Source organism: Parus major, chromosome 3 (assembly GCF_001522545.3).
Source record: "Parus major isolate Abel chromosome 3, Parus_major1.1, whole genome shotgun sequence".
Lineage (NCBI taxonomy): Eukaryota > Metazoa > Chordata > Aves > Passeriformes > Paridae > Parus > Parus major.
In genome coordinates this window covers 41,625,274-41,696,450 of record NC_031770.1, presented here as the reverse complement: position 1 = coordinate 41,696,450, position 71,177 = coordinate 41,625,274, and the positions used below count along the sequence as shown (strand labels likewise).

At 40.7% G+C, this 71,177-nt stretch overlaps 2 protein-coding genes across 8 annotated transcripts; one reads left to right on the top strand and one right to left on the bottom strand.

Annotated features, from left to right (window-relative positions):
• The first annotated feature begins 19,009 nt into the window (after positions 1-19,009).
• Positions 19,010-46,063, top strand: COG2 (component of oligomeric golgi complex 2). Of its 4 annotated transcripts, XM_015622157.3 has the most exons (18): positions 19,010-19,127; positions 19,659-19,820; positions 20,545-20,610; positions 21,520-21,600; positions 22,204-22,307; positions 23,516-23,624; positions 25,357-25,536; positions 26,555-26,679; positions 27,981-28,107; positions 31,807-31,946; positions 35,069-35,130; positions 36,341-36,492; positions 37,784-37,984; positions 38,776-38,848; positions 39,953-40,095; positions 40,615-40,754; positions 43,850-44,030; positions 45,629-46,063. In XM_015622157.3, exons 1-18 carry the CDS (start codon positions 19,059-19,061, stop codon positions 45,728-45,730), a joined length of 2,217 nt encoding a protein of 738 aa, XP_015477643.1. In that variant the 5' UTR covers positions 19,010-19,058; the 3' UTR covers positions 45,731-46,063. The 4 variants fall into 4 exon arrangements, with proteins under 4 accessions (XP_015477643.1, XP_033368547.1, XP_033368548.1 ...); XM_033512656.1 differs by lacking the exon at positions 20,545-20,610; XM_033512657.1 differs by lacking the exons at positions 43,850-44,030; positions 45,629-46,063 and having other exon boundaries at positions 40,650-40,757.
• A 3,731-nt stretch (positions 46,064-49,794) lies between these two features.
• AGT (angiotensinogen) lies at positions 49,795-61,362 on the bottom strand. Of its 4 annotated transcripts, none has more exons than XM_015622160.2 (5): positions 61,277-61,362; positions 54,880-55,696; positions 52,488-52,752; positions 51,915-52,059; positions 49,795-51,459 (listed from the first exon to the last, which is right to left on the bottom strand). In XM_015622160.2, the coding sequence occupies exons 2-5, from the start codon at positions 55,667-55,669 to the stop codon at positions 51,268-51,270; spliced, it is 1,392 nt and encodes a 463-aa protein (XP_015477646.1). In that variant the 5' UTR covers positions 55,670-55,696; positions 61,277-61,362; the 3' UTR covers positions 49,795-51,267. The 4 variants fall into 4 exon arrangements, with proteins under 4 accessions (XP_015477646.1, XP_015477648.1, XP_015477647.1 ...); XM_015622162.3 differs by lacking the exon at positions 61,277-61,362 and adding an exon at positions 58,078-58,199; XM_015622161.2 differs by lacking the exon at positions 61,277-61,362 and adding an exon at positions 58,082-58,199.
• Positions 61,363-71,177: the final 9,815 nt, after the last annotated feature.

The window sequence follows — 71,177 nt, the reverse complement described above, 5'->3', positions numbered from 1 at the left end:
GCTGAACACCTTGCCTGCCCATGGGAAGCAGTGTATTAATTCCTTGTTTCACTTTGCTTTCATGCATGGCTTTTGTTTTCCCTGCTAAACTGTCCTAATCTCAATTAATAAGTTTTTTAGCTTTTACCCTTCCTGTTCTCTCCCCAGTTCCACTGGTGGGGGAGTGAGGGAGTGAGGGAGTGAGGGAGTGAGTGAATGTGTGGGGCTTGGTGGCTGGCTGGGGTTAAACCATGACACCTATAAGCACTTCAGAGAAGTGAGGACCAGTCCCTAAAAATGTTGTGGGTTTTCTCTGGGTTGTGTGCCTCAGACTGGTCCATTGGGTGCTCTCTGTTCACTGAAAATGAGGTCTGAGTTTGTCATAAATTGCAGACCTGAAGTTACCCAGACAAAGTTGGTCACTGATCACAGACCCCAGGGAAAGGTATTTTTGTTATGTGCTTTCTGCAGAGGGACCTGAAGCTAAGGGATGTGGGCAGCATTTACAGAAGGAGGAGTCATCCATCCTTCAGAGCTAACCAAGAGCAGACATGACTGAACTGAAGGACGAGCATGAGCCTCAATGAACTTAAACACAGATCAGATTGAGGGCTGAGGAAAGAGACAGAGAGGTGCAGGCTAGAGTGACAGCTTTTACACAACTCATCCTTCTACACAGGAGAGAAGGGATCTAAGCCATTGACAGGTGGAGTCACAAGGCACTTTTGGAGCACTGCTTGCAAAGCACAAAGGACCTTGTGAAGTTAGCATGCAAAGACCGTCTGCCTCCTCACCAAAAGATGTGCCACTGCATTTGCAGCTCACAACACTGACTACATCTGCCTCTTGCAAGGATCAAAATACATATAGAGGTTTAGTCTCTCCTCTTCATTACCAGCAAAGCCAGCCACCTTTGCTGTCCTCAAAGCTGCAGAAAAGTAGATCTAATGTACTGCACTGCCTTGCAAAACTGAGAAGTTGTCACATCCCATCACAGAAACAGCAGGTTCTTAAAATGGATAGGTCACTGAATAAGACTGAGGCTTCCAAGGACAGAGAACTGCTGCCTAGGTTAAAGAAGCAGGCAGGGTTTTTTTATTTGCTTATATCAATAGCAACATATATCATAAACCATTAAAAATACTTTTCTGGATAGCTCTGGTTTGTAAGATGCCATTCTGGAATTTATTGTTCCAGATGGTGAACATCAGAGAAAGCTTCCCTGGGTTTTTTTTCTGCTATTTGGTATTTGACTGGCTTAAAAAAAAAATAAAAATCTATTTGTGGCAGTCACCCAGCAAGGCATGTTTCATCCTAAACAGCTAAAAAGTTATATAATTACAGGCAACAGAAAGCAGTCTTATCTGGGAAGTGTGAGGCAGACTTACTTACAGGCAGTGATAGGAACTCAGTCCCTGCCACAATATGCTTTTTCATGTTTCTTTTCCTTTTCATTGTTTTTTCTGTGTAACTTTGTGCCCTGATTTTACACAGGTTGTACTAGTTCATTATTAGTCTTTGTAAAATCAGTGTAGCCTCTGAATTAAAAGTACAGATTAAAAGAAAAAAGGTTTGCCAACATAATATTAACGTCTTGTCAGGACAGCTAAGCTTGGCATATGAAGACACCTTTCTTTGGCTATCTACAGTATATAATAATTTCTACAGTAATTGGCTTATTTCTCACATTTTTGAATGTTGTATCCCCACTACAGTGCTATACAACTGATGATTCATGCTTCTCATAAAAGAGAGGTAACTACAGGAAAAATAGTGCTTAAGACACACTGGGGGAAAAAATGGCTATAACACAGCTACCAGAACTTTCTTAGGCCACTTCATTAAAAATAAAGAGTATACTGTAACAAATCCTTCAAATCAGTAAAGCCTAGGCCTCTCACAAACTGCAAAGTCATTGCAATAGGCAAGGCATGGAGAAAATATTTCCCTAGGTGAGTGTAAAAAATGTTATACAATGCAATCTTTAGTGACTGTGGAGGAGGTGTTTTTAGTAGCTACATTGCCCTAAGTGGACACCACATCTCTGGATTTTGGAACGCTACCCTTTGGATTTGGCTGTGTGTGTGTGTTTCCTTGGAAGGCTATGCCCTCTTTATTTGAGCAGAGTGGGAAATTGGAACAACAAGAACAGGGACTCTGGTTTTTCTTCAGCTCTTTTTCCAGGTGGCTCTGTGAGGACTGGACTGAGCAGGGCAGAGCATGGCTGGTGGAGTGCCTCTGCAAATTGGCTTGGTCCAGGCAACTGCTGGTGTCATCTGAACCTCTGCACACCTTCACTGTCAAGTCTGGGGTATGGAGCAGCTGTTCAAGGCAGAATCACGCAAAAGTGATGCTCTTAGCCACCTCCCACGCAATGAGAGGAGCCTTGCAGGTCCTAGGAAATAGAGGAACTATAAGGCAAACAATCATACATCTTTCCTTCTCTGGGAAACAGAATGAAGTCCAGACTATTTTCTATTCTGGTTGTCAAAGGTATCACCCATAAGGACTTAGAGTTTAGGCATGGAATCTATGTCATAGGTAAGAAGACATGCTTTTTCCATCAGCAACACAATTTATAACATGAAACAGAGCAAAAAATAAAAGTACTAGGTAGTGCTTTCTTGTGGTAGCAAAATTTTGCTATAGACATATAGAATACAATAGAAGACAAAGGTGTAAGAAAATGTTGTCTTAGCAATGAAGGGATGAATAATTCCCACAGTTGTTCTTTTAAAAACTCCCCATCCAGTTATTTTTCAGAGGCCTTTTTATGGACACAGAAACCTGTTCTGGGTGATGTACTGATCCTAGGGTAGCATGACAACTTGCCATAGCCACAGGACCAAAGCCACCACCAAAACAACAGGGCAGTCACACTTACGTTGTCTGTGATACTCTTCTAGGGTCAGCTTATGGGCCCTGCTTTCCTGAACATCTATCTGCATTTGTGCCTTGCTGTGCTGCTCAGAGCTGCTAGTCATTAAAGCTTGGTTTAAGGAGAGGAGAGAATTAAATAGCTGGGCCTTTATCGTCCAGAGATGAACAGTGCTCTCCATGGAACTGCATCATGTTGGGAATCAATTTAAAGTTTGTGTTTTTGAGGGATGTGGTGAAAGAAGAGATTGAGAAAGTGGAGAACAAGCCAATCAACCTTTCACATTCCCTCAGATCTGGTGGGATGTCCAATCCCTTTCATCGTGACTTGTGTTGACACCTCAGTGGCATCTCCCAATGCTCTGTTGTTGGCAGACTTCCTCAGAGTGGCTTGAGTGGCTTCCTCCTAGCTTGTTGACTGGCTCCTACTTTGTGCTCTCTGTAGCTTAATCACATGCTGTCAGACACTAATGGGGATGCTAATCAACTAATTATCATCTATTGGTAGCTGATCTTCCTGGGAATGAAAGTGGAGCTGCTCTTCACATATGTCACTAGAACAGTCTCTGCTCCCAACCTAATCAGAGATTTTCACCTGTTGCTTTTTTTTTTTTTCTTTTTGGCAAAAACAAATGTGGGAAGAGATACACTACACAGTCACAGATCTCAAGAAAGTGCATCCATCAGTGGGACAGGCAGTTGTGGGGAAGAGAAACAGAGGATCAGCCACCTGAGTACAGCCATGCATATTCCATAAATCATCCTAGGAAGTTGGGCTTGACCCCTCCGGTAACAAGGTATAGAGGAATTCCTCTTGTCTATTGGCCACAGCAAGAATAATGAACTAAATGCCTCATACATTAGATACAACAGAAAAATCAATTGAGTATAGAGGGACTTTTTAAAAAATTGATTCTTAGTTTTAGGTTTTAGGCAAGATGCAGCTTGTCCAAAAAAACAAAAATTGAAATGGATATTATCTTCAAGGGAATACTGGTACTGTTATAATAAGACATGTTTACTAGACAGTCTGGATGTTAAAACTGAAAGAGCTCTGGCTAATTCAGAAATTAGGAAACATGCACAAGGCCTACATATGAACTGTATCTCTGCAAAGATAAAAAAATCAACATATGGGACAGAGTCGCCAAATTCCAGTGTGTGATCTGTGCTGTGGAAGAAGACACCAGATATGCCAGCCAACAGTTCTTGATATGCTATTTCTGTCTACAGCAGAAATGGAGAGATTTCCCTTGGTTAAAAAGGATTTTAAATCTGTCCCAGAATCCACTGGGATATTTAGAATATCCACCTAGGAATATTAAAATGAAGAATTGGAAGGGAAGAGTGGAGAGACAGAAAAAAAAAGCTGTTGGAAAACAGAAGAAGGGGGAGGCAGGAAGAGACAATTAGTGCATCTCACAATATGTATGTACGCAAGAGATATACTACACAAAAATAAGTGAAAAAAGACTACTTCAGGAATGAAGAAAACATTTCTGTTCTCCTCTCTCTCTGCTTTCTGAAAATATCAGAGGGATGAAGCAGTAGTCCTATTAAAACTTCTGGTTGTGGAATGGAAGCATGTTGTATGTATGCTCCCACTTGAGTGAACAGTCAAAGAATGACTTTGTGGGCTTTGCATGGTTTGAACAACTGATGGATTAATAAGAAACACTGGAGATGCCCATCCAGCTATGTGATAGCTTTTAGGTCAGGGGAGATAGAAAAAAAATGGATGAGTTTTGCTGTAGTTGCCACTTTTTTTGAGTGTTATGCACGTCTGCATAACACTCCTGGACAGGACTGAAATTTGTTAAAAATGTGCTCCTGTCTCCTATGTTGCAGTGTCCTATTAATCTTCACAGCAGTTTGGATTTCTGTGTGCAGGTACAGCACTGCCATGTCAGAGGTTTGCCATATGACTTTGAGGAAAGGACAGAAGCAAAACAAGGATTTTTAAAGGAGATTTTACATAAACTTCAGGAACTGTTACTTTAAAATCAACCCTAGTTATCTGCAAAGAAAGGGTGTTAATAAAATGAAAATAGTAAATAACATTTTAAACAGTAGATTTCAATATTACTACATAAAATTCTATTTTTTCCTTGTGATTAGATTTTTTTACTGAATTACTTTTTTACTGGAATAAAATGGGGAGGTAGGGAATTGGTAAAGCTGCATGATTCTGGAGGACAGTTCTTTGGTCTATCATTTACTTTGTGCACAGCCATACACAAACAACATTACAATTTCTGTGCTTTGGTTTCCCTATGAGGTAAGTAATAGGTATTTCTATTAATGACATCATGATTTCTTGAGAAAAGAAAAGGAGTGAGATAAGGCTTAAATAACACTAAGTATTTTAAGATCTACTGAGAGTAAATGCTAAAATTTTTTCAAGTGGTGTTGTTACAGTAAATGGGTTTCTAGAGAAGACAATAAACAAACTGAAAGAAAACAGTAAATTATAAGCCTCTTGAATGAAAGGCCTGACTTCTCTAGATATAATTCATCCAAATAAGTTGGGACTATTTATTTGCTTTCTCTTGTGTTAAGGTCACATCTGATCTTTGCTGCTGCACGTTATACCCAGACCACATTAGCTGAATGGACAAAAGGGTGTGGGGAGAGGGGGAGCTGCACTGCCTCATCTCACATCACACTAGCCAAGCACATGCCAGCTGAGCTATCTGAGCAGCTTATGTCTTTTCCCATCTGCAATGGGAAATCTGTGTTTCCTCTCTGCGTTGAAGCTGTGGGGAGAAAAAACTGGGGGAAAGTTCTAAAGGGCAGGATTGTGTAGCTTTTATTTCCTTGTTGCATAACATGTTATGTGAGTGTCTGAAACACCAAGTGAAGGCTTATCTTGAATTTAATGATGCTATTCCCTCGTTCCATAGCAAACTGCAGGAATCACTAATTACATCTCTTAGAGGCCAAGCTATTCAGCTTACATCAAAAGAGAGACTGGAAAAAATAATTACTGTTAACAAGTGAACTGAAACTATTATGCAAACTTTCCCAGTGAGCAAAAGCTGCAAGCCATAATCTGAATGAGATGGAGGATAATAAACAGCAAATGCTGTTAGAGCATTTGTGCCCTCTTTAAAAAGCAACAACAAAACAAACCAAACAAAAATCTGAGAGGTCAGTGCAAGAAATGCAAGCACAGATTTCTGTCCTAGGGTCACAAAGATAAATTGGGATGCTGATGGGACACTACTCTCTTCAAAGCCTCTGAGATGAAGGAACAAATTACATTATTGCCTTCATCCAAGATGGTTGAAGTCTGCTTTCCCTTTTCCATGCTATCTGCTTCCAGCTATCCCTGTCAGCTGAGATGTTTGGGAGGAAAATTCTCCTCCTTCTCTAGTGAGGAGTGAATGTGTGCTGTAAAGACTGGCCTGAAATAAAACCGGGCCATCTGCCAAACTTGGATTCAGAGCTCTAAGTTGTCCTAAAATAAACACATTTACCTTTACCCACGTGGTGAGAGTTCCATCCCATGACTGTTATCATCCTTTCCACCTCTCCCATGTTCTCCTTGCTCCCCTCCAGTGTGTCCCTCCCACATTGTACCCTGCTTCCCAAACCTCACCAGGACTTTTACAGGGCAGTGCTGGTCCTAACATAGGCTCAGCATTTGCATGAGGCACTGCAGAAAAGATCTGCAAGCTGCAAACCCACCACATCCCACAAGAACACATCTGTTGCTCCAGCGTCACTACTAACTTGTGCTACAGTGCATATCAAGCTGTCTTTCCTTCCAAGGGAAAGAGATCTCCAATTATCTACAGTTAAATCCTCCAAGCAGTGGTTGCTGCAGAGGGCTGCCTTGATAGGATACAGGGTCTGACATGTGGCAGGGTCCTTACAAGCACAAGGCTAAGACAGTCACTGGATCTGGATGAGGCTGGATCTAACTGTAGGCCTAATTCTTACTCTTTTGTTTCCTGAATGACGATACTGCAATCAATTTTTGGCATAAGAAGAGATTTTTTTGTCATCCCAGGTTGCTAATTTGCTTTGAGACATCTACCCTTTGAGTAGTATTATCTAGGGAGATATTTCAGCAGAGTATCTTTCAGGGATTTAATAAATATTTCTATTTTTTTTAGACACCATCAAAGACAGAATGCGGGGCCAGCTGAGCTGTCAATCAGACTTTCTGTAGCAACTGCTATCATCTTAAAAAAACCCAAAACCTAAATTAGAAACATTTTTAATTTAAAAAGGGGAAAACATTTTAGGAGATGGATGTTGCAGAATGTGAGAAAGCTGGAACAGCAGAGCAGAACTGAAATTTCACCTGCCATACTTTATGAGACAATGGGAGAAAATAGCAATGAGTTTTATTTGTAGCAAGGTGACCCAAGGTGCTTTCACGGCTGAACTCACAACTTGCACAAAATAGTCATGGTTTAGGGTCTGTGAGTCAGAAATAAATTTAAACCCTGTATTTTTTATACTGCCCACAGCACTTGTTTCTTTCTCCTGTATTCTCCTGTCCTTGCTGAGTGTGACACTTAGAGCCTGTGATCTGCAGGACTTTAGAGAAGAGAAGCAGGTGTGGTGATAGCTTTAGTCTATTTATATCTACTCAAAATGTACTTTAACCTTGAAAATTCTCCCAGGCTTTTTTCTCTCTTTATCAAACAATGTCATTGCTGTGGATGACAACATACTCAGCTGGGAATCACTTACTACAGCCCTGTGAAATGCAGCTTATGAGACTTCAGGTGTGTACAAAACCAACCAGGTAATGGAGGTAGATCTAGAGGTACCTGGTCAAGTGGAATCAAGCTGTGAAAAGCGAGGGAAATTGTCATCACAGAGCACCAGATGACTCAGCACTGCCAAGAATTTTGAAGGCAACAATTCAGATGTGAGCTTCAGAAGGGCTTAAAGTATTACGGCCTCATTGTTTGCCTCCTGAGCGTCTCCCAAAATTGAAGCAGGAACTATTCCTTCCCTTGAGTTCAATCCACTTTCTTTGGCATTTCCAGATGTCCTATAACTCTTCCAGGTTCATTTCCTGTGATTCCACTACCTGAAATGCTTCATCCAGCACTCTTGGGCATCTTAGCAGCATCTGTATATGTATTTATTTAGTAAGATCAGACCACTTTGGCTCCTTCGTTATTTTTCTTCCTCTGTTTTTGCTTTCCTACTCTTCTTACCTGAGATGCAAGTATTCTAAAATGCAAAGTAGCACTTGATGTGCTCTGGGGCTTTCTTCAATGGCACAACCTTTTAAAGACAGCAACCCGGAGAACACTCTCAAGAACACCTGTCAGCCAATCTCTAGGTTGCTCCTGGTATCAGCGAGGCATAAAAGTCTGATCTCAGTCTGAGAAGTTCTCCTAATTTCTCTAAATGTCAATCAAATGCATACTCCTCATCCCCTGTACGTGGCCCTAAGGATTCATCCAAGTAGTGAAAAACAGTTGTTGTCCACTCTGCCGCTTGGCTATGACAAAGAGAAACGCAAGAGGAGCTCAAGGAAACAAGTGCTGCATTGTGAGACTTATAATGAAAATTCCCAGCAAGTGTCAGGTGTGGGAGCACTGAGAGCAGCTGACATAAACTCCTCCCTCACACTGGCACTTCCCCTGCAGAGGTGACCCAGGGGTAGCTGGGTCTGTCAGCTTAGATAAAGGCCACAGGTAATATTGTGGGCACTCCAGAATCCTGCCCTCCATCCTGACATTTCGTGTGGGTCTGGGGAGCCCCAGCAACTCCGTATTTCCAGTGCTCCTCCTGCAAGATTTGCAGAATAGGACCACACATATTTTCTCAGAAAGTGGACAATGCCAGTAACCTTGATCTGTAAGGGAGGAATAGGAGTTCCTCATAGCAAAAGATAGTTATCACTCCTGTTTGTAATCAATTTCCATCGCACATCTTTTCCATATCTCACAGGAACAGTATATTCCAATGTATATTGGAAAAGATGAAAACACAGTTTTTGCATTTGAAGAACTGGGTCAGGCTGGGCATTGCCTTCCTGGCACAAAAATTTATTTTTTTATATAACAAATGGTGACCACTTCATCATAACAAGTCCTTTTAATCTGTATAAAGAAATTATATCTTGTCTTTAGTCTTCCCCATGACAAATTTAAGCTCATTGGAGCGATTTGTGTTCTTTATTGCACGGCAATTATCCTGCTGTGAAGGGATGGACTTAATGACCAATCAGGTAATTTCTTTTGCTAATTTCTTTGCTTATATCTCAGGAGGGTGCATGCTAAAAATTCTTTTTAATCAAAAAAACTTTCTTAACCTAGTGCATATAATTACACCCCTGGTAAAGCACAGATACGTCCTACTTTTTTAATAAATGACTCATGATTGTGCCTGCTTTGCTTTTCAGATGCTGAATGCGGTCCATTTTGTAGAGATCTGATTCATAAGAAGCCTCAAGCATGGCTTTTAAATATGCAGTCCCTTCAAAATTCTGTAAGTTATCTAAACCAAAAGGTCCACAAAACTGGTTGATTGAAAATTTCATCTGCAATTGCAATATCTTTCTTCATTGAAGCTGAGGCCAGAGAAAAACTTTTTTATCAAAGGCACTGGGCTGCACAAGTGTCCTGACAAGAGCCATTTCTTAAGATTAGATGGCAGAAGACAAGCAGAAAATGGTGGAATCAACAGAAAATATGAGCTCATGTCCAATCATTTATTGCTGTGTGTAAATTATTTGGTAGCCCAAGTGAGAGTCTGACAAAACTAGCCTAAGGACAGAATAAGGATTGAAAATCACAGACTTGTGGTTTGGGTTTTTTTCCCCCTCTCTATCTGTACAGCATCAGCCAAAGGCAGTGGCTCACAGCCCTGTGTAACCCTAGTTCAGGATACCATCTGTCCCAGGTATGGTCTCTTTCCACTCAAAAAATTCTTTGGGCAGACTGAAGGGATCTCTCATCTCACATTTGCCTATGATTTCCGGGCAGCTGGCATTATTTCTCACTAGCTCCAGCCAGCCTGCTGTATGTCTGGAACACAGGGAACGTTCCTCAGAGCACCAGATTAGATTTGTAGTGCCTGGCCTGCAGGACCAGCACATGGCCACGTGGATGGTGGAGCACGTGTGCTCATGACCTGTACCCTTCTCAGGAGCAACAGCTGATGAGAACATCTGTACATGCTCAGGAGATATATCATAGAAGAACTGAATATTCTGTATGGCTTTTAGTATTTAGCTGAGTCTTAAAATTTAAAGAGCATCACCAATGTTAATTTACCAAATCCAATACAGAACCAGTAAAAATTTCTGAGCATATTAAAGAAGGTTGGTTCCCTGGTTCCCTGTGACTAATGGTGCTGACACTCACCTACCTGTGCATTAACTGGAAACCACAGTGTGGCAAATACAAAAAAGAAATGACACAAACATTATTTCTATGAGTTCTTGGAACCATCAAGATATGCAGATTTTTCCACAAATATTTGAATAAGGAGCAGAGAGGACTTTCCCCTGGTAATGAGTCAAACTTGAGTCCTTTAACTGTAAGTGTATTTTTGGTGATTTAAGGGCAGATATAACATCTCCTTATATAGCTGCATCAGAAAGATGCTTTAAATGACTTCCAAAGTCTATGAATTTTTATCCTCTAAGAGTGTATACAAATCTGTGATCTGCATAGCACTGGAATTAACAGCTGCCTGAACCTGGTCAAGACACTGTGAACATTACCAACAGAGAAAGTTCATCAGACACAGTATAAAATACTGGAAAAAACCAGACCGTTCTCTTTCAAAATCACCCTGTCATGGTACAGGAGAGCTTTGTGTGGAGAGATGTCATGCCAAGTTAAAGACAAGCTGACACCTGCTGTCCTTAGCAAGCTGACATGCTGTAATCATGGAGCAGTCCTGGGGTGGAGCTGGGGGTGGAAGGTGAACGGCACCCACGGGCAGCCGAATCAGGGAACACGTTCTGCCAGGGGAAGCCAGGCAGAATGTCTCACTGGCCCTCTTCCCTGTGAGCTCTGCCAGCTTTAAATCCACTCTCAACTGATACATCGCCCTCCCCTGCTGATGCTATTTACTTCCTGGGCTGGCTCCCAGCACCTAGCAGTCATGAGAGATTGCCAGCACTTCATGATGCTGCTCGCACTCCCACGGGAGAAGCCAGGAGCCAGAGGAAGATGGGGCGATGAGCGGATCTTGGCCCCTCTGGCATACAGCGATAAAACTGTGGGGTTGTCAAGGACAGGAAGGATCTTGCCAGGAGGGGAGTAAGAAAGATTCTTCATTTCTTATTTCCACTTTGTTTCTGATCACTTGCTCTGTTACAGGGTGAAGTGCCAGTGTGTACTTCAGCACAGAAAAAGGGAGTCTGAGACAGAGCCTGATCTCACCCGTTGCTAAGAGAGTAACCTAATTTGCAGCAGATGGTGTTTATTGTTACTTCCCATCTGCATGAGGATTAAGAATTCTTCTCAGAAAAAAATGATGCAGCTTGACAGCATCCTGGTAAGAACAGGCAAACTTAATTCCAATCAAATACAAGTTTTCTGAGCCTTTGGGTAAGCTTTACTTAAATAAGTTAAGGATTATTATTTTTAGGTAGTTCTCTACTTAAATTTTTCCTTTTTTTTCTTTTCAAATTTTTTTTTTTTAGTTGAGGATATTATTTTTTAAAATAATGTCACAGTTTCTAGCTGGCAAAGCAATTTTAGAAAATGTACAGGAATGTACATTAAAAAATGTACAAGCAAAGAGTAAGCACATTGTCTCTGATCAAAAAGTAACTTAATGTCAGAGATGAGATTTTAAGTTTCAGCTCCCCAAGGCCTTAAACCAGGATACAGTCCCACAAAGGAGCTGGTAGCACATCTTTTGGTATCTGTCCTTGGCCCCTAGCACTGATAAAAGAGAGCTATGGGTATGCTGTGTGTGAATGATCAGTCCCTTAAAAGCACAGATGTCTCTCTTATGTTCAGTGCCCATTTACTGATTGTGCCTCATGGCACAGCACGTCCTTTTGTACACACTGAGAAACGAAGTTTTTATTCAATTCATATAATAAGAGTTGTACCAAGGTGGTTAGTACATTGAGCCTCGTTAAAGTCTGCCTGAGTTTTTTTTGTAACCCATATTGTAGAAATGTCACAGTGAATATACTGCCACTATCACTTTCAGTTGTGCCTGGGCTTTAATAAGCACAAGAACATTCGCATGACTGCAGCTTAGAAACCAGGATGAAACTTTAAAATGGAAATGATATTGGACAAACCAAAAAATAATAGTATTCAAAACAGAGATAGCAAAAACCCCCGAAGACTGAAGTGACAATTTGGTCAGATATGTGTTTATTAAGAAGGGCAACTTGCCTTAACATGCGGGCCACTCCCCAGACTGAAATGGTTATTCTGTATTTATAGTGTTATTGCCTAAATCTGTAATAAAATCTCTCTGTATTTTGCTTATAGATTCATTTTTTGATTGGCATGTCATCTTTTCCTTCCTACAATTTAGGCCCTAGAAGAAAAAGCAGAGTCTGGTTATTTTTCTGCAGTTTCTAGAAATCAGGCATGCCCTGGCAGATAGCTGGTAGTGCTTGAGAAGATCTACTGGGTATGCCAGGAAATTCATGGCATTCCAGTCAAAAGGAATGTGTCTGAGGCCAGTGGACCCGACCAAACCCCTGCCTGGACTGCAGCAGAGAGCGTCCCTTGCACAGTGGCTGCACAGCTGATCTGTATGTTCACAGCAAGTCTGAAGCAGCTGGGCTATGTCTGGTATCTGGGATGTGTGCTGCATAAATAGAAATAGCTCTCTAGGATTTCTTGAAGAGAAGTCTAGAAGCCCTACACACATCTGTAACAGGTCCTGTAGGGGTTGCTAATTTATTGCAAAAATCATGACAGCATTAAGTCATTTGGTATTCTTGAGACTTGCAGTGCAAAAGGCACAGCAGTGGTAGCACTTACATGGGCATGTAGGCTAGAAGATTCTTTGCCATCCTAAAGCACATTTATTAAAGTCCTCAGATGTGTATTTTTCCTCTTAATTGGTTTATTATACAATAATATATACAATTATATATATATATGTGTGTATATATATACAATTATATAATAATTATACAATAATGGCACATTTGAGCCTTTTTTCATTATTTCTCTGTTGTGGTGCTGCTAGGTGGGCTCCACATGTGTAAGTATACAATTACATGCAATATCTGTGATATATACAACACAACTCACATTTTCCCATGCAGAGTTTCTGTTCCAGCTTGGTTAGCTCACGCTTCTTAAATGAGCTGTGTAAAAATCTTTGCTCAGAGTCTTATACCAGAGTATCTGTTTGCCACCTTAAAGGTCAAGTTAAACAAAACGTGGCAAGGCCAACCAGATCTCTGCTTACTGCACGCTAATAAAATTTGCTCCCATTTCAGATGGAAATGCTTCTCCTCCAAATCTTGTGCTCTTTAAATAATTTTTTACCCTTTGGAAAAAGTGCACAGATGTCTATGTTTCTGTGAATCCTTAGTGACATCCAGTGGCTAAAATGCTAAAAATTCTTAATTCCTATTGTCAAGGGACCCCTAAATTTCCATCTCTTTCTCTAAGAGATACCTATTAGAAAAAGGAGAAAGGTAAAAAAATTCTGTTCCACAGCTCTTCTACAACACACTGTGGATTTGATTCAATCTCACTGAACTTGCAACATGCAACAGTTATCTCTCCTCTGTGATAACTATAATAAACTATAGGGGTCCCCTAAGGAGCCATAGAGCTCCCTTAAGAAATCAAATTACTGAAACCATGCCACTTTCAATCAAAACACAGTTACATATCACAATGCAAAACAAACAAACGTAAAAATGCTGAGAAATATAAACCAAATGCAGATACGAGTTTCACTAGGTAGTGTTCCAGGGAGGGGTGTGTCCAGCAGAATGAGACATGCTGAAGAAACAATACAGAATGAAAGAAAAGAAGCAGCAGTGATCTTCTGGACAGTCATAGCATTGCAGAACCACAGAACTCAAGAATAATTTCACTTGGAAAGGACCTTTAAAGACCTCTAATTCAACTTCCCTGCCATAGGCTGGGACATCTTTCACTAGCCCAGCATGATCTTGAACACTCCCAGTGCTGGAGCATCCGCAATTTATCTGGACAACCTATTCCTGTACCTCACCACCCCCACTGTAAAAAATTTTCTTCCTTATATCCAATATAAATCAACCTTCTTTCAGTTAAAAATTGTTGCTCTGTATCCTGACACTACAGGTCTTGGTAGAAAGACTCTCCATCCTTCTTATAAGCCCTCTTTACATATGAAAAGGCTGAAATAAGGTATCACAGACCTTTCTCTTCTTCAGACTGAAAATCCTCAATTCTTTCAGCCTTTCTTCTGAAAGAAGAAAGCCTTTCTTCTTCCTAAGAGTGTCCAAGCCATATGATAATTTTCATGGTCCTGCTTGTGAATAATGTAACCTTGATCAAAACAGATATTTTTGGGCAAAGCACTGACTAAAGGAGATCTGGCTCTGTAAGCTAACACATTGTGCTGTCTTGAAAAGGTAGCCTTTTGTATTTTCTTGTAGTAAGCACATTATCAAAGTAATAAACAACTCTGCCATTTGTTTCCCCTCCTGATGGAAATAAATTGATACTCCTTGAATTTTGAATAATAGTCTGCTGAATCAGGCATATGCAGTTATCTCTGCTCCAGTCTTGCTACTTCTGTAATGCCTGCAATATCACTGGACTCCAATCAACCAGCTAACTCAACAACTGAGAAGAAACTTTCAGGTTAACTCAAAATAATTAAGTTCCATTTTGAGAGCATTCCTAACTGTCATTTTGAGCATGTCAGGAGAAGCTGACAGTGGAAAACCACAGCCTTTTTTCCAGCTATGTGAGGCCCTGAGGCAGGATGTCTTAAGTTACATAGCTCCTTTATGCTATGCCTTGTCTGGGCATGGCAACCCAAGCATGAGAGAGCTGAAACCTCCTCCTTCACTTCTCTCTGCTCCCGCCTCTCTCCTTTTTCATGTCACTGTACTCAACATATCTTCAATGTAAAGTATCAGTCTTTACTTGCTCCATCAGGGCAAGGGGACAATTCTAAAACATTTTAAGATGATATCTGTTCAAAACTGGTTTTAGGCTGGCATACTTTCATACTGCAATTCTACATTTTACATACATTCACTACAGATCTTGTAGTGCCACAGAAGCATAGAATAACCCTGTTTGCAAAAAACCTCCAGAGATTATCTGGTCCAACTTTTCATTAGAAGGGGAGCCTAGGTGAAATTATTTAGCACCATGTCCAGTTGCATCTTGAAAACCTCCAGTGATGCTGTCTCGGGCACTTCTCCATGTCCCTGGGAAGGTTGCTCTGGTGAATGATTGTTTAAAAAAATTAATTTTTATGTCAAGATGCATGTTTATATCATACATATAAATTCATATTTTGATACATCCACATACCAATTACAATACATTAATGCAATGTTGTAGCTATCTTCCAAGACCCATCACCTGAGGAACTTCCAAACTTCTTCTTTAGCTTGTTTATTTGGAACAAGTGTTTTTTATCTACTTACTGACATTAAGCATGACTAGATCCTCACCAGCTCAGTAGGCTTATTAACACCTCTGGAGTTGGGTGATTGACTACAGAAATCAGCAGCATTCACTCACTGACTTCAGTATTCAGGAATGGAGTCAGCTATATAAACTCTTCCACACTTTTTAGTATCTTTAATTCAATTTCCAAAAGAAAACAAAACAAAGGCGCTCAGTCAGATGTCAATATTAGGAAAATATCCTTTTCTGCCTTCTGAATTTCTATTTATTAACTGATGCTCTTAGTTTTTAACATCTACTGAATGCAGCTAACCCAGAATATTTCTTATACAGTTTCGCTGGAGGGCCAGAAGATACATTGGTGGAGGTGTCATTTCAGGAAGACAAGGTATTCAAAATAATACATTAACACTGACACCTCCATTTTCCTAATATTGCCTAAATTTTTGAAGCTTCTTAGTACCTGGAGTGTTGTGCCACATCTTAGCTGTAGTATATCTGTCCCATATATACATGTTGTACAGTCACACTTACATTTATCATAAGTTGTAGGTGATGTCTTCAACTTTTTTTAAATGACAAAACCAGAGATTACTTTAAAGAATGTGTGGGAAGGTAAAACTAACTATTTTCCTTCCAAATTTAACTGGTATATACAGATAACTCCAAGACAGCGGATTGGTCATTGGCAGCCTTCAGTAAAATGATGATACAATTATTCTAAACATAATTTGTTGTATCATTGTTCCTCCCTTGAAATGTTCTTTATTTGAGAATAAGAAAGGGTCCTGGAATCTTTAAAATTCAGCACCCACACAACAGCTAAAAGTAGCTCTTTTACTCTCAAGCACCTACATTATCCTTATTCAGATAATAACAGTAATACTGAGACAGACTTTCAGGTGCTCTCTCTTCATTCACCTAATGGGTCCATTAATCATATGTTATTCAAAAACCACAGATTAAATGGTGATTAAAAGTTTTCAAGAAATTCTTAGGTGACATGTCTTTGAGGTTGGGAAAAAACATTTAAAACTGTGTTTTCTTAGCCATGAAGTATAGGAATGACATTAACAACCATCAGGAAAGGGAAGGGATGAAGGGGCTTGTAGTACAAATGGACTAGGTAAACAAAAGTAATGGAAGTATAGGGAGCTTTGTAGGACTCTTTGGAATGGCTAGCTCCCTCACTGCTTTGCCTGTCTCTTCCATCTTGGAGAAACTTTATTTTGTGCACCACTGCCCCAGGTGAAAATGGCTGTACAGAGACACGGGGCATGTGGAAATAACCTTCAACTCCTAATTCTGGTTTTAGAACTAACTTAGTGAAAATTCCATATTTCAGTCTGCACTGGTAAATTATTAAGTTCCACAAATTTCATATTTGAATTTACAGTTACACCGATAAATATGAAGACTGTAAGAGCTTATCAATAAACAAATTCAAGTAAGAAGAATACATTTTTATTTCCTCAAAGCACTCAAATTAGAGTTTTGTAAACAAAACCATAAATGGCAACAACAATTATTTTTAGAGAAAGATTTGTCCTATCTAGTACACTTAGAAAAAGTAGGTGTATCTACTTGTTAAGGAATTAACATTAAAAGCTGGTTAGAATTTTAATTTCAAGCATCCATCTCATGAAATTAAAATATAGCTAAGAAATAATGTGGCTTTGTTCCTGTACAGAATGCAGACATTTAAATATCACAGTGTAAGAAACCTGACATGCACAGTCATAGCTATTGCAAAAAAGTGCCAGTGTAGATTTGTGAGGTGGGTGTATTGTTTTCCGCTCTTCAGCTGACAACACATGACAGCTATAAATCACGCCTGCCAACCTCTGAGATCTCTGAGAGGGTTGGACTCTGAAACACGTCAGTCTTGGAAAGCTTTCCAAAGGGACAGGGTGAAAGCAAGCGGGGGCAATGAGCACACAAGAAGCACCCAGCAAATGCACATGTCCACCGTGTTCACCACTGACCCACTTGGTTCTTCATACTCCTAGTAACTCAGGGAAGTCCTGAGAAACTCAGTGCCAGCCATGAATCACTGGCACGAATCTTTGCTGGTTACAGACCAGCCAGGCTCTGTGGCAGCATTGGAGGACTTAGGAGGGGAGTTATGTGCTGGTGCTGTCAAAATGTTGGCTGCCCAAGAGGTCTGGGGTTTTCCAGACCAGAGAACCACTGAGCCCACATTTGTCAGTCCTGGGGATTTTTCTCTGTCATTATCCACAGAGCAACTGGCAGAGAAACAGTTGCAGAGGATGCACCTTTACAACTCTTTGGTAAGGCTCTGGGATAGCTCCTCGTCTGAGCTCACTGAGACAAAATTAAATCCATAAAATGCTCATGCGAGAAATGAGATCATTTGCCGTCTTCCATCCTGAGGCACAAACAGAAATGTAAGTGACAGCAGGGAGGCTTTCTAGAGCTAAATTTGTCTTCACCAAGGCATCAGTGACCTTGAACAAAAGATTTTGAAGGAAAAAAGAGCCTAAGAAGAGAGTCTGCTGAAAAGGATGGGGGAAGTAAATCACACTCTGACTCAGTTCCTGTTACTCAGGATCACGTGGGCACAAACTACAATAAATTTAAACATGAGGAAAAGTTTATTTTGCTTTAAAGAATGGTCAGACCTTGGCACTTCTTGCCTATAGAGGCTGGGTATCCTATACCCCTGGTAACACATAAAACCTGAGGAGTCGTGGCAGTGGGCTATCAGGTCTGGGTGACCCTGCTCAGGGTCCATCCCCTGGAGCCCCGTTCCTCCTCTGCAGCTCTGAGACTCCACAACTTGTGCTGTGGGCCCTGGGCCCTGCAGCTTGACCTGACTGGGGCAGTTTGGTGTGCTCTGTGCCCGCCGTGGGGCACACACCAGGCACCCACGCCAGCAGCACAGCTCAGCTACCCTGACATCTCACGGTGGCAAGAACCATGGGTTTAGATTCTGTATCAGGAAGTCTTTGCAGTCAGGGTGGTGAAGCATTGAAACAGATTGCCCAGACAAGCCGTGGGTGTCCCAACCCTGGAAGTGTTCAAGGCTGTGTTGGATGGGGCTCTGAGCAACCTGGTCTAGTGGAAGGTGTCCCTGGCCATGGTATGAGTGCTAAAGTTAGATGATCTTTAAGGTCCTTTCCAACCTAACCAGTTCAAGGAATTATCCTTCCCAATCCAAATCATTCAAGGACATTGAGGTGCTGGAGCAAGTCCAGAGAAGGGCAGCGAGGCTTGTGAAGGGTATAAAAACGTGTCTTACTGGACCCGGCTGAAGAAGCTGGGTTTGTTTAGTCTAGAGAAGAGATGGCCCAGGGGATATCTCTTTGCTTTCTGCGTGAAAGAAGCTGAGGTGAGGTGGGGTCTGGTCTCTTCTATGCCTGCACTGAGGGGACATGGGGAAATGGCCTTAAGCTGAGACAGGAGAGATTCAGGTTACATATTAGGAAAAAATGTTACTGGCGACTCTCGGCCGTGGCCGGCAGGCCGGGGCGGGCCGGCTCTGAGGGCCGCGCCCCACACGCCGCCCCACGGGACCGGCCCGCAGCGCCGCCCGGAGCCCTCCAGAGGGCGCTGCGGCGGGGCCGCGCTCGGCGGTGCCGCGCTGGCCGCGGGGGCGGTGCGGGCGGCGGGCCCGGCATGGAGGCCAAGATGAACCTGCCGCGGGGCCCCGAGAACCTCTGCTTCGACAAGGACGAGTTCATGAAGGTGCGGGGGCGCCGCCGGGGCTGGAGGGTTGTGGAGGGGCGAGAGGCCTCCCGAGAATGAAGGTGGCGGGCTCCGTGCGGGGAGAGAGCGGCCCGGAGCTTTGGTCGGGATTTTACAGCTCCGCCGCGGCCCTTAGCCCGGCCGGGGGCTGCCAGGAGCGCCGAGGGTGTCACTGACAGGGGCATCCAGGTAGGGCCGGGCTCTGAGACTGACGGGAGCGAGAGGCCTCACTACTTGGAGAGCTTGGAGTAGTTCCCAGTACTGAATTTCGACTCTTGGCTGTTGTTTCGTGGTTTGTTTATTTTTTTTAAGTCTCCTGTGTTTTGGAGAGCTGGTCTTTGGATATTCAGCCCCACGGCACTGTGCTTTTCAGCCTAAAAACCAAGAGTTTAACTTCTGCGTTAAGAAGCCTTTCGTCCCCATGAGCTTTAGTTTGGTCAGCTCACAGACATACGGAGTACTTTATTTCGGGTGTGTTCCTTGTGTGCACTATTTACTTACATCCTCCTCTCTTTCCTGTTTCACTTTCAGGCGGATTTTGATGTGGATCATTTTGTGTCAGACTGCAGGAAACGTGTGCAATTGGAAGAGCTCAGAGAGGATCTGGAGCTCTATTACAAACTCCTTAAAACTGCTATGGTAGAACTCATAAATAAGGACTATGCCGATTTTGTTAATCTCTCAACAAATCTAGTAAGTGTCACTGCTTGTACTGTGTAGTTCAGGCTTAATGTGGTTCAGTGAGATTTTTATTTTTCATGTGAAAAATATATGGCTTTTATTTTGGCAGTTTATTATTTAAGGCATCTTAAACTGAGGTCTCTAATCTTTGCACTGAGACACCATTCCTGTAATAGTTAACTGCTGTACAGAATTGCACTTGGCCTGTAGTAAATGTTTGAGATGTATGTATTTTGTCTTGAAAAGCTGATTCATTAGGGAGTGAGACTCAGGGCAAACTTTGTTTCAAACTGTCAGCACTTTAAAAATTGAAGGAAATAAATTATTAAGATAGAATAGCAGTGGTAAAAGTAAGGCTGTTCTGAAGAATTCTTTTAGGAATCTTTAAACTTTTCTGTAGTAAAAGTATCTTAAAAAAACCCCAACTTTGTGTCTGAAAATTGTGACTGTTCCAATTGCGCAGATTCAAAGACTGAGACTTAACATACTTCTGAGAGGAAAAATTTCCATAGGTGGAAATTTTGTTTATCTTTTGGCTTTGTGTGAAAGCAGTCTCATATCTTTATGCCTGTATTTGAGATTGCATGCTTTTGCATTGAATTTAAAACTGGAAGTGATAAAGGAAGTTATGGTTTTTTCAGTTCTTGTTTAATATCTGTAAAATTATAGGCTTTGTCAGTAATTCACATATGATCTTATTAAGAAAAAATAAATGGGTTTGTGGTAATTTCTTTAGGTTGGCATGGACAAGGCTCTCAATCAGCTTTCAGTACCCTTGGGACAGTTAAGGGAAGAAGTTATGGTATGTTCAAAACAATCACTGTCAACAGCTTGGTAAACTTCGGCTCACTCTCATATGATGTACAGAATGTCTTCTACTCAAGTTAATATTCATTACAATAAACTTCTCTTTGAAAATTGATGACTTAGACTGCTAGTAGGAGAATCATTGTGTTTTCAAGCACTTGTATTGCAGTAAATTTATGTTTCCTGTAGTGCATTTCAACCGAGAGATAAAGAGTTTCTTACATTTGCAAGTGAATAGACTCTTGCAAGACAAGTCTATGAAGATATCTTGAAACTGTTTTAATATTTGAGTAACTTAAAAGATGGTAGATAATTCAGATTCCACTGTCCCTTTATGGACTTCCTTTGCTCAGTGTGTGGTTTAAACATAAAATATCACCCTCTTGAAGGTGGATCTTGTTCTGGCTCTTCCACACTGACTTAGTATTTATGGGAAGGGGAAATTTTTGATCATCTTGGCAGCCAGTTCAAAGGGATGCTTGCTGCATAAATGTGTCTTCAAAATATCACACCCTTCATGTCTAACAGAAAAAGGATCAGCTAGCATAGGGAAATCCTTATTACATGAATAATATTATTTAGAAGTGATTTATAACTTGAGTTGCAAGACATAAAAACGTAATGGGTTGATTGCCTGTTTTTAGGCAAAAGTCATTTGTTCTCTCTAAGGTACTAAAAGAATGGAAATAATTATATTTGCAGTGGCAATGCCTAAGGAGCAGGTCCTATGTTCAGTTATTTAGTTGTATTTATGGCTTTTTCACTTGATGTACTGTAGCTTTTATTAGTCCCATAATTTTATTAATCTTTGTCTTAAATTTGGATTAGTTTTTTTTTTTTTTAGATTTTTTTTTCAACCCTTAAATGGGAAGCAAGCTTTACATACTGACTTTTTCTTTCACAGAGTCTTAAGTCATGTGTCAGTGAAGGAATTCAAGCAATAGATGACCGGATGACTAAACAAGAAGATATTAGAAGAAAAAAGGTACAACAAATAAATTACTACCTTTAAAAGATCTTCCTTAGGATGACTTTGATTTTGCCAGAGAAAATGAAATTTAGAAAGTTCTAGGCTGTCTAGATGCACACTGTGTAGGATTTTGTACTTGTAAAATATATTGACATTTTGGTTGACAGACTTCATATTTTACAGTGTCTAGTTGATCATAAACCTTTGTTTTACTGTAGTTACATAAAATCTATGTTTGATTTAGTTGGATTTTTTTAGTTATAGTTATTCTTGTTTTTGACTGCAGTAGGATATAAACTTACTTCTTATGAATGGAATTGAAGTACAGCTGTTTAATTTTTATAGGCAGGTGATATACTAACATTGTCTTTGTGCTTGACTTTGAAAAGCATCAAGGATAGGAACAGCTGTCCTACATTGTGACAAATGTTTATTTGTGGTGTTTTATGGACTTATGTGAGTAATACTTCAGCTGAGACATGACTCAAGTATTAAGATAAAAGGAGAAAACTTAAACCAGAAAAAACCCAAAGAACTAAGAAACCATCTAAAATATTTTCTTTAGGTGATGTCAGTTGGGCTTTGGGTTAGACATGAAAATTTTTTCTTTAATTACAGATGTGTGTCCTGAGACTTATTCATGTTATTCAGTCTGTTGAGAAAATTGAGAAGATTTTACATTCCCAAGGCACTAAAGAATTGTCCTCATTAGAGGGAAACAGGTAAAACATTTATAATGTTCAGTTTTGTTTGTAATTGATGGGACTAACTTAATTTCATGGTGTTATTGAAGGTGAATTTACAAGCAGTAGGATATACTGGAATGTAACTCTGATGGAATAAATTACTCTAATTTTAGTATTTTATTGGTTTTAGTCTTCTGCAAGCCAGTCATTCACAGAATGTGTAACTCAAACTCCAGAGTTCCAAATTACTTGAGGTGCTTTCGGTAAGCCAGCTCTAAGAAGTTAGTGTGCAGTTTATTTTACTTTGTTTTATTGGAAGTCACTAATCCTGTCACATCTGAAATACTCTCTACAGTTTATCCCAATGTCATTTGTAAGTGGAACAAAATAGTTTTTCTTGTTTTCTCTGCTTATGTGTAAGTGAAAGGACTGCTGCAGGAATAGCTGAACGCAAGCAAGGCAAACCTAGTACAAGAAAGGTTTGTGACAAATTCCAGTCAAACCACTTCCTCTGCCTTTGCAAGATGTCTTTCAGCCAGTTTTAGAACTGATGTACCAGTCATACCTGTGAAAGGCATTACTGGGATGCAAGTACAGTTTAAGCTAGAGGGAAGACACAGTGTCAGAGTGTCTCTTTAGCTCAGTGTGCTGGATCACATGGTAGTGGGGGGTAGGTGTACCAGAAAGTAGGTTGATACCTACCTAGAGGAACAAAAGCAGCTGTTTTCAGTCAGGTGAGGCATTTTGCAGAATTAAGTTTGCAGTTAAGATCATACTTGAACAACTAAAAATTTGGCTTATTATTTGGATTGTGTGGACTCGAGAAAGGTAGGACTGTTTTTCTCTAGAGATAATTGTTATTAGTTTTACTACATGACAGTAAGAAAGAAGCCAATATGGGTGAAGGTCACCTGGTGCAGTTTCAGAGCTCTCTTAAGACTGACTTTTCATGTGAGAATAAAACTGCCATCTGGTAAAAAAGTGCTTCATACTGCTGAGGCAAGAGCTTATGTTCCTCTCAGCTTCTGCTTCACCCACTTCATGTTAGAGCTGCAAAACAGCACTAATCATATAGTGTGCTTCAGATCATTATTGCTTGATTGCAATAATTATACTGGTACCTATCAGAATTCAAAATATTTAAACTACAAAAAATTGAGGGAGAGCTCTATCTGTTACAGATGAGAGTGTGTTGGTTTAAAAGGATCTAACTGTGTATTCTCATTTTGTATCACCTCTTCTAGTCCACTTCTAACTGGACAAGTTTTAGAGAGAATTGCCACAGAATTTAATCAACTACAGTTTCATGCAGTACAAAGCAAAGGAATGCCACTTTTAGACAAAGTGAGACCAGTAAGTATTGCATGACACTTAACACTTGCATAGTCAAGCAAAACCAATATAATTGGAAGACAAATGCCTGTTCCCTCAGAGTTTTATTGAGTTAATTTATGGAGAAAAAATGGGTTTCATGAGGTCATTTTTATCCGTTGACTAGAACTATTGCTTTATCTGAGGATTTACGCCCTGTTTGCTTACTTACTTAGGATAAATTACTGAGAATAAGAGTAGGAAATACGACAGACATTTTTGTCAGCCTAATGTGTCTTGCAGTTTGTCTGCTTACTGATACTGAGGCCTCGTTCTAGCAATTTATGTTGGCTTTGTTAGCTGCAGTGTACAGACCAGAATATAAATGGAATGTGCCTACACAGTGGCTGGCTTGAATATATTCAAGTTTGTCTTCTCATGAAATAATGCTGGCCATTACTAATCTCCCAGTATGCTGTTTTACCTACTGTAAAAGATTAATTGATATTTTGGTGGGATTTCTTTTTCTTCTTTTTATTCAGTGGGGAGAGGGAATAAATGAAAACTTGTGGTCAAAGAAAGCTGTGAATATGGAGATGGGGTAATGCTTTAAGCTGATTAGCATGAGGGTGTCATTCTTAATGGCTTTTAAGCTAGTGAGGTAGTTCAGAGTTACAGTTTTTCACTTTGTGCCTCTGCCTGTTGGCAATATAAACTTGTTTCTGCACCAGACATCCATGGAATCTTATTGTTACATGGACAGTTCAAAAGACTCCTCTGGCTACTGAGTTATCAAACTTGGATAATAGCAGCAATGAGCATGAGCAGCAGAATAGTGTATGTGGTGGGAGAACATTTGTCACATAGCTTCCTTAATGGTGTTTGCCAGGACTTCTGTCCTGTACCTGTTGTTGCTAAGGCTCATCAGAATGTAGCTTTCATGACTAGTCATCAGCTGGGTTCCTGACTTTGCAAATTCTGTGAATCATTTTAGGATGGATGAACACAATGTATCATGTAAAAAGGGAGAGATCTGGCTGTATTCATAGTTCAGCTCTGACTACCTTAATGTGTGTTGCTGAACTTCCTTCGAATACAGAGTTGTAGGGACCATCTTGGGCTGAGAGTATATCTGCAAGTAGTGCAGCAATGACTCAATCTAGTAGAAAGGATGCGCTGGGAGATCAGGAAAAATGGTTTGCAAAAAGAACATGTTTGGCAGGTGCCAGAAGAAATCTAATTACTTTGGTTTTTGCTAGCATTACTCAGTGTCATTTGTTTGTGGTAATTTGACAAGCAGTGCTGGGTACACACTGTTTAATCTCTGACAGTGATGGATAAATGCTACAATTGTTATCCCTGGTCACTTATTGTAAATCTTTTGTTTATTGTTGAATCCTGGTTGAACAAGGAATAATTACTGACTTATTTCCTCAGGATAAAGCAGACCTGACATAAGTTACCATAGAACTTAAAACATATAGAAGAAAATAACTGCCTTTCACTTTATTGTAATTTATTATATTTATTATATTAATTTATATAATTTATTATATTTATTTGAATAAATCCTGTGTTACATATAATCTTATGTCATCAGTAACTCATTAAGTTTGTGTTAATGTTTGTTCAGCACTGGCTGTTACCAAAACTTTCGTACTTTTCAAGTGAGGATAGAAAGCTAAGTTAGATACTTCTGGATGAATTTACTTCAACAATGATAACAAGGCTTTGATTTTGGCTTTTTATGACTGTATTTTCTTTCTCTTTGTAGCGTATAGCTGGAATAACAGCCATGTTGCAGCAGTCTCTGGAAGGGCTGCTCTTGGAAGGCCTTCAAACTTCAAATGTTGACATAATACGGCACTGTCTACGCACTTATGCAACAATTGACAAAACACGAGATGCAGAGGCATTGGTTGGTCAAGTGCTTGTAAAACCTTATGTAGATGAGGTAAAATAATGTAAAAAAATTCCAGTTGTTTACCAATTGGAAATAAATTGGTTATTTTTCCTGTGAACCTCCAGCTTTTGTTAGCAGCTTCAAAATATCTTTGTGGAGAGAACAGAACTGAGCCGCAACAAAATGTCAATTTGGTTGTTGTTGCTATTTAAGAAAAAAAGGATGGAGGAATTCTCTTGCCTACCTGTTACCAGTTGCAAGTTATATTCAGTTGGGATTCTTTTTCTTACCTCCATTTCTCTTGGGCTGAAGAATCAAAAAGTCAAACCTCTCCTGATTAGGACAGATTTCCATGGGAAGTCTTCTAAGTGCTGTAGCAGCTGCTGCAGTGTGGGATGTGTCACTTTCCCCTTGGTTTTATCTGGGTCTCACCACTTCTCAGGTTTTCACCACTTCTGCACCATTCCACTTGTTTATGTAGCAAGAAGCAAATGTATTCAGACATGTGTAAGAGTACCAGAAGAAACAAGCTATTGTTCTTTTCCTACTGTCTTCCTTTTCTTTATGTCAGAGATTATCCCTTTTCACTGAGTGTGAGATACTGTCCAGACAAACTGATTTGCTTGCTGCATTAAAGGCTTAGCAATGTCACAGAAGATTTTTGCTTTGGTTTGCCTGTGTTTGGGGTTGGACCAAACACCTCAACATTCAGAAGTTTTCACTTTATTCTGAGTTTGCTTAGCAGTTTGCTTACCAGTTGCCTGTTTAACTTGGCAGATTGCTTCAAGTGACAGTGATGTGGCAGTGGGTTGGGAGGACAGACACAGTGGTTCACATTTAAAATAAGGGAGTTCCTTCCTTCTTTTTTGGGGCCAGTCTTGGCAGTTAAGAGTGCTGCTTGAAAGGAAGTAATAACTCGAGCTGGCAAGTTGTACTTGGAAAATATAATGAAGTAATATACTGACTATTCCAATATTTGAGGTTATAGTGTTAGGGTTTTGTGAGTCTTGCATTACAGCATATTTTATGTTCACTTTTCTGGCAATTAACATTGAGCTGTTCCTGGCAGGTGATGGTGGAGCAGTATGTGCAATCTCACCCTAATGGCCTCCAGGCCATGTACAATAGGCTGTTGGAGTTTGTTCCTCATCATTGCCGTCTCCTGCGTGAAGTAACAGGGGGAGCGATTTCCAGGTAAATATCTTGGGCTTTCTCTCAGCTGCACTGAAGTTACAACAAGTATTGTATGCTTTGAAATCCTTTGCATTATCAGCTTTCATGCACTAATGATCTCTCTGGTCTCTGCTGAAGATTGATAGTTAAGTTTGATTTCTATCTCATGCCTGTGTTTTTCAAAACAAAACAGTGAACAGACTTTCCTGGTGCTGCAGCCCAGACCTTTAGAGGAACCAAAGACAATCCTGTGTTTCAGTAGTAGAAGTGAGTTCTGTGCATAATACAATGTGTCAGGTAACTTGGTTTTCTGAACACATTAAATATGATTGTATGCTTCATCCAGGGAGAAGAGCATAATAAAGCTATTAAAATACAAGTTCAGAAGTTATTGAGTTGTTAGTGCACATCAGAAAAGTGGGGATAATCCTCAGAGGTTTGACTGATTTATTGCATGTACAGAAACTACAGGTTTAATTGATTTGTGCTTCCACTGTGTTCTCAAAAAGTGCTTAATTCCTTATGCAATTAAATTGCCTGTTTTCAAGCTTAAATAATTCAGGTCTACTGAATTGTATCCATTTATTCATCTCTTTGCAGGATGGTTAATATAGTAGGCTGCTGTAATTAGCAGAACTATGGATGTAGCCCCTAGGGACTGCAGAATTACTTTTCTAATTAGTCATCCATTGCTGAGCTTTTTATGACTCCTAAGTTTTACTAACATTCTAATTCTTTTAATCCCTCAGCAAGTTTTAATTGTTCTTCTTAATAATGGAATGTTTCTACTTTGTAATGCGGTATGCTATACAATATAAAATTGGAATTGAATGCTTTTATCTCTTCTGCTCTCAATTTTTAAGTTTTCATAAGGTAGCTTTTAATCTTTTGATCAAACATAGCATCATGTATAAATACAGTTTGGAACAATTAGGAAAAAGTTCTTCTAATTCCATCAGTCACATTATTCCTACTTGGTAGGTCTTGGAAGTTTGGAGCTATTAAAACTTGAATTATACCAATAATAATAAGATTTCTCAGCTGAAATGTAATAATTTTCTAGTACACACTTGCAAAATATATAACTGATAAAATTTTAAAACGCTTTGAATGTTACAAAAAATCACTTTGGATTTGATGAGACTTTGGAATCAAATAAGGACTCTTCAAAGGAAGAGCAGTTTAAGGGAATCAGCATAAATACGTAAGAAAATTTCATTGCATTTTGTCTAGTGCCATGCATCTATTTTTTAGTGATTCCTGCCTCCAAATAAAAGCCTGGTGGTAAAATACAACCATGGAATAATTGCAATTTTTTTCAGTGAAAAAGCAGATATTGTTCCTGGATATGATTTCTTAGTGAATTCGGTGTGGCCAGAAATAGTACGTGGTTTGGAAGAGAAATTACCATCACTTTTTAACCCTGGAAACCCAGATGTGTTTCATGAGGTAATTAATTTTCATTTTTTCCCTTTCTAATTTCTGTGACACACATGAGAATTGAACGAGTGATGTTCTCTAACATTTTACCCCCTGCTGCTTTTGTCTAAATTCATGTTGTTGCATGGCTTGGAAGAGGGGGTTCTCAAACTGCTTGGTTCAGTTTTCATAGGAATTAATTTTCCCCACAAGTTTGTTAGGAAAGCTCATGCAGAAGTTATTGGACACCGTTTAGTTAGATGAATTACTGTTGATTTTGGGAGTAGAATTGCAACATTATTGAAGGTGGGAGTGGGTGACTCCAGTGTTCACTCATAGAACTTTGGTATAGCAGGAGCTGTCATGTTAATTAAATGCTTGGGTTGCAACTTGTTTTTTACTATGGGAAGATGAAAAAAAATTCTTTGTTTCACTTGCTTATTTTAGCTTTTGCTCTCTTGCAGTACAGCAGATTATGTTGTGATTATAAGCACAAATCAACTGAAACCTGAAAATACTTGGCAGCACCATCAGATTTAGAAAACAGAGATAGTATTTCTCTGGTATTACAAGCTTATATTAAATAATGAATTTAAAGTACTTGTCATGCTTGTATTTTCTTCATTGGTAGTGCTGCTCTGTCTCTAAAACATCATCTTTTACTAATGGTGAAATAGATTTCATGGTCTGGTATGAATATTGGCTCTGGCAGTGCTTTAAAGTGTGTTACAAGTAGAAAATAAGAACTTTCTGCTTTTCCTCATGTCCTGTCTACTTGTGTTTAACCATGATTATTGAAAAAATTTGGATTTTTTTTTCCCCTGGCAATTTGACTTGTGATTAGTGTGAAACATTTTATTTTCAAGCTAGAGATGGGAAGCAGTGATAAATTGTCTGAGAGAAGGCATTGTTGGCATATCAGGACAGATGACTTAAGAAAATGCTGGCTTGCCAGTGGAGGTTTATAAGGCACGTGATTCTTCATGAGTTCCTGCAAAACTGCTTTTACTAAGCACTTAGATATTTTTTCTTGGAATTTAAGATCTCTTTTGCACCAGCAGATTGAATAAGTGAAGGCAGGTAGGCATGACTGAATGTGTTTGCAGTGCTATCTCTGAATAAGAAGCAAATTTACATGGATGTTGAGGGAAACTGTGGTAGTGCCATGCAGGTGACACCATAGTGTGTTCCTCCTCCCTCATGAGAATTCTTCGTTTACCATAAAGCTTTAGCCACTCTTCAAGCTTCCACCTTATGCTCTGCATGCTGCAGGTTGTCAGCCTTGTTGGGCTTTTGCTGTGCTGTGCTGCATGATGTACAGGAGTGTATTTTGTCTTCAGAAAAGCTGTATGTGCTTAAAAGGCCCATCTTGTGTTACACTGATACTGGCCAACAAAGGCATTGTGTTTATTTAAAAAACACCCAGCAATCAAAAAAACAACAAACCATAAAAACCCCAACACCCACCCATGACTTCCAGGTAAATCACATAATAAGTACTCAGTACTTTCCAGACTGCTTTTGACTACTTAAGTTACTCGGAGTCATTAAAATCATTATAATATGTTACTTAAAATCAATACAAAGTTGAAATGTCAAGTGTAAAAATGCTATTATACCTATCTAAAGACTAATAGTTCTGAATTAAGAGGAGGGCTAAACCCCTTTAAAATTGTTTCTGCACTGATGATGAGCCAAGTAATCCTACACAGATTTTAGACAACAATCTTTCATCTCTGTTTTCTAGGTTGATAGAAATGCAGAAAAGTTTTTTTCTCTATGTTTATTTGCATATGTGTCTATGTATAGGTTTAATGCTGAAAGGTTTTGAATATGCAGTATTATCTGTTAAGGGGTTTTTAGGTGTAGAGGAGAGAGAAAGGGATTGAATGAAACATTTGTTTTAAATCCTTTAAAAATCAGACTGGCAGTGTTAAGTATGTTAAGTGTTTGTGCGAGGTGGTTTTTAAAAATTTTTTCAGGTTGATGTGCCCTTATTTGAGTTAGATGTGTACATTTATGGGTATTTGAAAAGAATACTTCTTTTATCCTGAAACATTTATTTGAGATTAAGTTTAGATTTCTCTATTTGAAAACTGCTCCATTTTGCTTCCCTATTTTACTTCTCTTAAATAGCTGTGCTACAATTCAATCCTAGAAGCTGAAATAGGAACCAATCTTGCAGTTTGTTCACCCTCCTGGATATAATGTTCTCAATACTGAGATAAATGTCTCTTGAGGTGCCTTCTATTTTGAAAATGATATGTCTTTACAGAGTGTTTGGTTTATATCTCTGATTTACACTTAGGGTAACAGAGCATTAACAGCTTGTTTGACTTTTAACAGTGCTGGGTGTATTATCTAAGGGGGGCCTGAAAGAGAACTAATCTGTCACTCATTCTGGGTCTAACTCCTCCCATACCTTTTACAGGTTCATTGTGTTATAAATACAGGCAGGTTAGGAGAAAAGAAGTTACATAAAAGCTTCTGTGTATATCTTTCAGAATACTATCTTGACAAGAAAGATTGTCCGTAATTATACCTGTAACAGAAAGTTATGAACTTACTGAGATACAAAATACAAAAGCATCTCTGTGGCAGTTCATGTCCTTTGCTCACAGGAAAGTTTTTGAGAGTAGATCCTCTAAGCAGCAACACAGGGGCTTCTCCTGATAAGGTTTTACTGCTTCACAAGAGGCAAAATCACATCATTCCTGTAGTGCTCTGGATTGTGGATTGAACCCTGACCCTGCAGTGAAGTCAGAAGCACTGAGACATTCATTCAGGCTTATTTCATTAATTAAGTAGGGGATTTATGAGACTATATGATAGGTTTTATGACTTTTTCCTATTTTTTAATAGAAGAAACTTGCACAGAAACCAAATTAGTTTTCATTCCATAGAAGTAATTTTAACTGCAGTTGTGTTTTGGTTTTAAATTCTTTTATGTAAGTTTTGTGATATGTTAGCAAGGTCTATTTTGTATGAAATAACTTTTTCTATACTGTTTTACTTCTGGTTTTTACCAAGTGTTTGGCCCTCTGCTTTGTTCATTATTTGATTTATCACTTCATTTTTTTCAGTGTTCTCATGCTGTTGAGACCAAAGCCACAGTGTGTTTTGGGATTAATGTAAATTTTTTTTTTGCTTGCAACCAACTTCATATTATTCATAAACATCTTTTTAGAAGTATACACTGGATTAAGTTAGTTTATCTGAAATTGTTTGAAGTTCTTCTGCATATATTTGATCTTTGCGATTTTTAGGGAAACAGATCTAGAAATTCTTATAATACAGGGCCTGTGTAACAAACAAAAATAATTGTGCTTCCATTCTCATGTGTGGTTGGCTATGTGTACTTCTGAGTTTCATTCCTGATTATTTCTCTTTGTTGCATTATTTTTATCTGCTGCACCTGTCTCTGTTAGCACTGTGCAGCATGACCCAGTGATTGAGCTCAGAAATACTCACAAATCTCTGATCAATTCTGTTTGATCACCGTGTTTGGACAGTTTTATAGAAGTGTCCTGGGCTAGCTTTTGTTACCATAGAGTAACACTTTCCAGTTCGTTTGGTTTTGGTTTTGCTGCAGCCCAGGCTTTTAGCCTTGTGTGATTAGGTGATGAGGGGCAGTGTCAACATGATACAGGAGTTCTGCTGAATGGGTGATGGCCTTCCTTGTTTGCTGGAAGCCTTTGTGTGATCATTATGCTCCTTCTCTTCCTGCAGAAATACACCACCAGTATGGATTTTGTACGGAAATTTGAACGACAGTGTGGCTCCCAGGCCAGTGTGAAACGGTTAAGAGCTCATCCCTCTTACCACAGCTTTAACAATAAATGGAATTTGCCTGTATATTTTCAAATAAGGTTGGCATGCACTTTTTTGTTCACTCTTGCAAAAGCAGAGGTTAGTCATGGCAAGATCATCTGGCTTAAGGTCACACCTCCTCGTTGTTCAAATTCTCACTTGTCAACAATTCATAGTGGAAATCAAACTAAGAATTCAATTACTAAGTCAAGTAACTTTTATGTAACTTTCACCAATTCAGCAAAAAACCACATAACTACTCTTCAATATGTACTGTCTTGTTACATCAGATTTGATAAGCTACTCATAAGACTTTCAGGAACAGATCTAAATAAGTCCTGAGCTCTTGTTTCAAATTCTTTTTCTCCATTGTCCCTGAAACTAAGCTGTATGTTGAAAGATGCTACTTGTGCAAATCTGGGGGAATGCTTACTGTTAGGGAAGAAATGTTTTTTCTTAGACTTAGAGAACTAAAAGACTTAAGAACTTTAAGCTTTTCCAGATCTAGCAATGTCTCTGAAGTTCTTTTTGTCTCACTCTTTAAAGTGCTGGGTTTTGTAGCATTGCTTTCCCAAAGATTGTCCTCCTATTCCTGAGGAGCTATGTAATAACTTCTAGGTTATTTTACTAGCAGGTCTGATGTATCTGTAATATTTCCTTTTACAGACCATGCATCTAGAAAAGAACAGAGAGACCCAAAAAAAGCCTTATTTTAATTCTAGTAATGTTAGAATTTTAATGAACAAAGTAGAATGTAGAACTGTATTTTTAGAAAGTGTAGTCTAGAGGTCTGAATGTAGGGCTGGAGGGCAGCCTTCCAGGCAAGGAACCCTTGGTGAGGTCTGCTATGACCCACGTGTGCCATGTGTGATGTCTCTTGATCCAAAGCCTTCTGAGAGCCTCTCAAAAAAAAAATAAAAAAGTGTAATTTCCAAAAGATGGGGAAGAGAAATTGATATTTATTTTTAACCTGGATCACTTTAGTGGCCTTTTTTATTGCACAATTATGTAATTGGCAATAACGCTACCATAGTCACATTTATACAGTTTCTTTAATCCAGGGTGAATCTACATTTGTGCCAAAAAATTCCATCCAGAAATTTTAGGAGTCGCAGAGTTTATATAAGTGACAAGAGCTTGGGGCTGGGAACTGGGCCTTAGTGTTTTGGTGGTTCATGGTGTTTTGTCAAACAGTAGTCACAGCATCTGATACCCTGGTTTGGTTTTTTGCTTGAACATCTGTTCCTGCAGTTTTGTAGGGAACTGATAAGGATCTGTTACTCAGGACAAAAAAAAGACTGATGTTCAATTCCAGTCAGTTTTCCCAAACCACTTAACTGTACAAGTATTCATGCTGGCCCAAGGGAAGGGGCAAGAGTATTGACTACATAGTGGTGCACACACTAAAAGTGTCTGTGGAACTGCAGCCATTATGAACCTTTTAACAGATATGTATCATTAATAGTTCTCTATGTCTGCCCTTTTTGCCCTTCAAATGCAACTTTTCTAGTAGGAGACCAATTGATCAAACTTTGATAATCTTGCTCGTAAAATTGAAATGGAGCTTCAGGATATTATTTCTCTTCAAAAATGTTTCCCATTAGGTATTCTGAGCTCTGATTGATTAAAACACTTTCAAAAAATCATTTTCCTTTAATCCAAGGTTGCTGTAATTCTAGATAGTGTACTATTTTGAGAAATGTTTGGATAACAGCAGCTGATTCATCTTCAACTGTATTGCTCCTTTATATTGGAATAATCTGCTAACTTTGGAAGTGCCCATTCTTTAGTGCACAGTTGTGAAAATAATGCAGCATAATAATTATATCTATCAGGGAAGCTTTCTCTTGATGTGTGTTAATATCCTTTAAGTCATTCAAGATATTTATTGAGCTGTTATGTCACACTTTGGCATTATAGTTTATGGTCTATAGTTAAGGTTGTTTGGTTTTTTCTTTTTTCAATTACAGAAATTCCCCAGAAAATTCAGCCATTACTAAAGCCTTTAGAAATGATCATTTGAAGAACAGATGGAGATGTTCAGGCATTTCTTCTGTAGCAGTGCTGGCACAAACAGCACCAGTTACTCTTTCTGGTGTTACAGTCTTTCAGTTATGTCAGTACAGCTGATGGTGAAACTGTAGTGAAACAGACAGTGGGGAAATTATTTTCTATGTAAGAAATACTCAGCAAAAATTACAGCATTGTTAAAAACCTTATTCTATTCTTTAATCCTTTTCACCATGAGACTTAAAGACACTGCTCTGTTGATGGAAGCAGTGCATAGGCAGAACTAAGGTTTTGAAGCCATTTCACAAACAGGTTTATTTGCTAAATATTAATCTTAGTCTATTAGGAGTTTGAACAAGAAAAGCTAGGTGGGCCCCTGTCCTGATCTCAAAATGATCATTAAGATAATTTAAAGAAACCCTACAGGTTTGTAATTAGTAAGTTTGATAGAAAGACTTACAGAGTTACTATGATAAAAGCAAAAAAGAGGAAATCGGCAACAACAGAACTTCCTCCAGGGAAGCTTAAAATGATTCAAGTATGGAAAAGTATCAGACATTTTAATAACATTTGTTGTTATACCTAAAGAAGTTTGGAGGTGTCATTTTGATTTTCTTTTTAATTTTTTTTTTTTTTAATTTTTAAAAAAATTGTATTTTTAAAAGGGGAATTTTAAAAAAACAGGTGTCCTTGAGAAACTATTGATTTTTATTAGGTACAGAATTGTTTGCAGAACTTGATGCTACTTCTCATTAACAAACATGTAGAAAGCTGGAGCTCTGGTATCACCTGACATATCTGAAGGTTAAAGAAAGCATGTGTCAATTTGTTTGCTTTTAGTTTAAAAGCAGTAACAAAACAAAAAAAGCTTCTCTCCTCAAAAGGCTGAGGATTTGTCACTCTGTGAGCTATCATTTTGATAATGTTTGCAACAGTGACTTTGATAATATCCCACAGTATAAGTTTTGTATATACCTGTAAAATGTCAAAGAGTCTCTTTCCAGTGTTTGAATGCTGGTGTTAAGTTGGGCAAAAATAACCCCAGGTTTAAAATCTGTGTATGTCTAATGATATCACATTGAAATAACACTACAGTAAACACTGAAAAATGTTTAGGCATCAATTTAAGCAACTGTTGAATTGTGATATTCAAAATTTTTCTTTCTCTCAGATTCAGAGAAATAGCAGGGGCCTTAGAGGAAGCACTTTCAGATACACTAGAGGAGGCACCAGGTAAACTTGTATTGCAAAAAATATTTATTGTAAAGGAACCAGTTGTATGTCTCTTGAGTATTCAGTAACATGCATCCCATGGTTCACATGAGCTTCCCGATTTCTCATGAACTGATCAAACAGTATAAAACATTGTTATAGAGATGGCAATGTAAGAATTGCTTTCAGTGATCACTTTGCTTTCTAAAAACCTCTTCTTTAGCAGCTGCCATTAACATACTTATGGAACCATCCCCTCAGTGCAAGAAGGAGCTGTTAGCATTTAACATCCTCTAAGTGACGAGCAAAATGCTGTGCTGTGTTATTGGGGCATGTTTTTCTTAATTGTTGTAGCATTGTGTAGAGGTGGAAATGGGTCTCTGTTGGCAGCATTTAGACTTGCTGTCATTCATAGTGTTGGTGTCTGCTCCAAAAACATACATTGATTTATAAGGAGATGAGGAGGTATGCACAGGGAGAGTAAGAGTGGAAGGGTATAACATGATACATGCATTAGAAGCATATTGTAATCAGAAGAACTAATTTCAGCGAACAGAGTAAATACTTGTGAGGAAGGCAGCTATGAGCCACCTAAACGTGTGTGTGTATCCACACATGCCCTCTGAAGCAAACCAGGAGAAAAAAATCCTAAGGGAGACAAAATGTATAAATCTTAACCACTTCAAGGCATAGGCTTGGAACTTGCAGACACATTCCTTATCTTTCTAGTTGTATTCTCTAAAATGTTACTGTGTAAACGCCTTTTAAAGTATTTTGTTTAAATATGGATATTTGTACAGTGCTTTAAATAAATATTTATAGCAAATATCTCATGTAACTGGGAGAAGAGCAATAGTTTAGTGCTAAGGGAGTATTATGTTATGGCTAGCAGGCATATCTAATGTAACTTCTCCAAAAGACTGCCAAAAATTATTTTGGAAATGTTATTTCCTGAAGTGGATTATTTGGTCAAGCTGTTTCTGCCTTCTTTGCAGGCAAATTCTCATTTCTTGCTTTTGCCTGCACAGCTACAGCAAGACTTCAGTGGAATTTGAAATTGAGAGTATTTTAAGAGTTTATTTCAGGCAATGTTTAATACATTTTCTATCTTATGATCGTATCTTTTAGTAAGACTTTGCTTTTCTAAATTTTGAGTAGTGCAGTTACACTGATGTTACATCTTTTAAAAACATGCTTAGGAACTTGACCTTTGTTGCCTAATAATTTCTAGGTGGGAGCTCCTTCTGTCTCTTGGCCACTCACATGGTCTGGACGAGTCTTGTGAAGTGCTGGTCAGATCAGATGTTTTTACCGCTTTTAGCGCACCGCCTGTGGAAACTCAGCCTGCAGATCTTGGCACGCTACTCTGTGTTCATCAGTGAGGTGAGAGAGCAGCCTGCTTTGAGGGGTTGGTGATGGAGAATGTCCATCAAAAAGAGACTTTTTGAAGTAAAGTATGTGACCTCTTTTTAAGAGTTCTTTTTGGTGAAGTTAATGGTTTTTAACCTTCAAGCAGTTCATGAGTTTGGCTTATAAAAAGTATCACTGCAAAATACGTGATTATCACAAATATTAGTACTATTGCAGTGCTGCTGTCAGGTGGTTGCCAAAGCTGTACTTCATGCTGCTTAATGCTGCCTCTGCCACTGAAACAAGAAGACAAAATCTTAGTTCTCTTCTGTTTCCTTGTTGTTGATAGAGGGAATGAAGTTGTGAAACAGAGCCAGATGAAAAATAACCCTGCAATTAGAAGGAGTAATATCATCTCAATCAGTTGTTTAGTATTGAAGATACAAAGCTGAAATTTCCTGGGCAGCTGACTCAGCATCAATGATTACTGCTTCTAAGCAGAGAAACTGTGCTTTGCTCTTGTTTTGCCTGGTCCCAGCCATACAAGTGAGCCCCTGTTTCTTGTGCTATAGAGAGATAGTGCAATAGAATAATTGGGATTTGAAGAGATTCCTGGAAATCATTTGGTCCCAATCCCTACTCAAAGTAGGACCAGCTTAGATGAGGTTCTGCAGAGCCTCTTCAGTTGGATTTTGAGTATATCCAGACATGGTGATTGCACTCTCTCCTGGGAGCCCTGATCCAGTGACTGATTGCTTTTTCCTCCTGTTTGATCAGAGTTTCTCTTGCTACAGTAGATATCCATTGCCTATTACTCTGTCACTGTGCCTCAAGGAAAAATCTGACTCTGTCTTCTCTATACATGCCCCTTTGGTAGTTGAAAACAGCAGTAAGATCTCCATTTATAATGTCTTTTGTGACTCAGTGACTTAATTCTCTCAGCTAAATTAGCTCATGGGAAGCACTGATAAGTACCAGAGTTAAAAAAGAGTAGTCAGGGGAAGCATTTGCCTGACAGAACTTGCCACCTGACAACAGAGAGCCTGGGGAGGTGGGAGAAAGGAGTTGTTTGACAGCAGGACAGGACTGCTCTCTAATAACCTTAGTTAGACAAATTTGTTCTAAAAAGTCCAACTTTGTAGCACACTCAAATTTCTTTAAAATTTACTTTTTACATTATTTAGTAATGGTATTTGGTGATACCCTTTGAAAGTGTGGCATTCTAATGCTGAAGTCTTACAAATCCTTTATATATTGTTTCAGTTTATCCAATTTTAACTGCCTTCACTATCACTAAGGTTCACACTTCAATTTGATGTTTCAGGTTTCTGTAAGGCCCATTTCCAGTGAGAATACAAAGGAAAGCAAAAAACCTGTGCCAGTTGGTAGAAAGGAATCCTCTTTAAGCCTCAACCCCAGTGAGGACCAAGGGAATGGATCTTCTACAGAAAGTCTGCCATTGTCTTCTATATCTAGTACTCAGCTGATATATGTTGCTGCAGATCTGGACAAACTCCAGGATCGGGTTTGTGCTTTTGGCTTTATTTAAAAAGAATCTTCATCAATGTTTTTGGCATCTTGTAAAGGCATTAAACTGTTTAAAATAATGTACCATAATTTTTTTTTAACCTTAAATACTAAAACTTGGGGTGTCTGAAGCCTGAAATACATGGCCTACTCTGGGCTTATTTGGAATGTCAGATTATGGACAAACCAGTTCAGGTATTTAAATTCTTTCTATCAGTAGCTGCTGGACTTAACTCCTAAAATAATACCTTTCTACAATTTTTTGCTGTGAATCTGCCAATCTTACCTTTTCTAGTTAAGTCCCTGTTGCAGCTTGGAGGGTGGTACAACATTCAGCTTTAATGTTATCTTCTCTTTTAAGTGTTTGCTGGTTTTAGTCTTGGAGGTTGGAAAAGGTTTTATCATTATGATCATACTTGATTAACAATCCAGAATCTTTAGTAGAGATGTATGGTGTTAATTGTCTCCCAGTAGGGGTGATTCCTGTGTATTTATTTTCAGAAAGGCTGAATTTTCTGTATTATGTGAAGTTGTAAATTGCAGGTGGATTTTGTTAATTCTCAATTACTTCCTGTAAGTACAATAGTAAGGTAGAGGATTTAGTGTGTAAGCTTAAATTCCTGTGTGTATTGTGAACTTCTAGTATTGATTGTGCAGAAATGCAGTAAAACCATAGAAACTGAGCGTGTCTTTTGATGCACTTCAGACTTACAGGATGTAGCAAAAGTAATTAAAATGTTTATAACATGACTGTATCCTTCTCAGTTTTGGGTTGTATTTTTTTTTCAGATTCCTGACATCTTAGACATGATTAAACCAAAGCTTGAAATGGTTGGCTTCAAGAATATATCTTGCATTGCAGGTAAAGCTGAGAGGCTCCTTCCCTTTTCTCCCAAATCCCTTCTGCCAAAGGAAAGAAAATCAACTTTTACAGTTTCATTATTTAGGATGAAAATACTTAATGAAACTTGCGTTCTGTTTAAATTGTTGAATAGAAACAATCTTGAACAGACCTATTGAGTCTGGAAAATGCTTAATGATTAAAATTGAGTGAGTCTAAAGTGCTTTTAGGATTTTTCTCCAGAAAGTGAGAAATTTATCCTAGAATATTCATATCATTAAACTTTGAAAGAACTGGGGAAGAAATCATAAGAAGAGGCTTTCTATTATCCAGTTGAAACTAAGATGTTTTTCTAAATTGACTGTTCTCTCTCAGGCCTGATGAGTCACATGAGGCAGGGGGTTATCAAAGTATCATAGTGAAATACCTTAACTTCAGAGGGTAGAAGCAATTCAGAATTTTGGCCTCCTTTTTTCTTTCTGGGTTTTTGGTTTGGATTGGTTTGGTTTTTGGGTTTGTCTCTGGTTCATTTGTTTGTTTTTTTACTTGATCATTCTTTATGTGAAATACAGAGTTTGATTTTAATTTAATAATTCAAGCTAGGCATGTAGCTGTGTGAGTGAACTCGTCCCTGTCTGCAAGCATAGCCAGAAGTTCTGCATCATGAATTTCACTGAAATCTCTAAATCAGAACTACTGGTAGATGTCCAAGTCTCTTAGAGATGTAGGAGCCTGTGCACATCCCCTGCTCAGTAGATGGTCTGTTGCCAGTCATGGATTTGAGTTGAACATATTCCAGTCATTCCATAGGGAGTTTAGAGAGAATTTCACATAGTTTCTTTGGAAGGTCAGAGCAGTCCAAGCCCTTGCTTCATTGGTAATACTGGAAAAACTTTGAACCTGGAGAATGTTGCTTTACTCCACTTGTCTGGCTGAGGAATGGTTGGTGTTACTGTCAGTGTTTTATAAATGGCTGGTGTGTATTTATTTGGTAAGCATGTCCTGTACATGACACCAGACAGTGAGTGGGATTAGGAGGATAAGGGGATTCACAAAATTCACATAATTTGTGTTGTGATTGGGCAGGGTAGCTCAGTTTAAACTTCAGCATTTTTACTTTAATAGGAGCCTTGGAAGATTCAAAGACTTCTCTATCAGCCTGTGTGCCTAATTTGAATAACAGGATTATTCAGGATCTCAGTGAGTCCTCCTTTGCATACCTGAAGAGCGCACTGGAAGTTCCAAGGTTATATAGGAGAACCAACAAGGTCAGTGCTGCCTGCAAATGAAAAAATAAATCTCAGAAGGGCCTGTGCTGAGGCTGTTACCAGTTCTTCAGGCATGTCCATATCTGCTTAACAGAGCCCATGACAATGTCTTCAATCTAGTGAAATGCAACACAAAGCTGTAGGTATTTTAACGAAGCTGTAATAGTCTGTTCACCTTTCTCTGGAATCAGCATGAGCTGATCCAGAGAAATGCATGAGCATTCAGGATCATACCCTGGTAATAATGATGGCTGGCACATGCATCTCTGAAAAACCTTTGGGCATTTTGAACCTTGTTCAATATTATATCATGCTGTATAACGCTACTGAATAATTTTGTGATGGTGTCTTTCCTGTGTACAATGATCTCTTCACTGACTTGTCTTAAATGGTTTATGTATCTCTTTGCTTAGGTACAGGCTTAGCATTTTTTATATAAGCTAGAATTGGGTATTGATACTTTCAGTAAGTAAATGACTGGTTCCTTCTTCCCCGACTTGTTTTCCTGTCATCTACCAGGAGGTGCCAACTAAAGCTTCACCTTATGTTGACAGTGCTCTTAAGCCCTTCCACCGACTGCAGAGTGACTACAGAGATGCCTTGAAGCAGCCCATGATTCATCAGTGGCTGGAAGGTGCCCTCTCTGAAAGCACACAGAAGTAAGACAACCATACAGAACATTGTTTACCTTAGTTAAAAACTCCAATGTCCATTTAATGGGCACAGGAAAAAAACAAAACACTATGAATTAACACAACTGTAAAGAAAACCAAAGTGCAGCACTCTTTAGGTGGGATATATTTCCTTGGGTTTACTCTCGTGTTGCGTATTCGGCAGATGAAAAGCTGGGCAGGGAATCCAAAGACCTGGCTCCTGCTCAGATCTTGCAAACCATGACATTGTGGATAGGGCATTTGAAAAATTGCTTAGTTCAGTTCAGTGAACTGAGGATGTGCATTTTGTTTCAGAAATGATGTAAGACCTTAAACTTGTGTTACTTTCAATGAACAGTGGTTGAATTTTCAAGAACTTGAGTTCTACTGTCTTTGACTTTTTTAATGTATGTAATGATTATCCAACTTTTTAGTGGTTTAAAAAAAAAGCTTTGGGCCTTTTAAACTGCTGAAGAGCTTATTTTTCACAGTTTTAATAAGGCTGTCATAAAGCAATACTTTCTTTAGCAGATCTTCTGTTTCCTAGTTAGCATCTTGAGGACTTTTGACCATGAGTAGTCATATGCATTGGGTTCCTTAATGGATTTTTTTCCATTTCTCTAGCTGTATTTTAAATTCTTACTGCTGTATTTTAAATTCTTTCTGAGCACGGGTGTTGCATTCTGTGAGTTCTGCCAGTTAAAGCATGTAACATGAGACAGCAATACTTGCTTTTGTTTGAAAGTTGTGCCAGAAAACTTCACAGGTACCCCCTACTTTTTGCATTGTGGATAATTTACTCTTTGTGGTAGCTATATTTTTTTTATGTCTCTAACCTTGCCTAAAACTGAAGTCACCTTAGCCCATTTTGATGGATTTTTTTTTTCCTTTTCCCATCTTTTTTCCATCCAAGTAGTTTTGCTTTGTTGGTTTTCTTTGACCTGTCAGATCATAGATGATAATAGCAGAAGAATCTATGCAGGTTAAAGTATAAAGTGTTCTTTCTGTCTGTCCTTAAATGGTTTTTCCTAATAAATTTCTATATATTATATTGTCTGTTGGCTGCTGCTGAGCTTAGATTGATTTTTTTTTTTTTCTGAGATTTAACCACATAGTAATACTGAGGTTTTAAACCATAGTCAGAACTTTCTTGCCCTTTACCTCCTTATGCCTCTCTACTCTTACTCTTCTGGTACCTTTCAGAATATACTTACAATTGTAAGACAGTTTTAGACCTTCACCAACTATTCTTAAAATTTTTCTTACGTGTTTTGGACAGGGCTAAGCTTAGGTTGGTCTTGACTGCATTGGTCATCTTCATTTTGCACAAAACCTCTTTTTTCAAGCTTGGTGTCTCTTAACCAGTTTTTAGTGCATAGAAAAAAGCTTATTGTTAACCCACAGCATTTGGTAAGTAACATTGCTGAAGATCTGCAAAGATTCCTGGAATGTCAAGCCTGGAACTCAAGGTTATTGAGTTAAAATATCTTAGGGTGAATTCTTGTCTGTTTCTCTATGTCTTTGTGCCTGGTTAGTCTTGCTTTTAAAGCTTTAGTAAATCTGGTTACACCATGCAAAGTAGCTGTTATGTATTCCTTGGACTCAACCAGAGCTTTTTTCCCCAAAAAAAGCAGTTCTTCACTTTCCAAAACTGAATTAAGTTCTAGGTTAAACCCAGTGGCAGTCGTTAAACACCAGTAAGACTGGCAGGTTCATTTCTTAATTCATTAGAATTTTCTGTCAAGTTCTGTTTTTGTGGTTTGTTGCTACTATTTTCATCATTTTGTTTTAAAATATCTTATCCTTACTGACAAGAGACAAGTCAAAGAAACTGAACTTCTTAAATGGAGAAATATTGTAGTTTCTTTATTGAGAATACAGATGCATATAATTAATTTATTGCTGTGATAATAGATTCTTGCATCCAAATGAAAAAAAAAAACAGAAAACAGCATAAACTAGTTTAAAATCACTTTGCTTAAATGGCAGAAGGATTTGGGAGTACAACAGAAATAGGAATTAATCACAAGTGAGTGTGACTAGAAAATACCAAGATATGAAAAGAGGACATGACTGACTTTTACTGGAATACTTTTCATAGAGTGGTATTGTGAAACAAGTTTCTATGGCACTGGCAAGCACTTTTTCTTTAACCATCCTTTTCCAATTACCCTTTAAAAAATCTTGTCTGCTTTCTGTTGCCTCCTTGTTTAAAAGTATTCATCAGGAAGATTCTTTCAACTCTTTTTATTCTTAGAATAATAGTTTTCATAGAGAGGATCCTTGAAAGTTAGATATTTTAGCAAATTGCAGAACAGAGCTCAATCTGGTCACATCTCTCATGGATCTTTTAATTTCCCACTGTTGTTCTGTTTTCTTAACTCACTGTCCTGGGCACAGGACGAATTAACAATCTGTTAATTTGTATGATATGCTGCTCTGACTTCTTCAGTCCATAAGTCTTTTTGAACTTCTGTTGACTAGTTGATGTGTGTACTTTGAGTCTATGTTTTCTTTAATGTAGATCCCACTCTGTGGGCAGTGGTGTTTGATTTTATCTCTACCATTTCTAAATTAGGGTTAGGGTTCTTCTGACTTTTCCTGCCAGCTTCCTGAGACTCCTGTTTAAATCAGTTTCTTCATTTTGGAAATAGGCATTTCTGACTGGTGTGCACATGTGTGCTTGAATATACACTTTTATAACTTGCCTAAAAATATGTGGGTGGTCTGTCAGGCTGTTATTCCTGTCCCGTTTGTAAAAGCAGTTTTGCTCAATATTCTATTGATTGTAAAGAGGGGCTGATCTTGACTGTTTAAAATGGAGCAGTTGCATTCCTTGGTCACTGTTGAGTACAAACATCTTGAAAAGTCAAAAAATGTTGTGATGAGGAGTCTTCAAGACTGAATAGTAATCTTCAGATTGACCTCTGGAACTAATAATGGTAATACTGATTAATTAATAATGCTAATAAGTAGTTCCTTTGCAAGGGAAGCCATTCCTTCTGGTATTGTTCAGCAGGGCCAGTGATGTTCTTCTGTGTATGAAGTAGACTCTTCAGTAAAGTGGATTTTTTCTTTCTCATTAACCTTCCTTAATTCAGGTATTATGAAACTGTATCAGATGTGCTCAGTTCTGTTAAGAAAATGGAAGAGAGTCTAAAAAGGTTGAAGCAAGCCAGAAGAACTGCAACTTCAAACCCTGTTGGTACAAATGGCGGCATGAGTGATGACAACAAAATCCGACTGCAGCTGGCCCTAGATGTTGAGTATTTTGGAGAGCAAGTAAGTTATGAGAAATAAGTTTTTTATTATTATTATTATTAATAGATCTGTAAGGGAGATGAAAAAGGAAAGGGAACCTTGACTCAGCTTTTGGTCTTGAAAGCTATGTAGGTATGGGTTTGGGATTTGGATTTTTACTTTGTGTTTTCACATTTGCGTAAAGGAGATGATTTCAGACCTTGGTGATTATAGATACCACTTTAGCAATGCATTCTTTCCTGAGCTTCCTTACACAAATGCAGAGCTTGTATTTCTTACTGCTCAAAATTCAAGTACTGCTCAGTGCTTGGAAGCATTAAGAAGAAGCCCTGTGTTTACAGATGAGAGGGCAGGGACCTGACTTAGGTCTGATAGAAACTTCTTTATGGCTCTTCTTTTGCTCACCTTCTGTTGGGGTGTTCCTAGCCTTGACGTTCTCTGTGGTCAGGGTCTGTTCCCAAGAGCTTTGAAGATGTCAGCTTGATTTGTTGTGCTGCACAACTGTAAGTGCTTTTCAGTGCCAAAGATGAAATTTTAAATAGCAAAACATAGAAGAAATTACTCCAGGAAATGTATGCAGTAGTTACATTAAATTGTATAAACATACCATTTTGTACATCTTTATTTCTAAAAATCATATTTAAGTATGAACAAACTTTGAACTAAGAGTGCATATCATTAGTTGCCAAGGAGTGGTCATTGACCTTGTTTATTAGCAGATGCTGTTGATGCATTGTAGCAGGTAGATTAAGTAGGCTTGTGTGTGACCAGATGCTTTTCTCAAATATGAGACTAATCACAATTGGGTCGAACTGTGGAAATCTCACTAAAAAAACCTATTGTCAGTTTTTGCCTGGGGTTGATCTTTTGTTGTTCTTTTCCATCACTGCAGTGTGAATTTAAGCTGAACTGGGACAGATTATTCATAATCATTTGGGAAATGTTTTGGTACATGTGACTGTTACAAAGAGTTCCAGCAGCAAACACCTTTTCAGAATCCCTTCATTATGGTTTTAGTTAGATCCAGATTTTTCTGCTTCACTGCACTCTTAGTGTTTGCATGGCTGTATTTTTCTTATTGTCAGAGCAATAGATTTCCTGGCTAAGAAATTACTTGCAGCAACCTCTGTAATTGTAGAGTTGTTTTTGTTTCCCAGGAAGTTCAAGGCTAGAACCGTAGGCTCTTGCAGCCTATTGAAATGCTTTCACTGTCATGCTGTTGGCTCTTCTTGGATGTATTCACGTTTATCTTTTAAGTATTGCCCAGAAACTTCATTTGGAGATGGAAAAAAAAGAATCAGTTGAAACCAATGCATTAAAACCAACTACAGCAAAGTTTCTTTTTCTGATTGCTTCACTGGAAAACTTCCAGCTGGCTTTAGTTACAAGTTGCCTAGAAGATGGTGAAATATTTCCCTGAAAGACACTTCTGTAACTGGAGAGACTTAACTGGGCAAAGTTGGATGCAAATTTTTTATAGTTTGCAGTATATGCAGTTGTGCTTTTTGCCACATGTCAGTGCAGGACAAAACATAGGCTTCACTAAATGTCTTAAATAAAATAATTAGTGGGTTTTTAATGTTTTAAAGAAAATTAATGGGTTTTCTGTATCTTTTTAGATACGAAAGATGGGACTGGAAACAAGCAGCATAAAAAGCTTTTCAGCCCTTGCAGAGCTGGTTCTGACTGCCAAGGAACAGGCTACAATGGAACCATCCTAGATATTTTTGAAAGCGTGTGATTGAAGATGAACAATGTTCCTGAAAGAAAGAGAATTTAACTCCTCTTTGTTTTACCAAATAAATAGCAATGAAGTGCTTCCTAAAGTATCTTGAGCAGCAAATCAGTGTATCTTCTGCCTTGATAAATTTGCTTCACCAAAAGACTGAGCATTTATCAGTTATCCATTATATGGAAAGCAATCAAAGTTCTAAACTTTCTACTATAGAATAGAAGTAGAATAAGATGTTTTTCTTATTTTTGTTGTACAACTTGAAATGTACAAGAACAAAGGTCTATGTTGAGAGTAATATGTAATAAATTGTCTTCCTAACTTTTGATGTCCAGATATGTTTTTGAACAAAATGGATTGATTGATGGCTGTGTACAACCTGCTCCAGAGGCAAAGTGAGGTTCTTTTAACAGAACCCTTGCTTAGAGTGAAATGACACTGAGTGACCAGAGTTTATGTATATATCTATATCTATATATATAGAGAGCTATATCTATATACATAATGTCAGGCTTATTTTAGAGCAGTTTGGTTGCAATGGAAGAAAGGTATGTAGCTGTTTTGTTTATTGTCTATAGAAATAGAACAATATGAAAGTATAAAAGTACCACTTAGGAAAATATATAGGGAAAAGAAAGTATGTGAGTACATAGTAGAGATGAAAGATAACACCCATCCACAGATCCAGCAACTTGATTGTTGCCATTTTAGATGTTTATTGGTCAAAGTGATGGTCACGGTCTTGATGCATCAGGGGTGGGGGAAGCCCAAGAAACAAAGAATTCAGTTGGTTCATACATGTTTAGGTCAGATGGGAGTGCCCTGGTACATCCCCTGGGCAGGAGTTCTACATTGTCTGGTGTTAACACTGTGGATCACTTCTGGTGGGAGGCCCTAGAAATTCATCTGGGGCACATTGGGGTTGTTGGTGGTCACAGACTCCGTCTGTCCCATAACTTAGGGTGATTTTGAGCAGTGATATGAGTATGAGCACTTTCTTTCTCTCCCAGAGTTTGCCAGAGAATTTGTCTGGATGCATTAACCAGATGTCACCTTTGACAGGTCTGGAATCAGCACCTTCCTGTTACAGATTCCTTCCTTCTGTGCTTATCTCTAGCTCCTGTTGTGGTTGCTTATCTTATGGCAAGTTCTGTCTGTGGCCTTGACAGTGTTTGGGACAGGCAGCTGTGTGCTTTAACTCTACAGGGTGTCAAAAACTTCCAGATGTTATTCCAGGTCTCCTGGGATAAAGTACTTGCAGGAGCAGGATTCTGCTATTTCTCATTACTGTTTTGCACTTACTTCCCCTCCCTCATCATGGGATATGGTTAGCTCCTGTTTGAGTTTTTAATGTCTTCATTTAACTGATGTGTTGTTTTTTTTCACAGACCAGGTTGGTGTGAAGGGCTGTGTGACAAAAGCTCATAAAGTACTTCAACTTTTTTAAAATAATTTCTACTGCAAGTATCTAACTTAGAGGTTTTTGCATTCAGACTGTTTTCCTTCAAATTAATACTTAATTCACTAAGTAGAATTTATTCAGGCCTAGCATATTTCTGATTTGTATTACATTATCTATTAGAATTCACCTGCGTACATGTAGAATTTTTGTAACTTCAGACCTAGTTAGATCAGTGCAAGGTACATCTTTATATAGAAGGAAATTTGAAAGCGTTACTAGTGTTTAAAATGGTAGAAGGATTAATAAAGATCTTGAATCTAGAGTGATCTCCCTACTGATGCTTCTCTTTCATATGTGAAGGACAGGCAACATAGTCTAGGCACAGTAGGAGGTGAATTTTAGGCTTTAAAGTCAGAGAATGCCCTGGTTCTCTTTGTGTTTTGTTGTACTGATTTTTTTTACTTTTTTTTTTTTACTTTTTTTTTTTTTTTTAACCTTGTGAAAATTTAACACTGGAATTCTAGTTCCCATTTATTAATTAAAAATACCTATTGCTTCCTAAAGTATTTAGAGATCTTGGGGCTTAATGCCCAGATCATGCAAATTTTCCAAGTACTTAGAAATACAGAGTTCGTAGCTGTTGTGTGAATTGAAGCTGTAGTGAGCAAACCTTTCACAGCTTGAGGGCTTTCATTCCTCACTGTTGGAAACTGATGCTATTTCAGTTGAGAAGACACAGCCATGTGGTCATAGTGCTTTTGAAGCAATTAGGAAAAGTGGCTGTTACGACTTTTCTAATACTAATTTTTTGAAGGGTGACAGTGAGGAAAGTCCCGCTGCTTAGAAGTACGTGGTGGTGCTTGGATTCAATCTTGAGTAATGGAGAGCAGGATTTGGCTTTTCTAATTTGCTTAGCTTCTCTCTGTTCATGGCACATACATAATTGAGGGAGCATCCAAATTTATTGGTGGAAAAAGAAACAGCAAAGTAAACCAGCTTGTCAGATGACAGATTTGTTTGTCTCCTTCAGGCACGTGGAAATCCTCAGCCTTAGGTACACACTACTGAGTGGATATAACTCTTACTGCTTATGAATAAGAAGTTTGTGTGATACCCCCTGTTGAAAGAAAGGTGTGAACTAATTTTGCCTTTGGTAACCTGAATTTTAGCATTTTCAAACACTGTGGATCAGTGAGGAGAGGATATACAATGTAAGTGTGCTCTGATGGAGATGTCTTCTGCTGCTAATCCTATTTCTTCTATTCATTAGGTAATTTTTGATGTGCACTTCATGACAGTAATGCAGTTTTGATTTTATGCCTTTTTCTTCTTCCATTCTAGGAACTTTAGAAAACTTGCTATGCCTTTGTAATCTTGGAAGGAATTTAGCTAGAAGAGGTTTTGTGTACTACTGAGGAAAGAAAGAGCATGTCTTCCTCTAAAAGGGTAACTGGGTTCTCAACATGGTAGGTTATACCAGAAGTGGACCGGACTGTTCTAACCTCATCATCTAAAGATAACTACCAGTATGTGTATTTGGCTGGACCACTCAAGGAATATTTACTCTCCTTTTTCCATCAACCATTGTATTTTCAAGGTTGAACCGGAGGGATGAGGAAGCAAACTGCATAGATTTCTTACAAATTGTTTTGTTTTTTTAAGCTGTGTCAGTGAATTGTCAGCTATGCTCAGGGATAAACTGCTGTTTGTTGTAACCTAAAAAGCTCATCCTTGCCTTTGTTCTCTTTCTCCAAATCTCCCACCTTTTTAGAGGCTGAGTTTAGGTGCTTCATTCACTGGATTATTAGGCTGTAGATTGCATTTGGGATCTCAGTATGTGAGTGATGTCCAGGATGCTTGGAATTTGCATTGTGGTGTGCCTGATAGAGGAATTTGGTAAAATCAGAGGAGAGTGAAGAGTGCAAAATGCCATAAAAAAATTACATATAAAATTGATGTCAGAAACAAGTCTCAGTGTAGTGCACAGAAAGCAGAGACTTAGTTGGGAATTGGACGTGGGTGGTTTTTTTGGTTAGTTGGTTGTTTTTTATCATTTGATGATATAGGAGAATGGGTACCTGTACAGATAGCTTATCTTGTTGGTATTGTAGCATTTGCTCCAGTACATCTCTCTTGGCAGTCCTTATTCTGGTCAGTTTACTTTTAGTTCCCTGTCTCTGCCCTTTCCTTCTTCCTTTTCTTCTCCAGGGTGTCAGTGGAGAGGTGTTCTCCACACAAAACTTCTATTCTGAAAAGTGTGTTGATGGACTTGTTTTGTTTTTCTGCCTGTAACCACTGAACAGGGATATGGAATTCCAGAGCATGCAGCTCCCACCTGTGAATATAAAGGCATTTTCCCCTGAACTTTCCATCAGTGTATCCAAGGGCTCCCTCTTGTTATTTTCCACCTTCTTCATAAAAGCGGGACATTTCATGGTGTGAAATTTTATTTGTAGATGAAGTTTCTGACTTCAACAAGTAAATGGGTTAACATTTAAATTAGTATGAAGCTGCCTCTTCCATGCTTAGAGCCAGCTACCACTGGCTGTAGTGCTTGATAATATGCAACTTATTGTCTTAAAAACATAAATCTGATTTGGAGCAGATTTTGAATCCAGAACTTACTTATATGGACAAAAGCCCAACTGAGCTGTGCCAAAGAAACTGGGAAGTGAGTTTATTTGCATCTTTCTTCTTCTTCATGTTCATACTTAATTACTTCTGTGTCTAATACAAGTACAGTATTTAGATGTTAGTGCATCTGGAGTACATAGAGTATAAATGGATAAATACATGGATGCTGTTTCCTAGTGTTCTGAGGGTTATTTTATTTACAACATTATGGCATTTTCCATTAAGCCACAAGGACATGTCTACATCACTGACAGCAAGCTGCTGGCATTAGTGCATTTAGATTAGATACACATTTGGGCCACTGCAGATGATAATGAGCTGCTGTGCACTGCGGGATACGTCTCGCCAAAGAGGTTTGCAGTTATTTTTAAGTGCCATCAGTCCTAACAATAAATCAAGATGAGAGGTGGAAATCCTTGTTCCAGGCTTTCCTCAGTACCAAGGTCTGTCTCCCAGTTCCTCACTTCCTAATTCAAGAGTCATCTAATAATCAATTGTTCCACTTTAATGCTTGAAATTTTTATGACTCTGTTAAGAGTTGGACTGGACTGCTGTAATCATTTTATTCACAAGTAGCTGCACACATCCACTATTTATACTAATATATATTATTGCCATTAATGCTATTTTTAAAGAACATATGGTTTGAATATGTTAAAATTTACAGAATTGGACTCTAACCAGTAATGTCCATCTTTGCTGTCAGGCTGTAAGAAATGCCTCACAAAGAAATCCAAGAAATTGAATTATATTGGAATAGTAGACCTTGTGGGATTTTTTTCCTAAAAATCATAAAAGATAATTTTGTCAGACTCTGAGGATTTATCCATCACATTTCATTAATGTGATGAACCCTATTTTTAGCATTTCCATAGAGTTAAGAAGTGAACATATCCATCTGGGCTGCGGAAAGAAGAAACTTCCCCTAAGCATGTTTTTGCTTCCAAGGCAAAAAATTTTGTCTCAGTGGGACAAGTGGAGCCTGCCTGTGCTGTTGGCAGCTTTTAAAAGGGAAATGTTGCTGATGAGGCTAGAAATCTTAGTGGGTAATTGTAAAATCTTCACTGTTATGTAAAAGGGAGTCTCTCTTGAAAAACTGACCATACAGTTAAAAAGTTTTTTAAAGAATGAAGTGGTTCTTTTCTATAGTAAATAAAAATAGTATAGTAGAAGCTGCTTATCTATTTTTTCAAGTTTATGCCTTGCATCGAAACGATGTTCTGCCCCACTGCACCCAGAAAGGGAACTAGGAGCAAAAGAGAGACAGAGAATAAAATGGAAGCTGGAGGAAGGATGTGAGTCACCTCACATGAAATAGATGAACAAGGATGAAATGTTGCAAGGTGTTAGCTTTCAAAAAGCTGTGTTTCAAACACTAACTGCTTCATCTCAAAGCTAAGTAGAGCACTCAACAAAAATATCAGATGAATAAGAAAAAGGTGACGGGAAATATGCATCATTCCACTCCTTCTTATCCTCTGTGTTTGCATTTAATCCTCATGCAGAGGGTTTACTACTCTGCCAAGAAAAAGCATCACCCTTGACTGCTTTTCAAAGACAGCAAAAAGGAATGGCTTATTCAGTATTACATCCAGGTATGCCCCATCTTCCTTTTGTGCTGCAGGGTCTTCTGCCTGATCTGTTCCATCACTGGCCAGCTTGAAAAAGGCTTTATTTATTACCTGCAAGAAAAAAACGTAACTCTGGAGTCATCAGAGCATGATTGTGGTGGGACAAAGGAGAGTCTGAGTAAATTATAAAGCACACTGTACTCCATAGATGTTTTAAAAAGATGTTGGATACTTGTCCATAACGTACAAAAGCTCTGTAACTATTTTTATGCTGGGATGGTCTGTAATCCTGTTACCCTTGTGCCATGGTTTAACCCCAGCCAGCAGCTGGGTACCACACAGCTGCTCACTCCTTCCACCACTTGCCAGCAACTAAAACTCTTGAGTTATCAGCATTATTCTCCCACTTAATCCAAAACATACATTGTATGTGATACTCAGTCCCCTACTAAGCATGTCCCCTACATGGCCCTGACTACTTTCTTGTAGGTAAATTTATTCCGTTTAGGAGGCCAAAATTGTGCAGGAAAGATAATTTTTTTTAATGCCAGTGATACATACTGTACCTTTCCAACTGTTAGACTGGCGTTGCTTATCTTACTGAAATCTGCCCCCTTCCCCAGCAGTGTAGGCAGTTCCATATCTGCAAGAAGCTCCTGTAGATCAGAGCTGTCTTCTAGTGTTAATGCTGGCAGCGTTAATTTAATGTCTCTGCAGAGAGAGGGAGAGAGAGGCAAGTGAGTGTTCACTGTGAAAGCATCGTGGTTGGGCAGTTCTGGGGAATGTGAGAACAGCTGCAACATGTGCTTGGTGTATGGGCACAAACACAGTGGGTGCCTGTTACTGTTTCCAAGTGTGAACTCACCCAGACTTCACCCAGGCTAAACCCCAGATCATCCCACTTCGTGTGTGGGATGCAAAGGGGCTTTGTTGTTTCCTTGAAATACCCCCAGATAAAAAGCTGGTCCCACTGAAGTGGAGCTCCTTTGAAATGAGCTCCCTGGCTGTGCACAGGGGTTTCTCTTTGTGCTCCGTAGTAAAGCCCCCCTGGCAGGATCCAGCCCCAGGTGAGGGGGCAGGCCTGTGTGACTCATCCCATCCATCCCTACTACGAGAGGATGCACATGCCCCTTCCCTACCTTGGGGACAGCCTCTGGAGCCAAGCTGAGGACTGCGACATCAGCTCGGACTCCACGTGCTCCAGGTCAGTGCCATTGATGGGCTGCAGCAGCACCAGCAGCGCCGCCTTGCTGATGGGGACTTCCACCACGGAAAAAGTCCCACTGGCGTCAGCTTTGTACTTGAGTGTCCCCGTGATAGACAACATAGGGACCAAGACCTTTGTGTTTGAATCCACCCAGAACTCCTGAGGCTCTTTGAGTGGGAAGGCTTGCTTAACATTCACTGAAAAACAAATCAAGAAAGGAGAAATTGATTCTTCTCGTCCTTCCCTCCTCCCCTCTGCCCCTTAGCTGGTCTTTTAAGAATACACTGTGCCTTAGAGAAGGACTGCGTGTATAAAATCACATTTAGCTACTGTAATCATACGTCTCCCCCTTTTAATCTGCCTTCTGGTGCCATAAAGCTCACAGCACCATTGGTTTCCTTTCTGTCTCTCAAGTGCAGTGATGGCATGTGTGGAAGCACATCCATCAAGGCCAGCCCTTGCTGCAGGAGCACTCTCAGGCACCTGGGTGGGCTCAGGAGAGGCAGAACAGCACAAGCGCTGCCTGAGGTCTCACCTTTCACCATCTTACAAACCAAAGCAATGGGGAAGGTTGTAAGCACAACACTGAAGTGTTAGTTGAGCCAAGGAGGTTAAAAAAGACATACTTGAACACTTACTAGACCTTAAAATAAATTTCTTTCCCAGTTCACAATTATAAGAGGCCTTGTTCTCACCTTACGCTACTTCTGTGCAGCTCTGCATTTCAACACGTTATCTTTTCACTGCCACAATGCTGCTGCCCAGCTGGGCAGATAATCCTGTTCAGCACTGAAGAAACTACTGCCCTCAGTGAAGCTTGCACCTGATGTTCTGCATTGAAGTCTAAATGGCAGGCCCTGCTTGGCAGCAAGTCTACAAATGTGAAGAAAACTGTGTGCAAGTGAACAACACTCGAGACCACTGGAACATTTATCTGGTGTTTTGTATGGATTTCTGTCACTTTATCAATGCTATGGCTGTTGATAGCATCTCAGAGCTTATATAACATGTTTCAGAGAGGAAAAAAAAGGGGTTTTTTCCTTTCTGCAGCTATAGGGACAGACATGGAGCATGATAGCATCAGCTGTCATGGATGCCCTTTCACAACCAAATGGCAAACCAAATGCTAAAGTTAACTTGTATGTTTATTAGAAGATAATTGCTTGTGTAATTCATTTGTTCTTGAGCCAATTTTGTCCATTCCACCTGTGGGGACTGAAACATTTCAAATGCATCTTCAGAGAGAGAAGGTAGTAGAGCTGACCCAGTGAGGAAGAACCTTGAACATGTGTTTCTAAGCTTATACAAATTACAAGTTTCCAATACAGAGGAAGAGGAAAAAACGGTTCCACTAAAGGAAAACTCCGCTTTTGTGACTGTGCCCAAGTCTGTAACCCAGTTACTTTTGTAGTATCATATCTATGCTAGATCTTAAAATGACAAATGAAAGCTGATGCCCGCAGCTTGCTGAGAGAATGACAGCACCCATGAAAAGCAAAGAAAACCTGACATCCAATTTTGAGATGGGAGGCTGAAGGCACAAAAAGGTGTCCTGGGCACCACAACTCCACCTTTAGCAGTAAAGGCCCACTCAGGAACTTAGGGCTTACTGCAAGTGTTTTTGAAATACAGTCCCAGGTAGGCAAGCTGTCTGAAGTGTGCAGTCTTTGGTATTGGATTCGGTCACAAGGATCTAGGAAAGCAGCTACACTCAGAAGAGAAGGCTCAGTTGTAGTGCAGGGGGATTTCTGGGACAGCAGCATGGAATGACCCTAGGCAATGAAGGGATTGCCTTATTCTAGGTTTGTTTAAAAGCTGCCCTGCTTCCATAACTGATGATGTTTGGTTGCTTCCTGAGCCAGATGTTGCCTCCTGACTTCTGTGTTTAATAGCCACTGGAGGAGTCTCGTCCACTGTATTTTTTAGCCTTTTATATATCTGTACCTCTGGCCTGCTACCCCCAGCTCCTTTGGCTTTCTTTAAAGCTACACCCTGATCAATCTTGCTGGAGGCCCCTCATGACTTTTAGTTCCTTTGCAGCCAGAAATGCTGCACAGTTCTTTCTCATGCACCTTTCCACACCTTTCCTAATCCTTAGTTTCCTGGACAAGGAAAATTTCTTGGAGGCCATCTCCCCCTCCTCGCTCCCCGTTGCACTTGCTGGCTCGTGGCAGAGTGCAGGCAGGATCCCTGGCACAGTTGTGGGGAGCAGAGGTCCAGCCTTTCCCCACTGGCCAGGCATGACCCTGCTTCCTTCCCAGGAGCAGGGTTACTGCCCATCCTTCCCCAAGCCTGTTCCCAAAGTGAGCAGCGCTGCCTCATACCTGCCAAGCGGATGTCCACCGCAAACAGCAGCTCTGTGGATGGGTCGATGTCTGCCAGTAAGCACTTGCTCTGGCCCTCGCTTTTGGCCTCCACAAAGGCATTTATTTGTTTTGCTGCCTCGCCTGGGTTTGTCAAGTCAACAGCTCGGGCGTAGAATGCATCAGCACTGGGGAGCAAGTGCTCTATGAACAGCTGGAAGAGGGGTATGCCAGGGGCAGAGAACAGGCTCAGTGTCTTGGAAAAGAGCAGCTCCTCGTCCCCGCTCTTCACAAGCCTTTCGATCGTCCTCAGGCTGGAAAGGAAATTGCTTCCGACTGCCGTGGAAGTGCAGTCAGGGTTTCCAGAAGGGGGAACAAATCCCAGCAATCCCTGCAAATCAAGTGCTGTCTGGTTTGAGGCACCCAGGTAGAATGACACCAAGGAGCTGTAGAGGCTGGTTGGGGACAGGAGCACATTTTGGCCCGTCCGTGCTTTCTGCAGCACGTTGTAAAACCGCATGCCCGGGACGTACACCAAGCCACTCAGGTAGCCTCGTTCCTCTTTCCCCCAGGTGTTGAGGCTTGGGGCTTCCAATTTGTTCTTGTCATTCCCGTCACCTTCATATTCAGGTGTGGTTTGGGACTCAATGGAGACAGGGACAATAGTCTTTCCCTCCTGAACCAATTTTTCCAGCTTGTCACAGTCACTTTGATTGAAAGAAAACAAATTGAAAGGGTGGACGTAGACCCGGTCACAAGTCACCACGGTAAGGCAAGCCAGCAAGCAGAGAAGACCTGCCACCAGATTCATGTTGGAAAATTGCCTCCACGGTGTCTTCTGAAAGAAAAAAAGAGGAGGAAAGGAGACTGGTCAGTCTGTTTCAAGTACAGTTTCTCTTAATCACGGGGTGAGGTGCTAGTGCTGCTGGAGTTACAAAGGTATTCAGAAAATTTCAGTATTTAGTGGTGTTTGGTCTGACTCTGCCCCCAAAAAGCCCAGGATGAGACAGACACCAGTTTCAATGGCAGCAGGTGGGAAATGGTAAGCACAGATGTGACTCCATTACCCACTGTGGTGCCCTAAGGATTTAGCATGGGAATGATTGCAGATGCTGGTTATGCCTACTAACTAGACCATGCTACTTCTGTGAAACCTTGTTTTGCAGCAAATGCAACAACATTTGTTCCTGGGACCTGGTCAGAGCCATCTCTGCAAACTGCTGCACTGAGCCATGCAGACACACGGACAGGCTAAGCAATGTGCCTGCTGTTATGCAGGAAGTGGGTTTGGAAACCAGTTCTCTTAAGGTCCAAATGCAGAAATGTCCTGCTTTGTATGTCTAGTCAGCAAAATAATTGGCACTAGCAGAGCATGTTATGTTTTCATAGCCCAGTGCAAACATTCATTCTAGCTTCTAGGCAAACATACTCCAGGCTCCCTTATACAAATGTGCTCACACCAAAACTATTTTCATTGCACCTTCTATCTCTGAATACAGAATTAGAAGGGGTAGGCTGAGTGTTACTCAGCTGTGCAGGCAGTCCTCTCCTGAGGTAAAAGACCACTTGCTGCTCTTGTTTTTCTTGACAAGAAGCAGTGAATTTTACTGTATGTGGATGTCACTAGTGTTTTAGCACAGAGTATGTAATGAATATAGGGAATGAGAATGTCATGGACACACACACACACACACTGAAAAATTATACCCACTGACAAATACTGTATTTTTAGAATTCTCTCTTTTCCTATATTAAACTTTATGATAGCTAATAGCTCTGCTGTAACTTTCTTAGATTTCTAGTATATGACTTTTAATCTGAGTATTTGAAATCCAAATTGAAGTGTGTTGAAAATTATGCATCTGTTAACACATATCTTCAGCCAAGATGCTGTTATCCAGAGCTGTATTTTTATTCTATTAGTAATTCCTTGTTTATTGTAGCTTTGTTCACCCTCTTTCACCCATTTCGAGTTCTGCAGAGCTCATTGGATGGGCAAAGTGCTATCAGCCTTGCCAGTACCCAAACCCTACTCTGTGCTTTCTTTCTCCGAGGCTTTTTGAATCACACCAGTCTGTCAGGTATTGTAATTCTGGTAGCCTGAGCCTTTTGAGAGGACACAGCAATGTCTGTCTCACCAACATTTTACACAGGGTAGAAACACTTGTGTTTAAATCCATCTATTCAAGACCTGGCCCTTTCCCAGCCTAATTTACAATGTATAACCACATTCTTTCCCCTGCGGGATCCCCAAGTATTTAATGTCTAATAATATCCCAGTTTGTATCACCACTCTATTGCACATACAAAAACTGAGATGTGCAGATGCTTGGTAACTAGACAGACCTTGCTAAGTAAGTCTGCATGCCAGCATGGATATCTACATTCCCAGGTTCTTGTCTAACAGCTGGGTTTGCTAATTGAGTTTCTGTTGCTGTGATGGTCACTCAGGATGTCCAAGTGTCTTCCTGAATGCCTGTGGGTCAGGCCTGAATCTATTTGCTCTCCAGAGGCATACAGGGGAGGACCTGCTGTAGATCTCTGTCCCTGCCTTCACCCAAGAATTGCTCTTCCCCATTAACTCCCACCTCATCCTCTAAATTACTGTATGGGCGGCACAGTCATGCTGCTCTCTCCTCTGCTCCCAGCCCCTCTTCACCTCCCCAACCCTGCTGGTAGCATGTGACACGCTTGACAGAGCATATTCATTGCTTATGACTGGTTAAAAAATTATCTTGGGGAGGCACTTCCCAACTTCACGTTCACAGTTAGCCCAGCTACTGTGCCTGTGAATTTCTAGACTACTCAAAGCATTTTTCACATTGGGATGCTCAGGAAAATGAACCAAAAAGCCACAAATTATAAGGAATGCCCTTCCCACACTGTTCTCTCCATCATACAATTCTTTTGAGGCATTACTTAATGTTTCCTGCACAGCAGGGAGGGTGACCCTGTGCCACCCAGGCAGGCTGTGCCATTAGGCACCATTGGCACCCAGTGGTCACCTCTCTTTGGCTGCCAGAGCCCCCCATCAGCTTTTGTCCCATGAGCAGAAGCAAGAGGAGCAGCTCTCACTGCCAAGCACTTACCCTAAGCCCCATCTGTGGAAAGTCAGCGTGGTTTATTTGGCTAAAGAAGAGAGCCCCGAGCCCTTTGGAAAAGCAGGAGCACCTGAGTTGAAAAAGCAGCATTCAAAGCCAATCCAGTAAGAGCGCTTACTCGCCTCTGTCCTGGGGGGTGTCTCCCCTCTGCTGCCCCTCCGATGCTGCTGCTGTCGCTCAGGCGAGCTCCTCAGGACACCTCTCCCCCCGGGGCAGTGGGGCTGCAGGTGGAATTCTGCCCTTTCCACAGGGCTGAGGCAGCATTGCGCAAAGCTGCTTTACATCACAGCCTGGGGGCCCAGAGAAGTTACCTCAGGCCAGGCAGGGCCCAATGAAACCTGAGCCCGGCTTAACACCAGCTGCACAGAAAGTTCCAGGGATGGATACACAACCTTTAGCCAGAGCCAGCACACCTACGAAGTCGCAGTTACACATTGACCGAGGCAGACACAGGCGTTTTCCTCTGCAGAGTGACTGACTATAGGAGCTGGAAAGACCTCATTTTGCACCAGACCGAAAGGAATGCAGATTTCTTTGTACTTAGGTTTGTTGTTCAGTTTGGATCAGATTCTTGTCTTCACAAGATAATTTGCCTTTAATCTCTACCTTGCAGCCTGGGGATCCAGGAGTGTGTGAGGTGTGCGTGCTACTGCAGAATAAAGTGATTAAGCTCTTAATTTTTACCCCTTCTTTCCCTCTTGAGCTGTTCAGAATGTCAAGGCTTTGTTCTTTTTCCTCTTGAACAAAACATGTAGAAATGGAGAAGATAAAAGCCAGATAGGTGAGACTGCCAGAGCTGGATCAGAAAGACTTCATCCCTCCCAGTCTCAGCCTCCCAAGTCATGTTCGGGAAAAGGGGTTAGGATATGCAGATCTTTCTGCTGCTTTTGAAACAATCTTTCAATTTTGGTGTGCCCCTTCTTCCTATACTGAAGCAAATAAACAGTGAATCAAACCAGGGACAACGCAACTGGTTAGACTGGGTCTTGTTCGGTGCCCTTGCTATTCTCAGCAATTAAAATCCCATGGCTCAAACAGGAGTAGGGCTGATTTGTCATCTGAGCTTCAATTTTAGAGGGCTAGTCAGGGATGATTTGTACTGCAGTGCGCAGCTACATGTTGGGTTCAAGGAGAGAGCTGAGAGAGGAGGATGTTTTCAGTGTGCCTGGGCAGCTGGAGCTGGTGGAGATGAAGGTGGAGACAGGGACAGCTGAGTCCTGCCAGCCCAAGGGCTGTATGCCAGATGCCTATCACCAAAGAGATGAGAAATTTCTGCCTCTGCAGTCCTGCTTTTCATTTAAACAATCTGATTACCCTCACTCTAATGAGGTCCAAAAGTGTTTCTGAGCTTGTGCTTGTATAACATGCTATCATGCACTGAAGGCTTAAACAAACAGCTTGAAACATTCAAGGTGTTTTGTCCTCTTGCTGCCTGAGCATCTCAGTTGAGGAAGCATCTGCCCACAGAACAATTCCTGAGCGTTTGTACCATCTCCAGACAGCTTTAAAACTCTTCTAGCCAAGCAAAGAATACAGGCAAAAGGGAGAAGGATGAAAAATGAAAAATGTATATTGCTCAGCTAAATGCTAAGCGATCAAGTTAGGTTTCAGGCTGCAATCCCCCTTCTTTCCCCTCTACTCTGGAGACTCCTTCCCACAGGCACACCAGGGGAACCAGCTGGTCCTTTAGAGGCCAGTGGAGCTGCAGGTGGGATGTGAGCACAGCCCAAATCTGTATCTCCTGCACCACCATCCATGTGAGTCCACCTGAAGCACCAGGCAGGCATCAGCAGCACACACAAATGGCCAGACCACACCAAGCCTGAGCTATAGCTGGTCTCCTGTGTCCTCCTAGATGAGGCTTGAACACAGGTAAAAAGAAAACCCATCCCAGTACCCTCTGTATCAAGGACACACAACAGAAAGCTGTTTCATGGAAGGGCACCTTGTATTTCATAAAACTTTGAGAAGTATCCTTATTAAAAATAATTACTGTCTTGGGCTAATAAGCTCCAAGTGATGCTAATAACATATAGTACAGCTGTCAGACTTATGTGTTTGCTGTGGACAATAAACACTGAAAGGGGAAATCACAACCCTCTCACCCTCACTGCATTTTTTTCCTTTAATCATGATGCCTTTGTTCTGCAGCATCCAGACAATATTGTTTGGGTATCCCCTGCTTCCAGCTCCCCTGAAGGTCATGACCAATGTGTGCTGCAGCTGTTGGTCTCCTTTTGCTCTAAGTACCAGCCCTAAACAGGCAGCCCTGGCTGCAGGAGATGCTGCCCTGAAGAAGAGGAGGAGCAGGAGCCACCTGAATAACAAATCCAGCATGCTGGGCTGGTGGCTCTGCCACATAAAGAAAGTTCAGCTGAGTTGAATACTCTCAGAGTTTTCAGCCAGATTGATCTTTAGGTGTCTTTTGGTGTTTGTGCATTCAGTTCTGTTGTTTTCCATCTATTAAAAAATGGTCAGTGTCTTTGAGGAACACAGAAGTCTATCTTTTGCCCCCCACCCATGCCCCCACATCAATAAAGTAATCAAATTAAAATACCCAGCTTTCTCCAGAAAAAGAAGTTTCACCAGGTAATGTTCAATGTCCTGTTTCCACCACAGTCCTCCTCCTGCTTCAGGCCACCGGGAATTTGGCTGGCCCCAGTAATGAGGGAGAACCTTTGATTTCACCTTATGTTCACACTCTACTAAAAGCTCAGTTTCCCCCCTGCATTTGCCAGTCACTTGTGCTCACTCAATTAATATTCCCCCATTAAGATGCATCACACACCAGTGCACCTCTTAGATCTATGTCTTTTATCTTCTAACAGTTTCCTCTAAAGGAGGTTTCAGATTACAAAGAACAAATCCTGTCACACCTGCAACATATTTTATCCTAGTAGAACTTAAAGACAGTTAGCCTTTCATTTTACTTCTGAGACATTTTTAAGCAGGAGAGCATGAGCATCATTCCAATTACTATATGTGGACTCTGTTGTCAGGCTTTTTTTGTTGGGTTGCCATGGTTTTAGGAATGAGAGTGTGCTTAAAGATAGAGCTTCTACTTTAGAAAGCAGAATCTCTATCCCGCCCTTCAGCTCCGGTGTCCAAGGATTCTGCCCCTTAAAGAGAGCTGTGCCAGAGAACTTGCACTGGGCCAAATTTGGGCAAAAAGCTTTCTGGCAACAAGGAACCCGAGAAGGTGAAAGCAAGGCTGTTCTACAAGCATCCCCTATCCGAAACAAGCCTGTGGCCCACACACGTTTTCTAATGAACCTCTCCCTGCAGCAGCCACAGTAAAGGTACAAAGAAACACAGACCTCTCAAACCTGTTCTTCAGCGGTGAGGTGTGTGCTCTCCTTTTGCCCCACTCTCCGATTTTGGAGGGGTACTCGGCTCCCCCTTTTATACCCTCTCTTGCATAAGCCGGGCCCGCCCCGCTCCCCCCACCGCTGCCCTCATTTCTCTTCAAAACCTGCCTCTGTTTTTCCTGCTTGTTATTCATGGTAGCTGCTGAGAGGGAGCAAAGAGGGGTGGAAAAACACTGGTGCTGCGGTTATGGGTTTCCTTGCAGCCATCCTAGGGATCAGATCTCCTGGTCAGCCTCACTGTTCTGAAGTGCTATATGTGGAAGCCCTCCCCTGCCCCATGAAAAATTTCTCGGTGATGGTGCTCCAGCACTTCTTCATGCAAATACTGCCAAAAAAGCTTCAGAAATTTTAAGCCTGGCAGAGGAACACTAACCCTACTGACAGCAGCATGGTAATTCAGCCTTGAATGGGAAAATGTTTTTGTCCAAGCTAGAATTCTGATTGATCGACCAGGCGGCTATTCTTTTGACGAAGAACATTGCGTCTCCACTTTGTCAAAAAGTGTTTTAATTGATCTGAATTGTTCCAGGAAAAGCTGAATAAAATTCAGCACTTTGTGCAGAGACAATAGTAAATATTTTATTCTGTTTCTTTCCATTTGTTTTCCAACTTTCCCAAATTTTGCTCTGAGACCTGAACTCAAAAGGACCAGAGGTACTCCTGTGATGATGCTCTTGTCTCCTGTGAGGCAGCAGAACTGGAGGAGAGATAAATTACTCTGCTCACAGGCTCAGACCACACACCTTCACATAATGTCTTCCTAACTTGGGTTGGCATGTCTGACACCCATAGATTATTAATTAATATATGGATAATTTAGACATAATAGCATGTACATGGTATATATAATTCATTACTAAATTTGAGAGTTTCTTTTATTAAGCCTAAAAGTATCTTGAGTGAGAAATAGGCCACAAACAGTTTGTTTGTACAGCCTGTGAGTTGACATTGGTAATCGTGAACCTCTACATCCCATCAACATTCACAGTGTTCCCTTTCTCATCTGTTCTGGTCAGGGAACACAGCCTGGAGTCTTAACAAGGCTCCAAGTGAAGAGGGCAAGCAGGCACTGGGAAAAGGACAGGGAGGAAAGGCAAAAGAGATTGCCTGTGTGGGAGGATCTGACAAAAGGAAGATTGGTGGCTATTGCTTCATCAGCTGCTGCAGTGGTCACCCCAGGTGTGGCAGTCAGTCGTAAGGATGGAATGGAAAAATGATTATTTGTGAGACATCAGGGAAAAAAACTTTGTAGAGCAGTAGAGTGCCTACATTTCAATTTGGAAGAGGATCCACTGGTATGGGAAGCATAAACATAAAATGCTGAAGGTGAACAGGAAGACTTGAATCACTCTTGTAATATTGCCAGAATCAGTGCATTCCTGGTAAAATTATCAGGCAACAAATATAAAGAAAGAATCCTTTTGCATGCTTGAACCTCAGGAGACACTGCCACAGGATGCTGCAGAGACCAAAGGTCTTGGTACAAAAGGAGATTAAATGAAGTAACAGAGGGCATGGTCACTGGCCTCTGCAGAATATGATGGTCCAGGTGTGGTTGCTAACTGGGGAAATCTGCAGACAGACAGCTGTCATGAATTTTGATAGTTCCAGCATCTCTCATGCCTCTCTCCAAGGGATTGTCTTCAACTTGCTGTGGAAATAAAGATGTCTGAGCTGAGGCCAGCTTATGCTGACTCATTTTGCAGCACAGACTGAAAACACTCTTTCAGTAGAGCTACACTGATGAAACACTGCACTCAGCAAACCCGACCCTCAGCATTGTTCCTGTGCAAAGAGCATTTAGGAACACGCTGCTATCTCTTCAAAATCAACATAAAACCTGGGAAACATGAACAATTTTCAAAAACCGTGGGTAGGCTCTTCATATTAATTAGCCACGTTTCAGTTTTTTTGTCTTTTAATCAGAGTTACTGCATTGAGGACTAAAATGTATCTGTGTCACACCACAGACCTGTGGGCTCTGTTCTAACTTCAGGTGCACAAAGAGTATTTGGTAACTTTTTCTAGAGTGAATAAGTAGGAAAGGAGTACCACTGGCAATTTTCTATACTTTAGTAAACCAATTTTCCTCCCATTCCGTAAGAATTGTGGCAAGCTGCCATGGGCCTGATTTTATTTGTTTATTATTGCTGTCTCTGGTGGGGAAAGGCAGTGTAAAGTAATATATTTTTTTTGTTGTTTTAATAAAACAGGAACAGGTCTGCCTGTGATTTTTCCTGTGTTTTCTCTGTATGCCTGACCTCTGCCCATGCTGGCTGGAACCACTTTTCTGTGAAAGCATCTGGTTAGCATGAGGGATGTACTGAGCTTGCCCAATTTTTTGTGTAAAGAGGATTGCAAAAATGCTTTTCAATAATAACATTCAAAGTACAGATGATGAAAGAGAGGGATTATCCTGCTTCTGCCATGAGTTCTCACAGCAAGGAGCAATGGAAAACTTGGTAACTTGGCTCCCATAAACCCCAAGGATCACGTGTGCCATTCCTGTGCTGGGGTGTAGGGAAAGCGCGTGTCTGCCTGGATGATGCCAAAACGCACATGATGAGTGGGCAGCCTGTGATCTGACCCAGGTGGAAGGGCTGGTGTGGCACGGTGCTCCCTCCCCACAGGAGAGGTGCCCTGGCTGAGCCAGCTGCCTGGCCTGCCCTCGCCCTGGCAGTGCCATAAATCCTCCCTGTTGGAGGGGGGAGCATCACCGTCTTGCCATCTTTCAGCTTCTCAAGGAAGCTTGTACAAACACTGGTACATGTTCCAGCCTAAAATGACATTTGGTTTGTCACAGCTTGTGTTTGCAGGCCCTGAGGGTAAAGATTGCTTTGAATTTTCATAGCCCTATTTTTTTTCCTGTCCCAATGGAAGATGCAGTTTTTAAGAGCATTTTAAGAATGATCTGTGCACAGCCTGCACATGCACACAGAGGCATGACTGTGGGCCCACTGTGTGTAGGCAGAGGAAACCTCCTTCCCTGAGGATCTCAAAATACTTTTCAGTCTAACAGTTACATCAGCAACATATAATTTATTTTGGGTCCTTTCCTGTGGCACATGTTGTGCCTGTGAGGAACAAGAGACAATCCCAGACTGAAGCAGCCAGGACAGAGCAGCCTGTCCTGAGAGTGAAAGTGGACACAAAGAGGTGACATGAATCACCTTCAGTCATGCAACAGGTTGGCAGCATCTCAAGGACAATCAGCCAGGCTTCTCTACTCCCAGCCCAGTGAGTTTACCTTTTTGGTCACACTCTATCTTCATCCAGTCTCATGGATAAGGCAGAGCAGCAGGGATGGCAGTGCCAGCACAGCAAAGTGCCCGAAAGAGCTACTGCTAGCTTTGTTATCAGAACCCTGGCAGATGTCCTTGTGTCAGGGAGGGATTTTGCACCGTCCCAATATTTGCCAGCTAGGTCAGGCACTGAAGTCTTCAAGCTGTCACCCAGGTTGAGCAAGGCAAGTGGCCAGTTGACCACTGTCTGGGAAATGCCACAATATTCAGCTCCAAAAGCCTCCACCATCAAACATCTGGCTGCCCTCGGTATCGCAAGGGTGCTGCAATAAGCTCAGTTGAGATTTACTCCCCAGGGATCTCCTAAGTGATACTTTGGGTGGCTGATCTTTTTTGGCACTACTGAGATTTTTGAAACTCTGGTTGTAATCCTTGTACCCTGGCCAAATTGTCCACGGGGCACTATGCACAATTGTTACTGTCTCCTAGCCTGGAAATTCAAAGCAGAGCCATAGAAAGACCTTTGGAAGATGGGATATCTGTGTTCCCTGCACAAACTCAGGTTCCCTTTTATCTTTTCCCAGCCTCTCTCAAGACACCTCCACCACTCCTCCTGCTCCTCTGCCTGGGTGGGAAAATAGTTGCAGTCAGCAGGACTCCGCTATTTTGGGCACTATTTGGTGCTCCTCTGAGCAGACTGTGTGTGGTGGTCTCCTGCTTCACTCGAGGAGTGTTTTTAATCACATGCAGTTTGTGCAGCTCATTAGTGAGAAATAGACTGGCTCCTTCCTCCCTGCAGGCATTGTGGTACTCCTCCATCCTCTGGAGCCACAGCAGCTCCCACTCAGCCAGCTACAGGGCCAAAGCTGCCGCTCTCTTGGCACAGCAGCCGCAATTTTCAGTGCTCCAAACACAACCTACAGACCCCTTTGCCACCTGAGATGAGGGCGGCGCTTTCAGGCTGGCGTTGATTTGAGGGGTGCACAACTAACCAGACTCTCTCCTGCGCTTGGATCCCGCTAGAAAGGGAGAGCAGGGAGCATCCCGGCGCTGATCCCGCTGTGGTCCAGAGCCCTTCCTTCCCCGTCTCCTTATCCGGAGCTGCCGCCGTGCGGAGGCTCCGCCGCATCGCTGCTCCCGGCCAGGAGCTCTTGGAAATGTTATTCCCTCACTGCCCTTGGGTAAACCAGGAATTCTGGAAGCAAGAGGAGGGGAAAGTAAAATTTATATCCACTAATACATACATACATACACATACACACACACACACATATATATATATATAATCTTATAATATCTAATTATATCATATATATGTTATAGTATGTATATAAAATATATTCTATATTAATAATATATAAACATATCTATAAATATATATAAATATATAAAATATATAAAGATATAGAAATATAAAAAAATACACTTTTTTTTTTCTACAGGAAATAATGAAAGAGCTCACAACTTAAAAGTTTCTGGGGTTTCAATAGACTGGCGAAAGTCAATCTCCAGACAGATCAGAACTTCCTGCTCTGTTTTGTATTTGCTGGTTGATTTTTAGGCAAAAGCTTAGATACTGCAGTTTTGGGGATCGTTTTTATTTTTATTTTGCTTTATTTTTCTACCTTTTCTGTTTTAACTGTAAAAGCATGAAATAACAATTTAGCTTGCTGCTTGAGGGATAAATCAGAGGAACAGTATTATTAAGCCCAGAATATTCATGATGAAAAAAGGATTTAGATTGCCTTCTGGCAACACACCCTGGTGAAAGCCTTTGAAAACCATAACTCCTCTCATTAAAAAAAAAAAAAAGTTAAAAAAAGTGAGTGCTCTTGGACCTATTCTATTACTCCCAGGAAAAGCTGAGCTCCCTTAGGGGCTGCCTCTGACTCAGGGAGCTGAAGACATACTGCAACTTGGCTCCTCTCCCATACTGCCACTTGGTGTTTCACAGTCTTAAGAAAAAGAATAAAAATAATCTTAAAAGCCCTCTTTTGTTAGTAAAACTGCCGCTCCCCCAAAGTGATGAATTAATGCAGCATTGTGTGCTTAGCTCTGACAAAAGCCTGGAACAACAGCTCAGAAAGCTGTGCAGTTTGGCTGGGTAAAGCACTTAGATGGCTGCCTAATGATGATATTTCAGCTGCCAGCACAGATAATGTTGTCCTTACTTAACCAAGCACACAAAAAGATGTTTCACATTTCTGGGTGTGTAAAAGGGGTGGAAGCCCGTCAGAGAGGCCAGACAAAAAGGAGGCAGGCAGAGCAGAGCTGCCTCCTGGCACCTCAGAGCTGTCAGCTCCAGGGCAACCTGGGCAAGGCGGGCTGTGGTAGGTGGGGGAGCCACCTCATGGGGTCACCCCCCCGAGGGTGACAGCTCAGCACCCCCTGCCCTGGGCCCTGGGCCACACCAGCATTTCATAGCAGCCACGGCAGCAGGCAGTGATGGCAAAGCCACAGGTGGTGTGAGCACACATCAGTCCTGACACCACGCTGGGGACTGATGCCTCTCGAGGAGAAGAACCTATTGCTTTTGCGCAGCACAGTGAAAGAAACTGGGCTTCTTACATTCACTGTTATTTTAGGGTCCTCCCTTGAATGACATTTTGATATTCTGCAATTCCTTCAAGGTGTTTTTTCCCCTTAATCAGCAAAATTTTCAAAGGCCACTTCTTAAAAACCCTCCCCTTGGTTTTCTGTACCTTTGTTCTCATTGCTCTCCAGCCTTTTTCACTAGACTGTCCACAACATTTTGTAGGGCTGTCCAGACCTCAGGCTGTCTTACAGAACCCCTAAAACTGTCCTTTCTCACTTTCCTTCCTTCTGCCTCGCTTCTGCCTGGAAATGCAGGAGAGAAGGATACTCCAGGCCCTCTGTTGCAAGGCTTGTCTTGTCCACAGAAAGTGTGCATTACTTTACTGCCAGAAGACAACACAAAATTCCTTAAAAAACAGCCCCAAGCTGGGCTCAATTTTACCTGCTCTCAGCTGATGTTGGAGAATTGGAAGATATCCTCAGTTAGCAAAGATATGTGCAGGAGCATGTGCAAAGCCTGCCAGGCTGCAAGCCACTGGGCAGAAGTCCATGCACTGCATTGAGCCAAAGTAATGGAAAGTATCAGAAACAGCATGGTTTTGTGTGACTGTGACTGTGGCATTTGGATTGAAATCAAGGCAAGGTTCAGAGGGTGCCAAGCAGTGTGAAATGAGACTAATCTCAGAGACAGAACAAAGATGATTTATGTAACTTCCTACAGATCTGGAGGAGGAAGGACAGAGAGCTGCTGAGGTTCATAGGTGTTACCTCAGTCCACAGAACACCTCCCCTTAAATCTTTGCACATACAAGGAGAGCGATAAAGGGACCTAGACCAAACCAGTCATTTCTCTCAAATGCCTGGAGAAAGAGCACAGAAATGAAATATTCTAGCCTAAACCAGTCCCTTAGAGAAGGTCAGATGACACTGAAGGGGCTTAGCCAGCAGGCAATAAGCACTGGAGAACGTGGGGTCAGCCAGGCCAAAGGCTATGGATAAACACTCCAATGTTAAACTGTTGACAGGGCAGGAGGTGTAATGACAACAGGGTTATGAAAGACTTAGTCAAGCTGCTGTCATTTGAATAACCAACTTTAAATCCTGAGTGACCAGAGTCTACCTGACGTTTATGGGGAAGGAATTACATAAGTGTGACTCAGAAAAAGCACAGGCCAAATGCTGAACAGCAGGGGATGAAAGCCAGTGCTGTAGCATGAAGCTAAGTGAGGAGGCCAAGAAGTGGAAACCATAGTTTCCTACATCAAGTCTTTATGTCACCTTTATCTCATGAATTATGCCAGAAAGTGAATAAGAGTTTCTTCTAGAGTAAAAACTGTTCAAACCACAGAAAACCAAATCAGATATTCTGCTTTCTTATTCTTGAATAAGAAGTCCAAAAAAGTCTGACCCAACAGGAGACTGAAATGACACTGTTTCTGTTAGCAGTAAGTGTGCCTGAGACTCTGCTCTTGGCAGAGGATGCTCACCCTCTGCCAGAGCCACTGCTTCTTCTGCACAATGCCCATCTGGCCCCCGCTGTTGGTGGTGGGATGAGCAGTGTGGCTCGGCAGGAGGGCGGTGCCTGTGGGCAGCTGCAATTGCAGTGGTGCTCACACTCCCTGAGTGCTTTGTTCCCATGGCTGAAGGTAATAGATAAAACTCCTGATGTTTTAGGAACAGGCATTTAATGAGGGTACCTGGAAGAAAACGTAGCTCAGCTCTAACATATGTTGCCAGCCTGTGCATCGCTCATGCTGTTATGCTGTCACCTTGAAATCTTGCCTGGTCATGAGGCTTGTAGAGAGATCTCTGCAGTCTGCAGGAGCCTAATGGTGTGCAGAGCAGTCCCACTAGGAATTAATTGCATTTGATCTGACAGCTCTCTCTCAGCGCTTTCACACGCTGGCAGGAGCTCACTCGGCTGTCTGCACAGTCCAAGGACAGACCTGCACTATCCCCACCATGGGAGAGGCCCGGTGGGCACAAACCCACAGCTCCTGAGACAGTGGAATCCTGGAGGAAGGACTTCATTACTCAGTGTGACAAGATTTTCGTATTAATATTGTCGTGTGTTGCTCAAATGTCACAATATGTCTGCTGCGACAGCGTGCCAAATGAAAATGTACACGGGCTGGTGTCACAGCCTCTCGTCATCTGTGTTCACCTGCTGTTCCAGGGAGTGTTAAAATATACCCTGCTTTTACCCTCTCAGCCAGAACACCGAAGGAGAAAGGTGTTCTAGGTCAGTGGCTCAAGTCCTGCTCTCCACTCTCCTGAGCATGTAGGATTGTGTTGCTGGTGTCTGTCCATAGAGATTATCACAGGATGTGTTGGATTTTCCTCCCACCCTGAATATCTGCAGAGAGCACCAAGGGGCAGGAGAAACAAGGCATTTAAGGGAAGAAATATTATTTCACTGCTTTCAAAAGGTGATCTCATGGTAAAAGAGAAAAACTGCTTAGTCCTTGTAAAACTCTGGAGCGGGGTAAGCAGGTAGGCAATACATAGATTTGTTGGTTTCTACCCTTCAAGAGATGAACCTGTGATTCTTAACATGTGTCTGCCAAGGTATTGTATTTTCATGAGAGAAGACATTTTATAAGTGTTTTCTGCTCATTTTTCTTTTTTCTACCCGCACTCCCCAGACACCATCTCTTCTGTGCATTTTTAGTGCCTTGACACTAAGGCTGAAATCTCAGAGACATGAATTTTCCTGCAGCATCATGACATGAAGCAGCAGGGTGAGGAGAGGGAAAGGCTGTCCCTTCCCTCTGGGAGAAAAGCTACAGCACGGAAAAAATTCTTATTGCACACAGGAGATTCACATAGGAGAGAATCTGCATGCATTCCCCTGCAGCAGGACAAGCACCCACAGAGTGCACACTGTCATCTGCAGCTGAACTCAAAAAAGAAGAAATTTCCTGAAGGGATACGTGGTTAGTCTCCTTGGGACACAGCAGGTGGGAATCTGTGTGTCTAGGGCACTGAACCTCTCCTTCCCCAGTCAGCATGTTACCCTGGGGTACGACAATGTGCCTTGGCCCACACAGGGGTCTTGTGGATAAAGTTCCTGGTTTTGCTGCTGGCTGAATATGAGATTTTTTGGTACTTCCAACCTGGGCTTTTGTTGGCACTGAAATGCCTTTTACCTGCCTTAACCCCTTGTCTGGTGTTCCTCTCACCTGGCTGTATGCATTTAATCTGGCCATCTACCCTAAACTAGTCCATGAGGGTCTGTCTAGAGGCAAATGAAAGACACAGTCATCTCCAGAGGGATCTTGAGGATGAGCACACAGTGAGTCACTTTCTGGGGGTTTTTATCTTCTCACCAGCTGTAGAAAAAGCTGACATATTTTGGACTCTATTCTGCAAACCTTAAGTCTGGTCAAATGACAGCCACATTTGGAGCACCGGGCCTGCCTCTTCTCACACATTTGGACAGTTTCCATGTATTTGCACAATGGGAACTTGGTCTCAGCAGGGAGCCTGCAGACACAAACAATGGATGCAATTATGGGGAATAAACATGGGAATATATGTTCTTGAAAAGAAAGCTTTCCTCATAGCACTGCTGTGAAAAATAGCAGAACAGAAAGGAACTAATTCTGTTTCACCTAATTGATGTCCATAAATCATCTCTTGGCAGCAGGCTAAACTGGTCCACCAAAGGGCCAATAAAGCAAAGGGAGGCTGAGCACTGTTTGTACTCAGGGGTGTGTTTTGTACTACAGGAACCATAAGTTGTTCCAAGAGAGTGGCATCTCCTTCCTTTCGAAGCAGAGAGGAATATCCATGTCTGGCTCTGAGTGTTATTCCTTTAGTGCATCCATGGTGCATTGCCTGGCATCCTCTCCAGCAGATTGTTTTACTGTCCAGCGTGACACACAATGGTGCAGGTGAATGCTGGTAAGCAGAAAAATCACAGAATCATTTAGGTTGGAAAAGACTTAAAAGATCATTGAGTCCAACCACCAACCAAGCACTGCCAAATCCACCACTAAACCACATCCCTGAGAACACACCTGCACGTCTTTTAAATATTCCCCGGGACGGCGACATCACCACTTCCATGG

Coding starts and splice junctions, on each gene's coding strand:
- COG2 (XM_015622157.3), top strand. CDS start 19,059: ATGGAGGCCAAGATGAACCTGCCGCGGGGCCCCGAGAACCTCTGCTTC. Junction 19,128..19,658: donor ACAAGGACGAGTTCATGAAG/GTGCGGGGGCGC, acceptor TTTCACTTTCAG/GCGGATTTTGATGTGGATCA. Junction 21,601..22,203: donor AAGATATTAGAAGAAAAAAG/GTACAACAAATA, acceptor CTTTAATTACAG/ATGTGTGTCCTGAGACTTAT.
- AGT (XM_015622159.1), bottom strand. CDS start 58,049: ATGCTGCTTTTTCAACTCAGGTGCTCCTGCTTTTCCAAAGGGCTCGGG. Junction 52,753..54,879: donor GGTGGACATCCGCTTGGCAG/GTATGAGGCAGC, acceptor TTTGTTTTTCAG/TGAATGTTAAGCAAGCCTTC. Junction 51,460..51,914: donor CCAGTCTAACAGTTGGAAAG/GTACAGTATGTA, acceptor TTTTTCTTGCAG/GTAATAAATAAAGCCTTTTT.